This window comes from Muscardinus avellanarius, assembly GCF_963383645.1.
Source record: "Muscardinus avellanarius genome assembly, chromosome: 15".
Classification (NCBI taxonomy): Eukaryota; Metazoa; Chordata; class Mammalia; order Rodentia; family Gliridae; genus Muscardinus; species Muscardinus avellanarius.
Window position 1 is genome coordinate 4,709,549 of NC_137801.1, and position 72,089 is coordinate 4,781,637.

Consider the following 72,089-nt stretch of genomic DNA (forward strand, 5'->3'; position numbering starts at 1 on the left):
AAGGAGAAGAAGAGAAGAGAAGAGAAGAGAAGAGGAGAGGAGAGGAGAGGAGAGGAGAGGAGAGGAGAGGAGAGGAGAGGAGAGGAGGGGAGAGGAGAGGAGAGGAGGGGACAGGGGAGAGGGGAGAGGGGAGAGGGGAGAGGGGAGGAGAGAGGGAGAGAAGGGGGAGAGAGGGAGAGAGAGGGGAGAGAGAGAGAAGGAGAGTGAGAGGGGAGAGGGAGAGAAATAAGAAAGAGAAGAGAGAATAGAGGAGAGAGAGGAGGGAAGAGAGAAGAAGAAAAGAGAAGAGGAGAGAAAGAAGAGAGAGGATATAGAGGGGAGAGAGAAGGAGAGAGGGAGGAGAGAAAGAGAAAGAGAAAGAAGAGAAAAGAGAGAAGAGAGGAGAGAGGAGGGAGGAGAGAAGAGGAGAGGAGAGGAGAGAGAAGAAAGAAGAGGAGAGAGAGAGACAGAGAGACAGAAGGACACACACAGAGAGAGAGAGAGAGAGAGAGAGAGAGAGAGAGAGAGAGAGAGAAAACCAGGGATAGCTATAATCTATCTATAAAGCCCACACCTCTGTGACTCATCTCCAGCCAAATCCCATGTGTCCATTTCTGAACCTTGCTGCATAGATTCACCATTTAATCCATCACCTTTTGAGGGAACTTTCTGGATCCAAATCATGACAATAATATAGTCATGATGAAAAAAAGCTTAGATCAGAGGCTCAACAAACTGTCATTTTAATTTGGGGAATGGGAAGGGTACTTGGAAGAGGCAGCGGCTGAGAAAAATCATTGAGACATGTAGGATTTCATCAGGAGGAACAGAGAAAGAAGAGCCTGGACATTTTATGTAATGGTTCTGGAAAATAAACATTCATCTCAACCAAGTCTCGAGCATGACTTTACATAGGTAAAATCGCTACTCGGTGCTGTGAGTGCAGTGGGAACAACAGTCGAACCAACGGTTTGACAAGGAGAAGAGTAAACAACCAGCTGTTTTACCAAATTCTATTTCATTTTTTCCAATTGCTGCACTGATATTCCTCACATTCGGGCACCCTCTACCTCAAAGGGCCCATTGTTTTGAGGAGCCGACTTCTCCTTGCAGAAATAAAGCAAAACGGGTTTCTGCTTGTGTGAGTGGGCAGCTCGAATGTTACACAGAGGCGATACAATGGAGAGAGATTGCCATTCAGAGTGCAGTGTGGCTCATTTTTAACTGTTTTCAGTGAAGTGGATGGAAAGCGTGGCATTGTCTCTGCCAGCAGGGAGTATAGAACAGGGTCACCGATGCCACCGTGTACCTGAGCAGATGCTGCCAGCACTGCCTCCACAGGGCTCCTGATCTTTTCTGACTGAGTAAAATGTTTATCCCACACTTTCAAACATAGAGACACCTTGTGTGTCCGATCTGCTGAAACTGGCATCAGGACACCAGTAATGGAGAAAGCTGTGAAGGTCGGCGTGGGTAAAGGCTACCAGGAGTCTACGTTTCCTTTGGGAAAGTAAAGATGGCTGGCTTAGCACTTGACAAGCAGATGCTAGAGGGTATTTTTTGCATAATTATGTCTGGACTACTTGAAAAAAGAATGAAAAATTAAGACTTAAAACCATGATGTTTCCAGTGGCAATCTAGTGTTAAATGTTCCCCAAACAAATGATTTTAATCAATACAATTATAACCCTACCATTTTATAATTCCTTGCAGTTAACATAATAAGCAAAATTCCTATCATAATTTATTGATATAATTGATAGAACTTTTCCATTTCTAGTATGTCTATGGTGATCCTATATAAAGCAGAAACAATACACACATGTATATTTTCCTTGTTCTGCTTGGGAGACTGAGGCAGGTCATGAGTGATTATAGTTCCCATTTCCTGACAGTACTTCTAGAAGGGAAGGTTAGTGTGCTTCAACCAGCATCGACCATCTGCTGTGGAAATAGGGATACCGAAAGGAGCAGCATTCCTCCTTCACAGTGTCCATGGAGTACTAAGGGCAGAGAGACTTGGTAAGACCTACTGAGTGACGTTTGGTGGCTGTAATTATCAAGTTACATACAGAACTACGGAAGGATGAGGAAAAGTAGATCAAACTGAGATGCAGCCAGGGGCATCTGTGAGGTCTGAGCTCCAGTCAGCGCTTGTGTTCTTGGTTTGACCTAGTGTATCCCTAGGGCCTGGTAAGGGTGTGTGTGTGTGTGTGTATGTGTGTGTGTAGGAGGGTTGGTTATAGGGAGGGGGGACTGAGGATTAAACCCAGAGGCATGATACCACTAAACTATACCCCCAGTCCTTTTTGTTCTTTGTTTGGAAATAGGGTCTTACTAGGTTGCTAACGCTGGATTTGGACTCACAATCCTCTTGGCTCAGCCTCCTAAGTACTGAGATTATAAGAGTTTACCACCATGCCAGGCCTGGTAAAGCTCTTAATGAATTAAGAGTTTTTTGAATGAATGAACATGGCCAAAGCTGTTTTGTGGCTTGTACTGTTCTACAAAAATATCAATTGTTTACATAGTGAGTTCTGCCATTATTTTTGGCAAAGAGGCCAATAGCTTGGCATAGTTGTCTAGAAATGACATTTATATAATCAAAAGTTATCTCCTCTTTTTGTATTTGTTTCTTTAAGTGCTACATGAAGTGTTGGCTTACATAATTTAGAAATTATTCTTATATTTAAAAATATGGATTTTCTCATTTAAGAAGTAAATATGTAGCCAAGTTACACACGAATAAAACACTATTTAATTGTGTTTTTTTTTTTAAATCACAGTGAATTTCTGGGCATGGTCATGCACCCTTGTAATCCTAGCATTTGTGAGGCTGAGACAGGAAGATCACAGGTTCAAAGACAGCCTCAGCTACTTACTGAGGCCCTCTGCAATTTAGTGAGACCTTATTTCAAAATAAATAATAAAAAATAGGACTGGGAATGCAGATCGGCGGTAGCATGTCCCTGGATTCCATCCTCAGTACCACAAAAAAAAAAAAAGCAGAAGAAAAAATCACAGTGAGGTGTAAATAAATGAAATGAAGAATTATGTCAAGGAATATACGACTACATTTGCAGTTGGATTGATCTGCCCCTCCCTAAAATTAACTTCAGACTTGTTTTATTACAAGGCATACCTATTTAGCATTCATTTGTATTGAGCAACAAATCCTCAGCTCTACCAAATAAAGGCACAATGCTCGAGATTATTCAGAATGACTCCTATATATATGAGGCCCCTTGGACTTCACCCCATGCGCCTTGCCTAGTCCTCTTCACATCCCTCCCTCCCTCACTGCCATTGTGTCCAGCCCCGCTCTGCTGTCCACACTCTCCTGGCTGAACCCAGCCTTCACATATGGTCCTGTGGTCACCCCACTGACCTGCCTCATGAGGGAGCTCAGAGGACAGTGGCCAGCCTATTCCATCTGCTGCAAGGAAAAACAGCACACTTTTATTTATTAGTCACTCATTGCATTTGTCTTAGTGAGGATTGTTTCCTGCTTGGCAAGGGCCTGGCTATGCTCCCTGTCAATCAGGGGCAGTTTTCACAGCACCAATGACTTCCACTCTAAAGTTGGAAAACCCAAGACTTAGCAAGTCAACAGAACAGCACTCAACAGGGCCTGGGGTCTCTAATTCCCAGACCCAGGATCCTTCCCTTTTCTGTAATGGGAGCTTATTCATCAGGAATAAGGGAATGTTTTGCCATAGCAGGAAGGATCAGAGACTCACTCCCAGGCCACTCCAAGATCCTGGTGATGACCACTCATTTTTTTCAAAGGAGATACAAATTCCTCGTGCAGCCCTGGAGATGTGAGGAGAGATGGAGGATTCATCTCAGAGCAAGAAAGAAAGCACTGCCGAGGGTGATTTTGACATTTTAGAATATGTGCTAGGAAGGCTTTGACATCTGTGACCTCAATAATTGGAAGGTTGCGCCATGCGGTGAGGGTGGGGGCCAGCAGGCAGTGCCTGTCAGATCTCGCGTCAGGATTGATAAATGCGTTATCTGGTGCTCTGTCAAAATGCTCGTGTTAGCTGGGCGTGATCTCTCTCACACATGGAACAAGGTTGGACCATCTGCTCACTTTGGAAGCAATAGCTTGAGCCCATCTCCCTTGCCCAGGCCAGGCCTGTGACTTGCCTTAACAGGAAGAGGATTCGTGGGCACACAGAGGTGCCAGGCGCTGGTCTCTGCGAGCACACAGCCCTGGGGTGCTGGGGACTCTGGAGACTAGCTTGCATCCAACCGTGGTCCTGAGTTCTGATCCCTCGCCGTGCCCACCATCTATTCAGGGATCGCAGGAGCCTTGGTTGAGTGCTAATGTTTTTATAATGTTCCTTCTTTGCGACAGATTGGGATCAGAAAGCAGGCTGTTAAATGCCCTTTGTTTCTCTTCAAACAAGGTTCTTTTAAAATCATCACTCTCGTCAAACCAGGGCTTGTGTCTCTGCTTGGCAGAGCCCACTGTGACCGCCTTCGGCGTGAGTATTCTACCAAGTCGTTCAAGCTCGCTGTCAGCCGCAGGGGTCCCGCGTTCAGTGTCAGGAGGAGGAGGGGACCAGGCTCTTGATTAATGTTTAAGTCCTTCAAGTACTCTGTCTTTGTGTCTAGGAAGCGCCGGGGCATGGCAGGGACGATGAGGTGGAATCACAGACTGTAATTAGTTGAGGAGCCAGTTTTGACCGATGACACAGACTACTGGCCTGGAACGTTCAAGGACCCTAGAAACCCACAGACCTGGCTTCCATTAATGCTCTGCAACGTACTTGGGGACACTCTGGGCATGTCACCAAATTTTTGAGCCTCAATTTATTCTTCAGTAAAAGGGATTGTTTTTGATACATGAAATACTAAAAGTATTATGAAGAAAGATTGCTTTTCCTTATGGTCTGCCTCCCGACTCCTCAAATGCTAGTTTCTTCTGAGCTCAGGTTTGATAACAGCAAAGGTTTTGCAGTATAAAAGAAACTAGAAATGACACTAGAAGAAGCATTCTGCTCTGCTACATGAGCTTATCACATGCATATAATTTCTGGGGTGATCTTCTGAGCCTCAAATCTTGCAAAATCAGGAGGTCATTCTGGTGATAGGGGTAGAAAGTGCTTGTGGATAGCTCGGTCTTTTGAAGCCTGAGGACCTGAGAGCTTCTACTCAGATTGTTTGAGTTTTGCATCGATGTGGACATCTCTGCTTGAATATTTCTTGACCAATATCCTCCCGGACTTAGATACTTTGCATACTAGGCAGTCTCTATACCAAAGTACCAGTGCATTCTCCAGCCGCAGTCACCTGTGATGATGGGGGAGGGCAGGTGTTGGCTACCTTTCTGTATAAGGAATCATATAGCAAGTATTTTCTGCCTTACAGCACATCCAACTCCTGTCCTGACCACTCAGGGCTGCTGTGTGGCGGAAGAGTAGCTACGGACCACGCAGAAAACAGTGGCTTAGGCTGTGTGCCCATAAACCTTCATTCTTCAGATAAGAGCATAGGCCAGATTTAGTGGCAAGGCTGTGAGGCCTCCAGGCCACCTGTTTTAACCTGTGAGGCAGGCACACATTCTCTTTGTCCTATTTACAAATTTGTGTAAAGTGTTTTCTTACCCTACCCCTACAACTTTGCTATTTCTTCCTCTTAGAAGCAGTCAGAAATTTAAGTTCTGCCATCTTTCAGCTCCACTGAGGCCCTTTGTAGGTGTCTTTGAGGTGATGAGATTCTGATATCCAACTAGCCAAAGATTTCTATTAGTGTACAATTATAAACAAAATAGAGAAATTTAGCTAGAGTATTTTGTTTTTATTTTATTTTATATGCTTTTATTGGTGCATTATAGTCTCACATCATAACATAAATCATGTTGACCATGACGTACATGCACACAGCGGGCCAGACTATTTAAAAAGACATGTGGTCCATGGCTGGAGGGTGGGAAGTACCCATGCATCCCAGTTCAACTAGAGATGGGTGGAGAAGAAATATTTTTTGTGACTATGGGAAGATACTTATGTCAGAGATATTGCCATACATCCTAAAGCTCAGAGTAAATCAGAATTTTTTTTTAGTAGAAAATGGAGATATTGTCTGATACATTCTGTGGCTGATGCCTGCTCTGCTCTGTGACCTCCCTCACAGCTGACAGGATCCTCCACATCCGCACCCACCAGATGAGCAAAACACATAGGCTGAGCAGGAACAGTGCCAGCCCAGGGCCAGAAGGGTCTGAGCGTATCCTTAATGCCGTCTCTGAGATCACCCTAGAAGCTCAGCAGGGATGAGCGGCTGGCAGTTCTCAGGGGTGTGTCTATTTTATTAACTTTTTTAATCTTGGTATTGGGAACTTAACCCAAGGTATTCTATCTCTGAGCTTTACCTCCGGCCCTTTTTGTTTATTATTTTGAAACAACGTCCCACTAAGTCACTGAGAGTCATGCTGAGTTGCTAAGGCTGGCCTCCAGCCTGCAGTTCTCCAAGTCCTGGGATTGAGAGTGTGCACCTCCACTGCTCTGGTATGTTCTGTAATCACGAGGAAGCCGTGGTGTGGCCAGCTACTGGCTGGCTTTTCATTGCAGCCTCCTGTAGACAGGACAGACGTCAGGGGCGGGTGGGGGCTTCTTTCTCTGCTCTCTTTGCCTAAGACTAACCCCAGGCTCACATCTAGTGCTACTTTAAGCGCCAACTCTGCACTGTTCTTTGTGGGCCTCTGGCTACCTGGGAATGGGGCCGCCACTACTTCTACAGAAGAGGCTCTTTCAGGAGCAGCTGAGCGAAGATCTTTCTTCCCAGTGTTCATTCTCCCAAGAGGGTCCTGGGTGCACCTTTCTGCAGCCCCGAGAACAGTAGCATTTGCTTTACAAGGACACAGTCTCACTCTTTTGGACCAAACTTGGGGCGTTTCAGCAGAGAGACTGCTCCCGAGTCACCGGGCAGCACTGGCTGTCTGTGCGTCTTAGTGCTGAGGTCTCTCTGCTGCCCGATCCCAACCTCCCAGTGCAGGCTAAGCCCCTCAAGTGCGCGGGGCTGTGCTTCTCAGCTTTCCTGCTTCCTGTGTCATTCCCTCTGACAGAAGCAAATGGGGCAGACAGAGATGGAGCAGGACTCACAGGGCCAGTCTCAAAGCCATCATCCTTTTATAATCAGAGAGACTTAGACTTCAGAGTGCTCTGCGTCCAATCCACACCTGCAGGTAATAAAGGATGTGATGCTGTCCATGTTTCCAGCTAATTTCACTGCTGAGATTCCTTGGAAAGAGAGGCCGAGAGGATGCTCACAGGGCGAGCAAGAACAGGATCACTCCACCTCCTTCTGCTTACTGAGCCGAGGCCAAAACCATGCAAAGGCAGCCCTATTCTGCTGGACAGGTCAATGCTGAGGACGGTCCACTGACCACTGGACATAGAAAATGCTTCCCCTCAGGCACATTGAGGTGGGTGACACTGTATCCACCACTGAGAACTGGACGTGGTCCAGAGCTCTTCAGGATGACAGCCACACACGCAGCTGCTCAGCAGGCAGCCCCACAGAAGTGCGGTGCCGCTGGGCCAGACGCAGGCTGCAGCGTCCAGGGAGGGCCTCCCTCTGCCGTTCCTGGTGTCCTCTGCTTGGGCAGGTCAGCCACTCTCACCTTCATTTTCTTTACAGGTCACATGCAAATGCTGTTGTTGTTAAATACCATCTTTTTTTCTATCTACTTTTTAGTAGCATTTGGGGATTCGTGTAAAAGCACTTCCTAATCTTGGAGAAGTTTTCTGAGCATGAGATATTCTTATTACGGGGGCCAGTCACAGAGACGGCAAGGAAAGCATTTCTTCCATACTTAGCCATCAGGGAACACTTGCGGCGATCAGTGCACCGTCACGTTTCCATGCAGCACCCAGGCCGCCCAGAGAGAGGCCCACAGTCCACAGGCTGTGGAAAGAAACCTGGTGATTGAAGTTAGACATGTTGAAGTTGAAATGTCGGTTTTTCTGTGTGGCGGTGGGATAGCTTTAGATGGTTTCATTGACCTCTCTTGGACTCATGTTCCTTAAACATGGGCAGGATGAGAGCCAACTCTGCAGCATCACTGTGCTGAGGGAAACGACGCTGGGAGGAGCTCAGCAACCTCTCACACTGCAGCAGGCGTGCGCGTCCTGTCCACCCTGGACCGGGGTGGGCTGCAGGGGGAGCCCCTGCACAGTGCCAGGTCTGTCTGAGCTGGGCTTCAAAGTACGCTTAGGGTTGAACAATGCAAGGTAAATGGGAGCTGATCCAGACAATAAGACGGCGCAGGGCAAATGTAAGACAGGTGCAAGGAGGAGGAAGAGGAGCCGCCCAGAGGCCAGCCGTGAGCCCGAGGACCAGGTTGAGGCCGTTGACTCCATTTTCCTGGCCATCCTTTTACTAGAGACGTGTGGCCATTTGGGGAAGTTTTTAAACATATTTTTATGTTATATGCATATTTTAACTACTGGTTTCCATCTTCTTACTTTTTTGCCCAAAAGGATGTGATCAAGCGGGCCAAAATGCACAGCATTTATTTTTTGGCTCTAAGAGACTTTTGTATTCTCTGGGGGAAAATGACTTGTTTGCAAATAGCAACTGAGACTGAACCTCATGCTGATGAGGGAAGAGGAGGTTAGGGCTGGGCAACAACTGGGCGCCAGGGGTGCGGGCAGGGAGAAAGGCAGGGGGGTTATGGAGATTAGTGTGTATGTGTATGTGTGGGCGGGTGCATGCATGAGTGAGTAGGTGAGTGTGTGTGTATGCACACTTGTTCCTGTGTATATGTGATGCGAGTATATGTGACTATAACATGCAGGTGCACATGTGTGTGTTTATGTGCATGGATTTGAATGTGCATATGGGGTGTGTTTCCACACATGTGCTTGCATACATGGCTTCATGTGTACATATGTGTTTGTGTGTGTGTGTGTGTGTGTGTGTGCGCGCGCGTGTAGAGGGGGGCAAGTCCAATCCTGTCCTAGATAGAGATTGATATCTGGTGTCCCCAGGCCAGAATAGCTACACAGGAGCAGCTGTGGTGCCCAGGTCTTTGGGACCAGCTGGCCGCTGGCTGCAGGGCAGCTCTGCAGGATCTCATCTGCCCCTGACTTTGAATAGAGGTTCCTGCTGCGGCTCTTCGGGAAAAGATCCCATTAGCACCAATGAACTCTGTGAAACAGTGTTGGATAAATGACATCTTTGGTGTTTGGAGTGGGGGTTTAAAAAGAAAACAGGCACGGTCCCCTCCCCTGAAGCTGGCTGCTGGGAAAGGAGCGTGAGAGGCTTGGAAGCAGACAGTGGCTGTGCAGGTGCGGGCTTGGGGAGGTGCCAGGGCAGGCGGGCGCCATAGGCTTTGCAAGAGCCTTTGTTAGCTGGAGAAAGTTCCTTGCAGAAACACCCACACAAAGATCTGAGTGTTTGTCACTTCACAACACAATGCAAAAGGGAAAGTGGAAATTACCAAAGTTTCCCTTCACCCGAGGAAGTCAATACTGTTCAGAGCAAACATAAAGCGGCTTCAACAAGGCTCTTAGGTCAAGGGTCGGGGCACTGGGAGGCAGCGTGGAGTCTCAGCAGCTCTGCTTCCTAGTGTTGGTTTATTGCCACTCACCGGCTAAATATGGAGGGCTTGTGAGTGTAGGTTGTAGGAAACCATAAGGGAACGAGGAAGGGTGAATGAGGAACAGAGACTAAAAACCCGATTGGAGATCACCGTCCATGTATCAGACATGTCAGACCTGACCATGGCTAAGGATATATTGCCACATGCCTACCATATCCAAGTCCACAATGTGAATATTAACTCCATTTTGTGGATTAAAAAAGCAGAACACAGCCTCTTCTGAGGCACAGAGAAACTAAGGATTGAAGACCTTGGCCTTCATTCTACGACTGAGAAATCACTGTTATACTAGGCGGCTCTGCAATGATAGCAAGCAACTCCAACCCCAGAACATCACCGGCTTCTGCAACAGATGCTTGTATCTCAGTCCAGGGCCTGGCTGCTTGTGGTGGCTCTGTGGACTCTGCGTGGCCAAGCCTGGTGTCAGAGTGCTGCTTCGGAATGTCGCTGCAAAAGCTCACGCGCTGGAAGCCTAGTCCCCAGCACAACAAGGTTCAGAGACAGGCATGGCTTTGGGAACTAAATGTATCCCTGGTTGCTTGAGTCCCTCTGTGTGTGTGTGTGTGTGTGTGTGTGTGCGCCCTGCCACTGTGATGTCTCCGTTGGATCAAGCTGACCATGGACTGAAGCTCTGAGACTGTGAACTCGAATCAGTCTTTCTTCCTCTAAGTTGTTCTTGACAGGTGTGTTATCCGCAGTGATCACAAAGCTGACTGGAACCCTGGGCTTGGCTCCAGTGTGCAGACCTTGAGTGTCGGAGATGACGGTAAAAACACTGACTGACCTGTCCCCACCCCTGGGTTCTCCCTTGTCTAGGATGCCATATAAACAGGACGATGTGATATAAAGACGTTTTACTTCTTTCACATAGAAAAATGCGTCTGTCTTCATGCTTCCTACTGCTGAGTGATCTTCTCTTTTGTGAATATGCTATAATTATTTATCTATCCACTTCCCAGTAGCTTTATGTTTGTTCTCAAGTCTTTTTTTTTTTCTTCAGTAAAGAATATGGCTTCCATTGAAATCCTCTCAGTGTCAATGCTGTTTTTCATTTCTAGGGTAAAAATCTAGGAGTGGAATCGATGGGTTATATGGCACCTATATGTCTATATTTTAAAACTTGCTAACCGTTCCCAAAGTGGTTCTACAATACTGAATTCACACCACAGGTATAAGGTATGAAAGTTCCAGTTTTTCATCCTCTGTGCCAAGGCTTGGTATAATTTTAAAATAATTTGAGTTTGTAATATTTATAAGTAACTAAACTTTCACCTTTTGAAGATCTAGAAATAATACCACTGGTTTTGGAATACCTTATTTGCATCTGCCCATTTGCATATTCATTCACTGATTATATATACATGTATGAACATTCTATAGGTGACGTTGTGTCCCCCTGTGGCTTTAATTGGCATTTAACTAATGATCAATGAGGTTGAACATCAGCTCCTATAGTTTTGCAAAACTCACTGATTATTTGCTGGAACTTAGAGAAAATGAAAATGAGAAAAATTTATTTTTCCTCATTTGTTTCCATTTCCAAATGCTATTAATATCTTTCTTTCCATCCAAGTTTCTGTGTGATGCCATACCTACTCTAGATGGTCAGCTTTGCTGACAATGCATTCCTCTAGCTTTGATCTGAGAGAAGCTTTAATTCTCCTTTATCTTTGGAACAAATTTTCACTACGTAGGGCATTCTTGGTTGGTAGCCATATTCTCAGATAACATTAAATATCGTCCCGTTATTTTCTGAACACCATGGTTTATGAAGGAAAGTCTGCTGTCAGCACCTTCTCCTTATAGAAGTTGCCTTTGAATTTCTCCAACCCCCTTAAAGGTTGTAATTCTAATCTTAAGAATTCTAATTACCAGTGTTACATGGTTTAATAATATTCCACAGCTCCTGGATGACCTTGTCTATTTAAAATTTCTTTACCTCTCTCTTTGGCATATTAGTTTAAATAATTCTACTGAACTTGTGTTAACCACAGTGTCTTTGCTTGGCTGTGTGATGAGCCTGCTGTATGAATTTAATCAGGCTGCCATAATAAAATGGCAAGAACTGAATAAATTACAACTGAAATTATTCTCTCTTGATTGCAGAGGCTAGAAATGTGGAATCAAGGTATCAAGGGGGCCAAGAGTCCTCTGAGCACTGCACTGAAGAATCTCTCCCAGTTCCTTCCAGCTCCCAGGGGCCCTAGGCCCTCCAGTGTCTTTCTGTGTCTTCATATCCAATCTCCCCATCCCCCTCTGTGTCTCCAACTCTTCTCTTGCTTGTGAGAACATCAGACATTGGGTTTCAGGCTCATGTTAGTCTAGGATGACCTCATGTTAACTAATTATATCTCCAAAGACCCTAATTCCAAAGAAAGGTCATGTTATGAGGTTCTGAGTGGACATTAACTTAGAGGAAACATTATTCCTCCCACTAGATGTACAAATAGCAAGTTTTATCTTTGTTTCTGCATTTTTCAAGCTTAGCATTTTCCTTTAGACCTTCCAACGGGTTCTGTCTCTCTCCTAAAGTTCCCCATATGCTTCTGCATGCTGTCCACAGTTTTTATTAGAACATCTAGCAAGTTAATCGCAGTTGTTTCCAGTTCTTTGAGCGATAGTTCCCACGTCTGCATCACATTTGAGTCTGATTCTCCTGGTTGCTCTGTCCCTTGCTGCTGTGTTGTGTCTCCTCGCTTTTTCCATTCCTCATAATTTTTAGTTGCAATCAGGCACCTTGTGTAGAACTGCAGAGGTCAATTTAAACAATTTTTATGGCTGAAAAGAGACACACCTATTTTACTGCTTGGCCTTTAGTGTGGGGGTTTGAATCAATCCCCTGAGAACTGGGGCTGAACATTTTTTAATATCTGAAAGTGATCAGATTGTATTATCATCATCAGCTAAGAAAACCCAACCACACCAAACAAAACCTTACATGCTTCGGTTGGCATCAGGGGAGACTTGAGAACCAAATGGTAGAGCACACGGGAAAGTGCAGTAAAATAGAAACTATTTATAGTTTCTCTTCTGATTTTTGTCCATGTGTTAGGTAATTAATGGTCTCTAAACAGCCATTCAGGTGGCCCCACAAGAAAACTATTTAAGGGGATGTCACAGTGAATTCTTTTGTGGGGAAGAAGAAAGAAAACTCCCTCTCTCCTTTTTTTTCTGTTTTTTTTTTTTGTTTGTTCTTTTATCTTATTCAACATATTTTATGTACCTAAAGGCAATATTCTGGGCTCAGGATACTGAGACAAAATGTCATGGTCTCTACCTCATCCCACCCCCCTAAAAAGCTCATATACGGAGGAAAGGGATGAAAAATTCATATTCCAGATTTGTGCATTCTGGCCTTTCCCAAGTGGGGGGACTGCACCTTCGTGCCAGGGACACCCTCCCTTTCTGGCTTGCTTATTCTTTGTTTTTTGGCTCTCTCTGTAGAAGCGTGTGTGTGTGTGTGTGTGTGTGTGTGTGTGTGTGTGTGTGTGTATGTGTGTGTGTGTGTTTTAAAGTGCAATGAACCGCACAGAGAAGTTCTTTTTCTCTGCAGATTTTGGAGGTGTAGCATCTCAGCCCACACAGCCCACCTGCTCCAATCTCTGTTTCATCTTTAACAACTGGTGTTTGTAACAGCGGTGCTGACTCTGGATTAGCCACTGAAGCATGAACCCACCAGTTACGCCCAAGTACCAGCCTGTTGTGAGGAACTGAGAGGCGGCTGTTCACACGACAGTGTCCAGGCCACCTGCCTGTCAGACAAAGGGCACGGGCCCTCGCATGGCCATTCCTGGCCTCTTTTTCTGAGTAAACTTAGAAAATGCTGGAAACATGGGTGTGCTTTAAACAAAAAACGTAAAGAGGCGAAACCCTTCTCAGTAAGCAGGTGCGTGGTTAACATCTGTTTCACTTTCACATGTGTTCAAAGGAAATGCTGGCTGTTTTCTTTCTTGTTTTTAAGAAAGTTGACTTTATGAGACAATGGCATGCTCCCTGGTATCTGTGTGGCCACTCTGAAGGATACTCTGAGAAGCTCTGGAATCCCAGAAGGGCTCTTCAGAGCCAAACAGGTAGAAACACTAGTGGGTAGCTTAGGATTTGCTCAGATAGGAACCTGTGGAAATCCGAATCAAGAGTTACGCTATAGATTCCAGAAGCCCGTGTTTGGTGACCTCCTGTTGTGTCCAGCTTCTTCCCATCATGGGTGAGGAGCCCTTTAGTGGCCATCTAATAATCTATCCTTACTTCCCCATCTCAACTACTAAGCTCTCATATTTACCCTAGACGCTAGTGTCAGCCTCATAGGAGAGCTGCTCAGTCTGTCCGCTTGGCTGCACTGAGCCTGTGTAGAAGGAGTTCCTCTCTCTATGGGCTTATGATACATCTGCATACTCTAGGGGCCAGAACTTGGCACAGCCACGTGACCTGTTGTCATGAGTGAAATGTGAAACAAAGCAATGCAGATCACTTTTTGAGGAAAGCTTTAAGATGTCAAGTAACTTCACCTCACATTCTTTCCCTCCTGTCAGGGTGATCAGCAGGATTCCGTAGGGTCACTGGTCTGTCACCAAGGTCCTGGAGGGAAAGGGCCAGCGAAGGAACTCAGACCAATGTGGAAGCAAGATGGACAATTAGCACGAAAGAGACACTAATGTTCTTGCTTAAGTCTATCCCGAGCTATGCAGTGACTGGATCAAATTGCCCATCCCCCGTGATACACTGTACATTACTCATTCTTCTGCCTCCTCTGCAACTGGTATCAATCTGTCCCTCAGCTGCAGTGACATTTCTTACAATGACTATTAATCTCACCAAATGCCAACATCCACAGCCTACAGTTACGTTATTGTGCAAAGCAAAATCATGCATTCTACAGCAAAAGCCCTCTGTTCTTCAGGTAAGCCCAGGAGTAGACTTTTTGGAGTTTAAAGGAAACACTGGCAAACTGTGGTTGAGAATCCAGTCTTTTCCACTGTCACCTATTGTTGCAAATATGGTTCTACTGGGATGTGACCACACCCATTCGTTCATGTGCTGACTATTATGGATTTAAGATTATAATGCACATTCGTGTAGTTATGACAGAGAACTTAGAGCCGACAAAGCTGACAGACATACCATCTCCCCCTTTACAGAAAACAGTGGCTGAAAGAATAGTTTAAATCCTTTATCTGTGTTATCGTTTTGACTAAACTTTCAAAATGCATTTAGCAAGAAAGGGTTCGAAGTTATGTCTCCTAGAAAAAATAGTTAGATGGAACTATTATATGTGCTGAGTGAAACACCATATACCAAAAGCTTCGATTTCTAAATGTTCCATGATCTCTGTTCTAAATGAAACCAGAATGGCTCTGACTTGTTCTGTAAGATGCAGAGCTAAAAACTTTAGGAAGTTTCCTTCTTCTATGCCCCTCTTTTCTCTACATTTGCCCGGGTCTTCAGACCTCAGCTTGCTGAGTGACTGCTCCTCATGGAGGACACAGAGTGTGCCTGATGTCTCCTAGCTCTGCTCTTCTCACCAGCAGCCTCAGTTTCCCCCCAGGACACACCCACTTTGCTGGTGATTGTGCCCTTTCTTCTAGGTTCTCAGCTTTGTCAACCTGGAATCTGAACCTGCCACTTTTTTACTTTGGATCCCAAGGGCCCCAGGCAAGGAGGGTTTGCAATAGACACTTTGGCGCTGAGGAATACCAGCGAGTGTTCTGGAATCTGTGTTAGAAAATGCTGTCATTTAAGAAGTCTCAGGAAAAGCATTCCATAAAACTCAGGGGCATAAAAATGAAACTTGCTTTGTGTATAACCACACTAAGTAGCTCTTGTCTCTAAAATGAGATCCAAGCTTATTTTGGAATGAGGCTTCTGATCTTAATTGCTATTTACAACAGGACATTTAACTTCTCCATCTCACTTCATCAGGCTTCAGCTTAGATTCATTAATTTCCAATTTGGGAACTTTAGTCAAATTCAAGGTCCTTCTCTACTCTTTTGAGAGGATCAGGTACTGTCCCAGTTTTGAATGAGGGTCTAAATCCCAACTTCAGGGTCAACCTGGATTCCCACTTAATGTTCTCCATAGATGTTGACTTTATTCAACACTGTAGAGATGGTCGACTCCCTCTCACTATTCTTTTTCCATCCAATTTTCTGCCTTATTGTGCAGGGGATGGCTGTGGGTGAGTAGAGCCTATTAACTTCTCCGCAAAACAGAGTCTGTATGTTTTGTGAGGGTGCGCTCAGACCAAATTGCCTGAAGTGGTTGTTTCGATGCCATGGTAGGGGAATGAAAACCTTAGGGAACACCTTCGATAGCTACCTACAGTGGCGTCTACTCTGTAATCTTAGGGTAACTTGTCATGCTTTTATGGCCTCTGATGACCTGGAAGTAAGGGGAGAATTGGTGCTCTGGACCCTATCACAGACCTGCAGCATCACTTACATCTTCTCTTACATCTTCCTTCCACCAGGTGAATTACTGAGCTCCTTTTCCAGAGGCAGAAACCTCTTAATGCATCAGCCTATGTTTGCTTAGATCAAGATTGTGGAGGTGAATGCTATGTGTCCCCTGGTTCTGGATGTATACCAGACAAGCTCTTTTCCCTCCCAGGAACTTGGCTCTTTAGTATGAAAAAGTTAATATTTCACAATTGTCTCTAAAATGAGATCCAAGCTTATTTTGGAATATTCATGTTTAATGTGTCATTCCTGTTCTAATCCCAGTCTGTCCCGAGACTTAGCATATATCTGATTTAAAAAGAAGAGGGATGAGCCCTTGCCCTTTAAAAGCCTGCAGACTCATGGAGAAAACGGATCCCTAAGCAGATGGCTCTAACTTCAGAAGGAACCTCTGATGACAGATATGCACATGGCATCTGCGACTGAGGAAAAGAGGTTTCTACCCCTGCCTTGTATGATTCATTTATGGCTTTTTTCTTCTACCCCATTTGGATACCCAAATCTCCTTAGCCACCTCCTCTTGCAATGCTTTCCCCCAAATTATTATATCCAATGAAAACTAGGCATAAAGAACTTCTAGTTTTCAAAGTATCATGTTTAGTGTTCAATGAGCTGAAAGTTCAATTGGACCTCCAGATAGAGCCACAAAAACTTTTTACAAGGCAAAGACTCAACACAAGTAAAGGGCTTGAACAGCTCAAGATTCATGACCAAGTAAACAAGACCAACATTATATTTTAGGAGCCCAAAGGAAAAAAGAAAACAAACAGAAGGCATTTTGTATCAAAATCATCATCTCTTTCTTCCAGAAGGGCACCAAACCACTTACAATCAGGAAGCCTGGAGTGGCAAAATACATCTCTAGTTTGGGTCACTAACTCCTCCATCACTGGTCTTCAGCTCTCTGTCTGCTCTGCTCAGCTCACGTTACTCTAACATGATCTTCTTCTTGACAAATGGTACCCATTCCATCTCAAGCATGGGGCCCAGATGAGCTATGATTGGTTTTCAGAATGTTTTCTTCCAGTTCATGTAAATCCTTTTTTCTCCAGATATTGCTCAAATTTCATGTGTATGGTTCTCCTTGGTTCAGCATCAGTAGAAATGGTCATGAATTTTCTTATGCTCATCACCAGTAGCTAAAGCACAGCATTCCTAGGATTTGTCTTCCTCTTTGGCTTCAGTGCAGGATGAGAAAGCCAGGATGATGGGTAGGATTTCGCTTGGAAGAAAATACATGAATGATCATATAATTGGTGTTGCTTCTGCTATTGTTTTGCCGTCTGGATGGAAGTTCAAGCACGAAGCTCCAACTGATGTGAAGATACCCAAGGGGACTTCCGGGAATATGGCGACCGAGAAAAGTGGTCACTTTTCTCGACCTCAGCACACGCTGAGCTCACGTGTGAGCTGAGCTCAGCACATGCTGCAGGGACTCAGAGTGGAACTCAAAACCAGAGAAGAAAAAATACGCCAGTCTCACAGCCGAGGGCGTGGCAGCAGCACCATATTGCCACTGGCGGCAGCAGCAGTGAATTCACCGAGTCCAGGACAGCTACATCTGCGTACTCAAGAACAGTGAGTCAAATTACGGGCCATCTAAAGCAGCCTCTATCGACTTCCTGGGTCAGAGACTCTGTGATACAACCCAGTAAAGGAGTAGTGGGGTCAGAGATAGTACAGACTCAAGATCCAGAGCACCTTAAGCGAAGTCATAGTGACCCAAGGGAAGAATCCAGAGAAGGCACAAACTTCCGAAATCATGGGAAAGAGGAATAACAACCAATCTCCATTACCACAAAATCAGCGCCTTTCATAGCCAGAAAACACCATCACCAGAGAAACAAAAAAATCACCAGGCTTCAGAGAGAAAGCTGACTGAGAACAGAGCTCAGAGCCACAAAGGAGATACACCGGCCTCACGCCCGAGGATGCGGCAGCAGTGCCATACTGCCGGCGGCAGCGGCGATTTCACGGGACGGCTACAGCAAGCTGAGGTGAGCCGATGCGGAACAGCCAGGCGGGATCTTTCGGCGCAGGAAACATCTAAAGCTCCCAGTGGCTGAGCTCAGCACACGCTGCAGGGACTCAGAGTGGAACTCAAAACCAGAGAAGAAAAAATACGCCAGTCTCACGGCCGAGGGCATGGCAGCGGCACCATATTGCCACCGGCGGCAGCAGCAGTGAATTCACCGAGTCCAGTACAGCTATATCTGCGTACTCAAGAACAGTGAGTCAAATTGCGGGCCACAGAGGAGAAATCCCAGTACTGTACTCCCGGGGACTTGAACCAGTTGGGGAGGGGCAGTGGCAGAGATATGACACCATAGGAGAACGTGCAACCTGGCACCCCCCACAGTCTAAAGCAGCCTCTATCGACTCTCTGGGTCGGAGACTCTGTGATACAACCCAGTAAAGGAGTAGTGGGGTCTGAGATACTACTGACTCGAGTTCCAGAGCACCTTAAGGAAAGTCATAGTGACCCAAGGGAAGAACCCAGAGAAGGCACAAACATCTGAAATCATGGGAAAGAGGAATAATACTGGAGCAATGAATGCCCACAACCCCACAACATCAGAACCCGATAAAACAGAAAATCAGAGATTTCTAGATCAAATCAGGAAAATAACTGTAGAAATAATAGAGGTGCTTCGAAAAGAACTCAGAGAGAGCCAAAAAGAGATAAAGGATGCAATTAATGAAGTAAAGGCCTCAATTCAAAGCATGAACAACCGATTAGACCACATGGAGAACAGAATCTTGCTCTTAGAAGATGATCATTCCAAAAATGAATGCATAGTTTCTAATCTAGAAAAAAATATCCGACAGCAGGAATCTGATATTGAAGAAATATGGGCCCATTTTAAGAGAGATAACCTAAGAATAATTGGAATAGAGGAGGGAAAAGAAAGTGAAACCAAAGGGATCAACAATCTCTTCAAGGAAGTAATAGCAGAAAATTTTCCAAACATAGAGCAAGAGGTTGATACACAGGTCCAGGAAACTTATAGAACTCCCTTTAGACAGGATTGGAGAAGAGGATCCCCACGCCACATAATTGTCAAAATGACCAATGTGGAAGCCAAGCAGAGAATCTTAAAGGCAACAAAAGCAAAGGGCCAAGTGACATTCAGAGGCAAACCAATTAGAATCACTCCAGACTTCCCAAACCAAGTCATGAGAGCCAGAAGGGCTTGGAGTAACATATTACAAACTCTGAAAGAAAACAACTTCCAGCCAAAAATTTCCTACCCAGCAAAATTTTCTATCAAATTAGATGAAAAAATAAGAAGCTCCATGACAAACAGAAACTGAAGAAATTTATGTCTTCAAAACCAGCGCTAGAGAAAATACTCAAAGAGATTAACTACAAAGAAGAAATAGGTAACACACACCAGAACCAGAGAAACAAGATTTTCCATCCAACAGACAACTAAGATTGGTTATCTGTGGAGATTCATTATTTATGTTAGTCTTTTACCTATCTCTAAATTGTATTGTTTGCCTTTATTGTTGTTCATTTTTAGGATGTCTAGTTGGAATATTAATATAGCTTCAGATATGGCATTTGGAAATATTTTATCCCATTCTATTAGTAACTTTTAACTCTGTTTACATTGTCTTTGAATATACAATATTTTTTTTATTTTTTAGGGAGTTTGTATACTCTTCTGTTGCCTGTGCCATTGAAATCATATCCAAGAAATCACTGCCAATTTCAATGTTGTGAGGTTTTATGACCCAGATTTTCTCCTAAAAGTTTATAGTCTTAAGATTTATATTTAGGTCTTTTATCTATTTTGAGTTAATATTTGTATATGGGATTAGGTAAGGGTCCAATTTTATTCTTTTCCATGTAAGTATTATTTTTCAACAATATTTAGTTAAAAGATTATTATTTCCTCCACCAAATGTTCGTGGAAACCTTGTCAAAAATAACTTGACAATATAGGGAAGAATTTAGCTCCAGGCTTTTATTTAACTCTAATGGTCTAATATATCTGCCTTTAGAACAGCACTACACTGTTTCAATTATTGTAGCTTTATATGGTTTGAAATCAGAAAATATATATCTTCTAGCTTTGTTCTTTTTCAAGATCGTTTTGGGTACCTAGACTCCATATTCCATATTAGGATAGATTTTTTTCTGAAAAATAAATACATAAATATATGATAGTTTCACCTAAAAAAAAATAGAAAATATATTATTTGGTAAGAAAGAAAGCAAAAGGAAATATTGAAATGTTTTCATGTAATTTTAATTTTTCAACATTATTTAGTTAAAAGATTATTATTTCCTCCACCAAATGTTTGTGGAAACCTTGTCAAATATAACTTGACAATATATGGAAAAATTTAGCTCTAGGCTCTTATTCAGCTCCAATAGTTTATATATCTGCCTTTTGAACAGTACTACACTGTTTCAATTATTGTAGCTTTATATGGTTTGAAATCAGAAAATATACATCTCCTAACTTTGTTCTTTTTCGAGATCGTTTTGGGTATCTAGAATCCATATTCCATATTAGGATAGATTTTTTTCTGAAAAATAAATATATAAATATATGATAGTTTCACCTAAAAAAAAAGAAAAAAATATTCTCTGGTAAGAAAAAAAGCAAAAAGAAATATTGAAATATTATCTTTATGTTATCAAAAGCTTGGTATCAGACAAATAAAACTGTTATGTGAGATTGTCATTTTTAATTTTGGATAAATTGCTATAATACTAGATGTCAACCACTAAACCAAGCATGGGAAGGAGGGATGGGGAGGGAATGGGGTGGGGATCGGGTGGGGGCTGACTGGGCGATGTGTGCATGTATGTCTACAAAAGTTTGTATCCCACTATGATGTATGAATACAGTGCACCAATAAAAAATTTTAAAAAAAAAGATACCCAAGGGTCACACACATTCCCAGCATCGCTGCCTTTTGGTTGTGAAACCTCTCCTGGGTTCATAGAACAAGCCTGTTCTAGCAAGAAGGAAATCTCTTTGACTAAACACTTTCATTCTCTGCTCCTTTCAAACAGCACAACTGGGTTGGAAATGATAAGAGCATGGAAAACAATCCATTTAATAGATGAAAAATCATTGGTGACATTGGATAAAGTGATTTATTTGTCAAACTATGGAACCAGTCAAGATGTCCATCAACAGATGAATGGATTACAAAATTGTGGGATGTGTACACAATGGAATTTTACTCAGCAATAAAGAAAAAAAATACATCATTTGTAAGGAAATGGATGGAACTGGAGAACAGTATGTTAAGTGAGATTAGTCATTAACAAAAAGTAAAGAATTGGAAGATCTCTCTAATATGAGGAAGCTAGAGAGAAAATGGGTCATAGGAGGAACTCTAGATGAAGAAGGAGAAGCCATAGATGAGCAAATAAGGTGATCTAAATGAAGGGGATTAGAGGGGGAAGAGAGAAAACCCTAACATACATGATATACATTCACAAACATCAAAGTCAATCACTAAACAAAACATGAGAAGGAGGGAGGGGTGAGGGAATGAGGTGGGAATTGGGGAAGGGCTGAATGAGTGGTGTGTGCATGTGTGTCTCCACCATCTTGTATTCCATTAAAATGTATGACTACAGTGCACCAATAAAAAAGAAATAAGAAGTCAAAACTGATTTCAAACATGGCTACATATTGTACTTGCTGGGGGACTTTATAAAAAATGCTACCTCAAGGGTCCCAACCCCATAGATTGTGATTTAATTGGTCATGAGTATAGCACAGACACTGAGTTTTAAAAGCTCCCAAGGTGATTCTCATATGTATAAAGAGCCTGAAACCCCTGAACTTGCTAGTGGTTAGCCACAAAATTAAACCCAGCTGTTCTGCCCCAAGCCCTCACATGAGTAATTATTTTTTAAGAGGCAGGACCTGGAGTTTTTGCATGTCACAGTGTCATGAAAATTGGAAAGGGACTCACAGGGTCATGTGCACATTCTCAGTATTTTGCCTGTGGCTTCTGACATTTTTCTCAAATTCTTTCTGCTGTTCACAATCATGTTTTCACTACCAAGTCTGGGAAGTGACCTTCTTTCAACAGTGTCTGGAGAGATCACATCTTTTTTTCTCTCATGGGGTAGAAAACTTAAGTCTTTCTAAAAAAAAAAAAAAAAAAAGTAAAAGTTTTTTTTTTTTTACTAAATGGAACATTTTCACAGTCTTTTATGTATTTTTTATATTTCAACAGGCAACACCTTGTCATTGGTGTTGTAGAAGAAATGATGGCAAACATGAGATCCCCAGACTAGTTAGCAGTCACCCACAGGAATACACCTTTCCACTAACCCACAAGCTGCTAGATGTTGATTGGACACAAGAAGAAGCCCTCGAAAAATCCAGGGCTCTTCATAATTTAAGCTGCTGCCAGACTTTCCTCTCATAACCCAGTATGTTAGACGACAAGGTGGAGACATGTCCAAAAATAGGAGCTGGCAATTGACAAAGGTCAAGGTCATCATCAGTCCTCGAGAATGATAAAAGGCACCAGGAAGACTTAATAGTTCACGTGTGCTCCCAGGAGTGATGGTTGAGAAGAGGCACGGGATGTCTTTGGAATCAGATCTTCCTGGGGCTCATAAGGCAAACATCGCATCAAGCTGCTTCTTTTAGGGATTCTCTGTAGAGTCCGCAGCCTCTCTGTTGATTAAAATACTTGTTTATTCATTGGGCTACTTGAAGTGTTCCTAAACCATTGACAGAGGCAATGGCTTCATCTTACATTGTATTTTTTTCTTTTAAGGAACATGTGTACAGTAGATCCTGTCTGCATAAATTTTTATGTCTGATATCTCTATATAATTATGCCACAATAGCTATTGCACTTCTGTGCTCTAGAGATTTAATTATTATTGTAATATTTTGACGAGTAGATTATTTACTCACCAAATGACTACCATGCCTTTTCCTTAGGACATGTTTCCATCTTTCCTAAACATACCCTGGTTAGTTTCTTCAGCTTCTGTTCTCTAGCTCTTTGTACTCATCCCAGTTCCAGAATCCATTTCCTCACATTATTAGAGTTGGCATTGTTGTCGGGCTTGTGTGTGGCCTTCTGGATGGTAGCTATGTCTTTCAAAACACTTAACACAGAGTATCGGGATGCAGGCAATGAAGAAAGGCTGGTTGAGCTGAACCAGGTTACTGAATTCACCCCAGTAAATTTCTAAAAGCCAAGTTTATGCTTGCCTCCCTCTGCCAAGGTCGTCTGAGGCCCTTCAACTACAAGGTGAATGTCCTCCATTGTGATTCTACCTGTTACCTGATATGTGTGTTTCTTAGTCAGCTTTAACCACATTGGGTGGCAATAGGTGTCTCTCACTTTTGCAGGCTAGATTTGCAAGCTAGAGGCCGGCCCCGGAGCGGGTGCCCTCTGTGGCTCTGTAAAAGGGTCTGCATCAGGCCTCCCTCGCTGGCTGGTAGATGACCCTCTTCATGTACATATGAAATCCTCCCTGTGTGCATCTGCCTCCAAATTTCCCCTTTGATAAGGACAAGAATGCTATTGGATGAGGGCCCACCCTAATGACCTCATTGCAATTTGTCTACTTCTGTAAAGATGTGTCCAAATAAGGCCACATTCTGCAAGAAAGGGTCAAGACTTCAGCACATGAATTTTGGAGGAAGTAATTTAGCTCACTGCACCTAGCTCTGACCTCTGGGGGGAAGGGTGCTCTCTATTCTAGCTTGTGGTTTTGCCTGCACATTGCTTCTTATGTTGCTGTCTGTCCAGCCTCTTCTCTGTTATGCTCAGCAATCTCTTCTCCATCTCCTCAAGGCTAAAGCTCACAGACTCTTCGTTTTTCTGGGGAAGACAAGATCCTTCTTGCCTATCTTTGGCCATTTTCTCCTGATCCCTTGTCCACAGTACAGATAAGTTTTGATGTCTCTTTAACCCAGTAGCCTCTGAAGTCACCAGAACCATGCTACTCTCCCACCTCCAGCACCAAGCACCATTTTCAGCTAATGCTTGTTAGATGAGTAGTTGAGTGAATGAGATGGTTCATTCAGACATGATGTACCATTAAAATAGCTAATAAAAGCTTCCTTAAAAGACATACACTGGATCTTTTAGTATATGTAACAGGAAAATATAATTGAAAGAGAGAGACTAAAAACTAGTTGCAGAAAAGGCACTTGAATCCTAAAGCCCATCTTGAAGATGTAGGTGGTGGCCCTGACCCTACCCTCCTGGCAGATCCACTCTTCTCTGTCTTTTCCTAACTCTATTATAATCTAAAGGAACAATGGTCAAAGCACGGGCTACTCAGCACTCAAATCTTGTGAACAATAAGAAGGGAAGCCCAGAGACACTCAAGGTGTCCAGTGAACTCACATGGACAGCCTCTTTCATAATTAATTTGAGGAACTATTATAAGAAATATGCGATACGCTCAAATTGTAAGAAGAAATAAACAATTGCAAATGGTCTCACTTTTATGTAGAAAATTGGGAATATTTTCTATGAGCTTGGAGATTTTTTTTTCCAAACAAGGTATGGTTTGCTTTATAGATTTGTAATCATGGCATGCATTTACTTTTACACTTTTTACAGTCACTCCTTCAATTAATTTTTACTTACAATTCTGGCATAACATCTTCTAGTTATTATTTTGTTTAGCCTTTTTAGTTTTTTAAAACAGGGTCTCACTGAGTTGCGAAGGGCCTCATTAAGTAGCTGAGGCTGTCTGCGAACCGCGATCCTCCTGTCTCTGCCTCCTGAATGCTGGAATTATAAGCGTGCACCACCACTCCAAGCTTAATTCAGTCTTTTAAAAAGTAGACATATCCTACATTAATTAACAGAGCTCTGATGTACCTTGTGTCCTGATTTGGGTTAATTTTATCATTTCTGCTCAAAATCCATAACATAACTTTGATGACAATATATTTGTAAATGATTTCTGCAAATGGCCTTCCTTGCTGCAACTCTGTATGGAACAGATTTCTATGGATTTTAGCTTGTTAGATATAGACAAGAACGTCTCCTGTGAAAACCTTACCATATGACCTGGACACAGTGCTCTACTTGTTTTTTTTCTCTTTCAGTTTTTGCTCTAATGGTCTCTGATTCGCCTGTGAGCCTGTCTTCAAGGACAGAAGAAGGAATGAGGTGGAGATTAATCCTACTCTACACAAAAGTTGGTGGAAGAAAGATAAACCCAAACCAAAACAACAACCAGAGTTAGGAATTGTAAACAGCTTTTCTTTTCCTAACAGGTCCCAGAGGGCTGAAGTTGGAAGGACCATGTTTAGAACAATCTCCGGGTCCACTTGAAGAGCAGGGCCATGTTCAGTTATCAGCATCTCCAGTGTAGAGCCAAGGCATGTGGGGTCCTCCTGCCATGTGTTTGCCACGTGTCTAATTCTTCCTAAGAAATGAGAGGGGTGCAATTTTAACTCAAAATTTGAAAGAAAAAATAAAATTCCTTGATTTTTATCAAAAGGTAAAAGAAGCCTAAACATGTTGTCATAAGTATGAGAAAAGGCTCTGAAAACATAAAAGAAAACATAAAAATTCCCAGTGAGGAGAATCCAGGATAGAACTGCGCAGTGGCTGAGTAGGATGGGAAGAGATTCATTCCATAAATGGGTTCTAAGATGATAAGTGTGGTCAGGGTCTCATCAGTGTGCAAAGAAATGCCAGCTCCCTTCTTTCATGATGAAGAAGAGAGATCCAGACTGTAGTTGACAGGTTACCAAACAATGTTTATTTTTATTAACAGAGAAAAGAATACATGACTATCCCCAAATAACAATTTATTGTAGCCTCAGAGTATATAGATTCTGTAAGATGAGAAACAAAAATGATGCTCCAGAGGAAAAAATAAAAGTAAATTAAATATATCTGATAATTCAGTTTCCATATCTATATATGTATGATCAGCATGTTCATTTGTATGTGATGCATATTAGTTTTTAAAAATGAAGAACTACATTAAGGGATGTCATGTCTGTAAAAGAACTAAGTGAGATTTTAAGAATCATTAGTTTGTGTTTTGATTAAATTATGATCATATATATATCATATATAAGTTGGAACTCTTGGTCAAAAATGTTGTCCAATATTTTTTTTATTATCTGAAAAATAACCAGGGCAACATAACATTAAGTATCACTGTGAATCAACTAGGAAAGTTTAAGAGCGATTGCTTAATATGAACTTAAAATTTGGGACTTAGAAATGACTCGGCTCCATGTTGAGTCATCTCCAATGGTTTTTAACGATTAATTAAAATAATCTAAAGCTTTTTTCTATTGAGTAGCAGGACTGATAAATCAAATACTCTCAGTTCCCAGTGGGTACCCACAGTGTTCTGGGGAAACATGGCAAATATATCAGGGATTTTTTTTTCTGTGCTGAAATTTAATAATTGTCTTCTTATCTGATAAATTTCACAGAGATATATCTGATCATCTTAAAAGAGAAACAGTCTGAAAGGCACGGGTGTCTGGACCCAGAGCAGCCGCAGGTAGACTGAAACTTGTAACAAGGCAGGATCTGTATTCAGCCAGATGTCCCATCTTATTAAGAAGAACAGATTCTTCTCTCTCGTTAAGTGGCAGAGTCAGGTGGTACTGAACTGAACAACAACAACAAAAAAAGCAGAGGCAGTGCCCTAGCTCTTCAGACTTAGGCAAGCACTCATCAGAAGAGGGCCACGAAGGAGAAGTGGGAGCCAGAAGGAGAAAGAGAAGATAATGGTGAACATCCGGAGAGATCATGTCAGCCTGGGGAAGGAAACACAACAGAGAATTTTGTTCCATGGGGCTCCTTTGACTCTGCATACTGGCTCCTTTCTTTCACCCGGAATTTAACTGAGTTTGGTTTTATCTATGTCTTTTGATAAATATCACTGACACAAATGTAAGCAGTAGCCAAAATTAAGAATAACACAAAGTGTGGCTTTCTAGACTCTATAAGAAAGAAAATAAATGTAGGATTCTGTTAAGAGAAGCGGCTTAGAAGACTGGATGAATTTCATATATTGACATCAGACTTTAAATATATGGCATGCAAATGTTAGAGATGATCAGAGCTTAAACAAATGCACAAGGGGCTTCTTCTTCCAGATGCACGTAAAGCAAGACAAACATCAACAAAGACAACGGCAAGAGCTCCACATCTGGCATAAAAGTCCAGCCTTCTTACTGCAGCGTTAGGTCCATCTTGTCTCTGGGAAGAGAAATCTACTAAAGGATACACATGAGCCCCCCACAAACTTTAGATCTGGGGGAAATAATCTGTAAAACTAAATTATGTATATTCATTTGGGGTTGGTAGAACCAATTGGTTGTCTCATGAAAGAACAAATTCTGTAGGGAAGGATATTACAGGATCATTTTGTATCAAGGCTAGATCTCAGATAGAGCAGCAAAGATCTGGCTTTGCCATCGTTCCTCCCAGCAAATGCATGCCTCTCTAAACCTGAACGTGTGTAATTTAAAGATATTTCACATTTGTCTACTCATCTCCTGGCACACAGCTCTGATAAATATGCCAGCGCTCATGAGTCATCTTCCTACCATGTGATATGACTCAGCACACTCAGTTACCCAACAGTGAAGTCATTGCTTTACCCAGTACCTATAATAGTTATTTACTCTTTTATTAATTCATTCAGTACTTATTTCACTCAAGTGCTGTGTATAAACCCATTGACTCGGTACTTGGAAAAGCCATAGGAAATAAAGTCTTGGCCTCATGAAGCTGGTAGTAGAAAAAAAAAATAAAAACAGACTTAAAAATAGTCAGCACTTGATGTGGTAGAGAAACTGAGAAATGGAGCTAATATAACCCAAACTCAGGAGTCTGCAGGACCCTAAGAGCAAACAATTCTTAAACAACATCCTGAGGGCAAAAACAACTTTTGTGGATGAAAGTTGGGCAAAAGCAAAATAAAAATTAGAAGAGCATTTTGTTAATGTTTTGTTATATCCTAGGATCTTCAAAGCACTTTACAAGCTTTCTTATTTGTTCTCATTAAGGTTATTGGAGGCCCAGAAAATGAGACAGAAAGATAAGAAGAAATTCCCAATTAGAATTATTGAATAACAAAAGCTAAATTATTGTAAGACAAAAGCTAGTCTTAGAAATAGTGAGCTCCCACTTTCTGGAATTAGGTAGGCAGTGGCTAAACTCAGATTCCAAATAGACGAGGATAACCTAGAGGCCGGATGGGGCTGTACTTTATTGATGTTTCTAGGGGCCCTTCCAACCCTGAGACGTCCCAACACTGAAATGCCTCCTAGAAGTTTTATATAGCAGTACATTCATTATGATAATGTACGTGGATGATGACTAATATTGTTATAATGTGCTGGGATCTGATTAATCTGAGTAATAATAACATATTTTGGCAACAAAATAAGAAATGCAGGATTTCTAAGCATTTGTTATATCACCAAGAAATTTCTATCTCCCGAGGATAGATGATCATAATGATTCTGACCCATGGGGCCCATATGGTTATAATGATTTCATATTCATCATGTATATATTCAGAAAATATGTTTATTGATTGATAGCACAATCATTTGGATTTTAATAGTAGCTTCAGTAACAAGCGTGTCCTATATTCAGTGCTCCAAAACTCACCACGAGTTTCATGTTCCTCTTTTCCTATCTAAAATGTAAACTTAGTTCGAGTCTAAATTTTCCACATTAAAAATGAAAGAAATTAGAGGAGAAGTTCATTAATTCATTACCCCAGTGGAGTAATGAAGGAAAATCTAGGGAGGTTGATAGGGAGGCCGGAGGGAGAAATAATGAAGGCAACACTTGTGTTGACATGATTGTATGTATGTGAAATTATCAATGCCAACCTCAATAGCATGTATGGAGAAGGGGAGGGAATGGGGACAACCTGGGGGAAGGTCACCAAGTGTCCTGTGCATGTCCCTATCACTCTGAAATACATACGATGTGAGCCTACAAGGCACGAGTAAGAGTATATTAAAAATGCAAAATAATAACTTATAAAGGGTTTACATTGTTTATACAAAATTTAAATATAGGTTTCTTAATTGTAGGCTGCGTTTAAAAGAAGTGGTCTAAACTTGCTAAAGGAAGCTGTTGACTTCCTTGCCTTTGCTGAGAGGGAGAGTATGATCGGTGAGTTTAGAATTTTTAAAGTAAAAAATTATTATTATTATTTTGGGCCATACTAGGGATGGGACTTAGGGGCATTATACCTCCAAGCTACATCTGTAGCCCAAATTTTCATTCTTTATTTTGAAACGGGTTCTCACTGAGTTGCAGAGTATGTCACTAAGTAGTAGCTGAAGCTGTCTAAAAACCTGGATCCTCCTGTCTCAGCCTCCCAAATATTGGAATTATAAGTGTGCGACACCACTCAAGGCAAAGTCAGACCTATAGAAGGCTTTGAAAAATGAAGTACAACACCACAAAACATCAGAAAATTGACTATGTGTTTACAATTAAACCAAATAAAACACGAATGAAAAATTTTGAAGGGAGCCGTGGAATCATGACAAGACTGAGTCTCAGTGTGTCTCCATCTTCCGGAGATCTGGCTGTGGGACACTGTCACTTGCCCTGAATGTTCCTGAAACCTTTCGATGACCATGTTGCACATTTTGGCAGAAGAAATATCAATCCTCTCAAGTCTCTTCTGCTATGCTTTATCAGTTCCACATGAATAAGTCTGTTTTCCTACATTTTAGTAATTCTAAAATCAGAATGCTTATTACAATTGATATTATTAAGAAGTACTTTTTTAAAAATTGACAGCATTTTTCTTTGTACTGTATAAAGCTACTATTTTTATCCATGGCATCTTAGATTTGCTAGAAAATCTATCTTATATTCTTGATTTCTCACCTGCTTCACTTCTCTTTTCTTTCCAATAAAAGAGTTCCATCATACCTTCTCTTTTTCCATTTAAATTTGTATCTTCTTCCCAGATATCATCACCAAATAGTTTTGCCCTTTCCTGCTTGCTGCTACAGACCATGTGCTGGACATCAGAGGGTTAGACTCCCCTTTAGAGTATAGGGATATTTCTGAGAATCAGCATCCCAGCCAATGACTGTTTCTTGAAAATGCCCATGCATTAGATGGGACCTTATCCTAAGCATTCCAAAAGCCTGTGAGTAAAAGGCAGGTTGCTTACCACCTAAGGAATCACTGAGCGGGTGTGCCCTCCCTGTCTTTCCCTGAAGGAAGCCTAGGATAGCAGGTATTCATACAACACCTGCAAAACACCTGCATCGCATTGTTAGGAGAGCAAAATACAACTTGCAATTGTTAAACCTCTTAGACTGAAGTGGGAGCTTATTCATTACCATTGCCCAAGTCTTCTAGGAGAAAGAAGTGGGGATGTTTTAGTTTTTACCAACTCTTTCCACTATCTTATGCACTAATGTATCATTTTAGACAGTTTTCCAATAAATTTTCCCCTCTGTCTAGAAAAAGTCAAGTATAGTGAGGCAAATATATGGTCTTAAAGGTCTTACATGAATAAAGAAATAGTTTTCCAAAGTATTTAAATATTCTTTTATTGTCATCTAATTAGAACACACTGTATACATATACTTGTTTTTTATTTTTAATTTGTTGGTGCACTGCAATTATACATCTTGATGAGGTAGAGGATAATAGAGGCATCCATGCACACATCACTCATTTAGCTCTTCCCTAATTAAAATACATTTTAAATTAGGAAATATTGCTTATTGATTATTTAGGAACCCTTTCTTAAAATTAATTGTTCATAAAATAGCACTTCATTTTTTATTTTTTATTGTTTATTTTCTTTTTTTATTGGTGCATTATATTCATACATCATATTGGGGTAAAAAACTTGTGTGTATGTACATGTATATAGCACTTTCTTTTTAAAAAAATTTTTAACTTTTTTTTTGCACTACTGAGGATAGAACCTAGGGCCATCCTACCTCGGAACTACACCCTCAGCCCTATTTTTTATTTTTTATTTTGAAACAGGGTCTCACTAAGTTGCAGAGGGCCTCATTAAGTAGCTGAGGCTGTCTGCAAACTGTGATCCTCCTGTCTCAGCCTCCCGAATGCTGGGATTGCAAGTGTGCCCACCACGCCCGGCAAAATAGCACTTTCTACGTAACTCTGATGGTTTCTTTTCCATACATATATTTAATTCCTTTTCTTTGATGCATTGATATGTTTGACATCTGTTTTTCTAGTATACATTTCTTTCAGAATTTTGTCTCCACCTGTTTTCCACTAATTGTCCGGTGTGCTTTACTTTGCATTACAAATAATATCACAATTATATAATCTACTCCAAATATTTCAGAGCAAATATATTTGGGTGAATTGCGAATTTACCTTTCTCGACAGAAGCAATAATTTAAACACATTTCATAGCACTACAGTGTTAAGCTGAAAGGGTGGATGACGTTTCAGAAATCTTTCAATTTTACCCTAACATTTAACTGTTCATAAAATAATTATGATGACGATTAACTGTCCAAGTCATAGAGATCACTGCATCCAGGAAATTCTCTCAGTTATGTGCAAAACACATGAAAGCTATTACCTGACTAAACACGAGTTTAATGTGAGTTAAGAAGTAATCTATCAAGGATTAGGTTAAGGCAAAAGTAAATGATTGAAAATAAATTCAGAGTTATCTTAGTCAATATGTATGTCTTGGGGGTTCATTCAGTTACTAGAAATATTCTGGGAATTTTATTTTTATCTTCTTAGATAAAATAAAATTTCTTTCTTAGTAGAGAAAGGAGCATTATTTACTACAAAGTTCAAGAATGCTGGTGCACAAAAGACATTTCTCTGGTGGATCAGTTTGAACCCAGTGTGGCACGATGGACAGTCTGGGGTCTCAAGGGTTTTCCCATCATGGGGCAATGATAGGGTGATTCTTCTTACTATCCTAAGTTCCCCTCTCTCTAGATCAATGGCCTGGTGTCAAAGAGCACATCCATAAAAGAAGTCATACAAAAGGGCAAAATGAGATTGCTTGGTTTGAAAGTTTAATAAACATTCTAGACAATGAACAAAGAAAAATGAATAGACAACATGTTTTAAGCCATTTTTATGGATACCATTTTCTATAAGTGGGCATGTAATATGATTTACATGGCAGAAATTTAGCCGCTGTTCTCAGATCAGATTTTGAGGGGGCTCTATTCGGCTCATTTGATTAAGGTCAAACATAGGCTTTGACAATGAGCACACTGGAAAATAGAATTGGCATGGTCTGAGAGAAATATGGTTGCCTGTCCAGAGAAAGTGTCTGGAGCTCATATGTAATTGGATGTTTCTGATATTTAATGTGTGACTCTTAAGGAAAGGCTAAAATATCCTATATAAGTTAAAGTGGAAAGCCCTGGGAATTAATGGGATCATTTACCCTTGGAAAATACTCGTGCTCTTGTGTCCGTGGGGACCCGCAAGGCCTGCACGGGCAGTGCCCAGAGGTGGATCAGGATGTGCAGAACCACCTGGAGCCACCCCATGCTGGGTGTGGAGGAGCAGCAGATGATCTGTGGTCAGCTAGGGATGGACCAGAGGCTTGGGTTTTTCTCCACCTGGCACTTATAGTACATCTTCTTTCATCTGTTCAATAAAAGCTGTGTCTTCAAAGATGAGAACAAACATCAAAAGGGAAAACTATTATATATTAGACCATTTGAAGCAGGGGCACAAACATGAAAATGCAGCCTATTTGGTGTGTCTGTTGAGGTAAGATTTAATGGTCATTACAGTTCGTATCCAGGGTAAGTGAGTTATTTAGATGAGCTAAAGAAGAGGGCCAGCTTGCCTTGTTTGTTGTTAACAGTCTCACATTCTTATTCACCGCTCACACATAAATGCAAGGGCTGTGTCCGGGGAAGCTGGGACTGCTGGTGGTAGATCGGCGCTCCTGCTGAAAACAATAAGACACCCAGACAGAGAGCCAGTATCTTCTGCTCGATATAATCACAAAAGTGCTGAGACAATGGTGCATCCAGGGGCCAAGATCTCAGAAAGCAGGAACTCCAGCCCTCTTCCCTCATGGCTTTTGCCAAGTCTGTTCACAGAGCACAAAGATTGGCACTTTGAATTTTCTCAGAAAACTGATGTTTAGAAAAAAGAAAAAAATATCGAGTTTTTGAGAAACCGGTGGAGTCAGAATAGAGACTTGTGTGTCACCATTTTTTTTCCCCTAGTAAAGAGGCTGCATAAAGCAAGAGGCTAAAAAAATACTAAGCAAGCAGTCTTTGAAGAGCAGAATCTTCTGTAGTTTGTCTTTATAGACAATTCAAAGATTCAAGTTTATGACCTATTTGGGAAGGTTCCTAATGAATACAGAAAGTACTATGCTCCGGGGACAGGGTGTAGGTTAGGTGGACTCAGCCTTATAAAACTACAACCTTGTTTCGATAGAAATCTGTTACTGATAGGATTTAAGTAACTATTCTCCACCTCATCAGTTTAGGAAAGGAAAGAGAGCCTTCTCTGGGGAAAGATAATGTCATCTGTATGAACCAAAATGCTTAAAGAGAAAGTGTCACCCTCTGGGCCAAGATTCTTTTTGCTTTAATTTAAAATAACTGACCAAGACAACTTAGAGAAATGAAGATTTATTTGCTCACAGTTTTAGAGATTTCTGAGCTCAATCTATGTTAGGACAATGTCTGTGGAGCTCAGGAAATAGGGATGGGGGAAGCAGAGAGGGAGGGAGAGAGAGAGAGAGAGAGAGAGAGAGAGAGAGAGAGAGAGAGAGAGAGAGAGAGAGAAGGGAAGGGAAGGGAAGGGAAGGGAAGGGAAGGGAAGGGAAGGGAAGGGAAGGGAAGGGAAGGGAAGAGAAGAGAAGAGAAGAGAAGAGAAGAGAAGAGAAGAGAAGAGAAGAGAAGAGAAGAGAAGAGGAGAACAAGCCAGGGCTTTGCTCTCATGCCACAGAGGTCAGAAGCAAGAGGCCAAGCAAGAAAGGGGATTCAAAAGCACAGTCTCTAAGGCCATGATTCCAGAGACCCCCTTTCTCCAGCCTTCTCCCACCTCCCTAGGTTGCCATCCAGCAATTTATTAAAATGGATTTATCTACTGATGAGATTACAAACCCATGACTTAATTACACCAACTATGAATATTAATACATGAGTTATTTGGGGACATTCTACATCTTACCATAATAGTCACATGTGCTAGGGGGTTATGAGGCATGTTAGAATACATGTTATATAATACATAGGGCTATGACAAAATAGGTCTGTGAGTGTAGCCCGAAGGTAGAGGGCTTCCAAGCACCCCAGTACCACCAAAAAAAAAAAAAAAGAAGAATACAGGGCTATGTGAGAAAAAGAGAGAATGGAAAGAGACCTATGCATCATTCTGATGTTAGAAAAGCAGAGAATTATTTTAATCAACTCTAATGCGAACAAGAAAGTAGAGAGAGAGAAAAATAAATGAGAAAATTTTACTTGAGAATCAAAATCTCTCATTCAACAAAATTAAAAATAAAATGAAGCATATGTCATCTGAAACTAGAAAGCAGATAGTGGATTTAAGTACAAAATTAGTCATTTTATATGTAGGTCAATAAAAACTTCTAATCGCATCAAAACAGAGTGGAGAGAAGAATAGGGAAAGAACAGAAGAGAAATGCAAAACTTACTGGAAAACCCTCAAAATTCCATAATCAGAGTCTCTAAGGAGAAAAAGAGGGAGAGACAGAAGAGTGTCTGAAGAGATAATAATTGGGAATTTTTTCAAAATTGATAAACAATCTCAACCTCTGATCATCCTTTACAAAATTTAAGAAAAAAGGTCCACATCTATGCATATCATAGTAAAATTGAATAGAATATTACAAAGCAAACAATAAAAACAGCCCTAGATAGAAAAAAAATTGTTTTTACAAGTAACAACCATAATGCTGATATAACTTCCAAATAAATTCTGGGACACAATCTGGGCATGGTGGCACAAGCCTGTAATCCAAGCACTTGGGAGACTGAAAAAGGAGGGTCACAAGTTGGAAGCCAGGCTCAGCAACTTAACAAGACCATGTATCAAAAATACAATCAAGGAGGATCCCACAGGTCTGAAGCCAGACGCTGGCTTAAGAGACCCTGTTTCCAAATAAAAAAGTATAAAATAGGTATGGGAGTGTAGCTCGGAGGTAGAAGGGCTTCCAGGAGCCCCAGTACCACAAAAAAAAAAAAAAATTACAATCAACTCGGGAGTGGTGGCACACGCTTGTAATCCCAACGCTTGGGAGGTGGAGACAGGAGGATCGCAAAGGTTAGAAGCCAGCCTCACTGGCGTAAGAGACCCTGTTTCCATATAAAAATATAAAATAGGTCTGGGAGTGTAGCCTGGAGGTAGAAGGATTTCCAGGAACCCTAGTACCACCACCACCACCACTACTACTACTACTACTACTAATAATACTACTAATACTAATACTACTACTAATAATAAAATAATACAATCAATCAATTGATCGATCAATTTTTGAAAAGGGCTGGAGGTGTAGCTCAGAGGTAGAATTCCCCTGGCTTCAATCCCCAGTACCAAAAAGGTGTGTGTATGTGGGGGGGGGGTAGAAATTGTGAAACAGAAATCATTGTAAAGATGATTTTTTAAAAAATGAAGGAAAGAAAAGGATCGAATCTGTTAAGCTAGAATTCCACAGGTAATTAAAGTATCTTTCAAAAATGAGGACTAACTAAGGACATTTACTAAAAACAAAAATTGAGAGAACTGTGTTCCAGCACATCATCAATAAAATAAGTACACAATGGAAAAGGAGCTGCTTTCAGGAAGAAACCACAGTGCTCAGCAGGAGCCATGTAAGAGGTGATCACAAACAAATACTGTTCACACAAGGCAATAACAATACTCTCTCCTGGAGATTGTAATATGTGTGTTATTAATCCCATAAAAACAACAACTCAAAACACAGGAGACAGGTAAGTGAATTTAAATGTAATACGCTGGTGGCATTGTTGAGAAAATGGTCAAAGTAATAATCAAAACAAAGGCGCCAGGTGTGGGGCACACGCCTGCAATCTCAGTGCTTGGAAGGCTGAGGCAGGAGGGTTGCAGGTAGGAGGCCAGCCTCTGACCTTCAGAGAGGCCCTGTTTCAACATAAAAACAAATAAACAAAAATAAGGGCTAGGGGTATAGTTTGGAGGTGGAGTTGTCCTTAGTTTCAATCCCCCTTAGTGACAACACCGACATCATCAACGACAAAATCAATACAGGGATCAGTGGTAATATTCCATTGTAGTAAGTTATGAATGTGTGAGATCATTCCAAGTATAACTATTAAAAATAGCACTAATATATAACAACAAGTTAATGAAAGGAATATTGAATGAAAACTACAGGTGTTCATTCCAAAAGATATAAAAAGGTAGGAAAAAAGAATTTTAATCAACTGAATTACATAGAAGCAAATTGAAAGTTCAAATGTAAATATCCAAATATATCAGAAGTTATATTAAATCTGAAAGTATACTATGGCCTCCAATTAAAAGGCTAGGATCATACTTACAATGCACTCTATACCATAGCTGATTCAGGAAAAAATGAAAAATATTGATAATATATTCAATAATTTAAATATATTCTTGAAAAATCCCCTTAAAGAAAACACACCAAGTCTAGACAGCTTTTTATCAGAAATTCCTTCCAAAATTTAAGAAAGAAAACACACACACACACACACACACACACACACACACATTGATTTCACACAAAATCTATGGAAACTAGAGAAAGAAAATACTTCCCAACTCATTTTATGAGGTCTGTTTAATTTTCATACTAAAACCTGACAATGATATTATAGGGAATAAGTTGACAGGCCAATCTGTCTCGTGAAGATAATCCAAAATTCTAAATAAAGCATTAAAAATGTGATCTATAAACAAGGACGTTGCATCGTAACCAAATGACTTCATGCCAAGAGTGCAAACATGTTCCCATTGACACATTACTCTGACTTTGCCCACATCTAGGTGAAGTTCTTGGCCCTACTCTTGGACAATGAACCTGCTTCCTGGACTCACGTGGTGATACCACTCTCCCCCCTGATGCACTGATGGTTTGCTTACCTGACTCATGAGCTTTCTCTCCACAGTACAACATGCCGGTTTGTGGATTACTGTAGAGCCCGCAGTGATAGTCCATCTAATGTTGGCCCGAAGAATAGATTTGTGCCTTGAATTACAAGTTCCACTTTGCAATCCAGACCTCACTGTCTGTCCCCTGGAGCTGTGACTAAAGTCATGAATTAGTTCACCCCTGCTCTTCCTACTCCCTCCTCTACTACTTGCTTGCATCTGCTTTACTGAGTGCAACACCAGTTTCACCCACTCTTCTTTTTCTCTCAAGCTTAAATTATTGGGCTAATCTCTCAACAATGTTCTTTATTAATGCACTCTCTATGTGGTCCTTTATTCCTGCTCCATCCTTTTGAAAAAACATGAGACCAAGAGAAAACTAACTGATCACCTCTCCATGACCACATGAAGGCATTGTGGACAGCTAGAGAACATCTCCTGACTGTGCACGTGGGCTCCTCGATGCCAGGACCATCAACCCTCTTTGGACCCCTGGTACAATCATCTCCTACACATCTGTAGTCCCATGTCCAGTGGGTTGCTTCAAACATCTTTCTGCTCTCCTTCCTCCTCCCGCTCTCTACCCATTCTATCACCAGATGACCTCATCTCCTTTACTTCAGAGAAAATTCAGCCAGTGTGAGCTCTCTCAAGTTTCTGCACAAGTTCGACTGAAACTCCATCCACTTTCACCTATTGCACTGGGAGAGGCGCTCCAGCACAGGTGTAGAGCGACTGACTTTCTTCCCCTGGGCCACCTCTGTCCCAGGCTTTGTCATTTCTTCAATTTCTTCTCTACCTGGGTCTTCAACCTACCTCCTCTCATGCCCCCACCTCACCAATGCTCACACTTGATGTATTTTTCTTTATTAATACTTGCTGAGGTTACTTCCTCCAATCTATCTTCATCTCTCCTCATCCCCACTCCCCCAACAGCCGTGGAATCCCCTGAGCTGTAGCCACACATTTTCTTTCAAAACCTGGATCTCTGATATTCAGGACATTAAATTTTACCCTTGTATCTGGAATCTTTTCCTTTTAATCTCAATACATTTCCATTCTACTATTTATTCAGGGCTCAGCTCAGGTACTAATACCCTGGGAAATCTCCTTCTGACTTCCCTAGAGGAAGGTTGGTTTGGTACAGTGGGTATGGGGGACCCTACCAGCTATGACTTCATTTCCTACAACGTAGTACTTCACTGTTATGTCTTCCTTAATTATGTTTTTACTTCTTAATTATGTTGCAAGAGGGTAGGAATTATTGCTATCTTGCTAACTCATTATATTCTCAGTGCAGAACAAGGCATCTGATACAGATAGACCATCCACATATCCATGCTCTATCTGAACAAAGGAACATATGTGAATAAGTTATTTTCTAGGTTTGTTATTTATTTTTATGGGAAGGACCTCATACACTTTGTTCCTACCTGAAGTATCCTTGGAGGACTGCAGGACGTGAGCTAATGATAGAAGTTAGGAATCATGATTCACCAGCCAGATTGCTTCTGGGGAGATGAAGTCACAAAGATCTGGGGTACACTGCACAATGCTATTCCAGTGCGCCAGAGAATATCAGGTCTGCAGGGCTTTGTGGTATCGCAGACTCTGTTCTTTTGCTTTGGCAAGAGCGGATTCTTACTCAGAATATTCATTTTCACCTTGCCTACCGTGCATAATCAAAGGCTTGCAGGAACACTGCAAATGCAAAGATATGTAAAAGCAATTGTGGTTTCTCGTCTCTGCAGTGTAGAGATATTCCAGTTGGCTTACGCTCCTCTAAAATTCTTTTGTACTACATCTTGTAGCCCATTTGAGAGTCACCATCAGGCCAACTGTGAGGGAACTCTGAGCACCCTGTTACGACCTCCGCCTGTCTAGAGACCAGGTACGTTGTCCCAGAGGCTTCACTGTAACCTGGAGGAGCAGATAAACAGAAGGCCCCTCTGTTTGCTTTCTTGATATTTATGGCCAATCTAATAGTAAGGGTTTAATATGAAAATGGTCTAAATACGTTGCAGAGGAAATGTATAGCTAACACTACATAATGAAAATATATAAATATTAGGAGGGAGGACTTATGTACTGTATATAAATATATGTAAGTAACTATATAGGAAAATGTCATTATATTTGGATGTGTGTGTGTTTAAGCACATATAATATAAGCACATATAAGCATATATAAAGGGTTTACAATAGGTATTTATTAATATTTTATGAAGGAAATGTATACCCATGCACATTTATAGTCATTTGTAAGGAGTCAACATATCTTCCTAAAAATGACATGGCTTGTCATTATATTAAAAATAATTCCTTATAATGATATATACTAGAATATGCTCCTCAAATTAAAACTAGACTATAAGACATGAGGTTGATATGGCTGTTGTCTAACTCTGAATTGACATCTTTGCTAGATAGTGCCCTTCTCTATCTATCTATCTATCTATCTATCTATCTATCTATCTATCTCTCCCCCGTCCCTCCCTCCCTCCCTCCCTCCCTCCCTCCCTCCCTCCCTCCCTCCCTCCCTCCTGCAGTTGTGCTGGCCTTTTGCTCTGAGAACACTTAACGATGTTCTGCTCACTCGCCCCTGACTCTGGCCTTAGCCTCTGCTGTTCCCTGCTGCGGTTGTTTCGTGAAGCCACCCGGTGCCACGCTGCCTGGCTCCCTCCTACCCATGTCCCCTATTGGCCATGGATATCCTTATCCCATCCCATCGCCCTCCCTGCCAGATATTGCCTTATGCAGTTCCCTAGTTCCTTTCATTTTATAACACTGCTATTGGAGATTATTCTGTTTATTTGTGTATATGTCCTGTGGTTTCAGCCAGCATGAACATCCCCTGGGAGTAAGAGCTTAACTGAGTGTTGCCAACATACCCTGGGAGGTGCTCAACAGGGCTGGGTGAGAAATACAGCAAGTTGTGTATGTACGTATGTTTGTATCTCTTTGAATCTCATTAGGGTGTATAATTACATTGCATAAATAAAAGTGTGTAAAAATCTACACACACACATACAGGGCTGGGCGTTGTCTTCCCCAGTTCAACTTACCCATGTAACCCAAGCTGTTTACTACAAAATCCTTTGGTTTTGGTTTTGTGCCATAGGTCATAAGCCCATGACATGCAGGCTGGCTTCATTCATTGCTGTCCAGTACAGGGACTGATATGGAGTAGATTCCCCGCCAACGCTTGCCAGATTGGACAGATCTAGAGGGACAATTTTTGAGTCCTTAAAGTGGGATGGACCCTCTCTCTGGCAGGCAAGTCATGAGAAAAGTAGGAGCCAACTCATGAGAAAAGTAGGAGCCCTACAGTCCAGATCAGACCCATCGGCTGGAGCAGTGTTTATCCAACAGCTGAGATTTCAAGGGGAACTTGCCAGGAACCCAGGCAGACCAGTTTGGTGGGATCTACAGTGTCTCAGAATGGGGACCGGTGATACAGTCTGGGTATTTAGAGTGGAAAAACTAGAAAGCTGCCATCAAACCAGATATGAGTCGGGGGTGGGGTGTAACTGGTCCCTGTCTGCAAATCAGATGCAACCTCAGTGCTTCACAGTCACCATCTCACAGACCCCCATGCCTTCTCTGATAGAAGGATAGACAAGCCCTAATGAGGCAATGCCATGCTCTGGAAAAAAGAACCCAGGCTGAATGGCAGGTGAGAGCTGGCCTGAGCTCTGGGAGTCCTCCTGAAGCCCACAAGCAGATTGCTTATGGCCTGAGGCAGATCCAAGTGTAGGGAAATGTCAGTGCCGGAGCCATTTGGCTGTCTAGGGGAGGCACAGGCAGATGCACTCAGGGGCCTAGTTATACCACTCATGTTTCTGGGCCCACCCAGGGGTCCTTTCCTCACCAGAGGTAATGAGCAAGAAGAAAGCTCCTCACCGGGGACGTCAGGACGGCTGCCAGTTTGTTCTAACTTTCTAACCTCCTTGACACAGGGAGCTGAGTTCCTGACATTGATCCTGTGCTTTATGCCCCTCTCAGGAGAGCCGTAAGAAGATAATAATACATATGTCAACTGACATTCCTACAACTGGCAATCAGAGGATTAAACTTGGGAGGTTCTCTGGGAAATTCTCAAAATACTACCATGGGTTTTCTGAGCACTGCCAATTCCACCTCCTAGATGCTTCTCTTCCATCTGTGCCTCCCTCCTGCCCCCAACGCCAGCACCTGATACAAATCGTCTGTCCTGACTCCGAGCATCGCGGGAGCCTTGCCTCCGACCTTCCTGCCCTCTTCTGTTGTCCTGTTATCTTGTTTCAGTGCATTCAAAGTCATTGATTCAAAACAGGGAATTGACTCAGATTCTGACTTGATGAACAATCTCAAGTGGCTTTCTAGAGCTTCTTTCTCTGAGGATATGGGAGCCTGTTGCAATGGGGTTCCAGTCTCCCCCACACACCTTACTACTTTACACTCTTACCCCTGGATTCAAAGGTTCTTAAGCTTCCCGGCCTTGGACCGAGAGTTACACCATTGGGTTCTCAGTTTCTGGGACCTTTGCCTTAGGCTGAGGGTCACACCATAGGCATCCTGGCTCAGACCTTGGCCTTGGACTGAATTGTACCGTTATTTTCCTTGGTTCTTCAGCTTGGAAGCGACATTCCATGAGACTTCTTAGCTCCCACAATTGTGTGAGTCAACTCCCCTAGTGTCTGTCTGTCTGTCTGTCTGTCTGTCTGTCTGTCTGTCTATATCTACCTATATATCTATCATCTACTTATCAAATTAGTCCATTTTCTCTAGAGAATACTGGCTAACATACTAACAAAAAAAATAAAACCATAATGTTAGGGACAAAAAGCATTCAAATAAGGCTTAAAGGTGAAATAAACTGAAATGACCCATTGAGCTGTATACATGACATGGAAGCAGGGAAAGGTCTGAAGAGCCTTTCGTCTTCAAATTTTTCTGGATATCTCTATTGTTGACAGTAGGATGTACAAGTGCTTGGCCTCTCTTGTAGATTTTTTTGCTGTTATTCAATGTTGATTGATACAGCTCATTCAATTTGATACCTATTCACAAAGATTTGCTCTTCTTGTCAAAATTTCTTGTTCAGGCGCTGGGGTTCACTTTTGCTTCAAACCTAGGGTGGAGACATTTGGTGTGACTGTAGGCAAAGGGACCAGCCCTAAAGCGTGCATGCGCGCACGCGTGCACACACACACACACACACACAATCTTCACATGATGAGCTCTTCAGGTCTAAGTCAAGAATCATAGCTGTGAGCTGAGTAGCCAATGCTGGGCCAAGAGCCCTGGTTTTGTGTGGGTTTTTCTCTGATGCGTTTTGTAAATTGGCCCCAGGAGACCTGGATACGTCAAGCTGAAGACCGAGCATCTCAACTCTGTAGAAAGCAGACTCTCAGAAGATGACGTGCTTGTAGCTGTGTACAAAGCCAATGCTTTTGATTTTTCTCCAAATCATTTCCTGATCTTGTTAAAAATATTTCATTTCCCCCTTTCCTCACTTCAGAACAGTGCAAAAGAAGCTCTTTCATAGAACGCCATGTTTGGCTGAGTGAATATTTTTAATTTCATTAATTTTTAAATGCAAAATATATAGTGAAGAAGGCATGTTTTACATGAGTCAGATCCTGATAGAATGCTCAGTCTCTCTACGCTCATGTTCTTAAGAAACAAAGTTTGCTCCATGAACAACCTTCCCCTTTCTAAAAAGCGGGTGACAACTGATTCATATACCATTTTGCACAGCCTGAAAGACCAATCAATGAATTTTGACCCATTTTATTTTCTAATTAAAAACACATAGCTGGGCGTGGTGGCGCACACTTGTAACCCCAGCATTCGGGAGGCTGAGACCAGAGTATCGCTGTTCGCGGACAGCCTCGGCTACTTAGTGAGGACCTCCACAACTTAGTGAGACCCTGTTTCAAAATAAAGAACAAAAAATAGGTCAGGGAGTGTAGCTCAGAGATCAAAGGCCCCCGGGTTCCATCTCCAGACCTGCCAAAAAACAACAACAACAAAAGAAAAAAGAACACGTAATTGCTTTTCTTTCTTCTCTTTTGCTCTCCTATCTTTCTCTTTAAAGCTATTTCCTTATTCAATGCTATGCTAGCTTTTGGCTAGCTCCCCAGCAGCATCATTGGGCGGAGTTTTAAAAAAAATTTTGTTTCAGAAGTTTCTACTAAAATAAAAAGGCCTGATGGCACATCAATTATATATATATATATATATATATATATATATATATATATATACTATATACATAAAAATATCTCCATGATTGTTCTGCTGCACACATGACCTTTTAAGTTATTTCTCAGCTGAAATAAGAGACAAAGGACTACTTATGACAAAGCCAACCCCATGGGAAAGGAAGATAGAAAATTCAGGGACTGTTCTCATAATTCTAACAATCATCATGGAGGTGCACTGAAAATATAGTGGGGAATCGGTGGGACTAGCTGTCAATATTGCAGTGCCAGGCCAGTGCTGTAGAGATCATCAGATACACGCTTGCTTCTTACCCTGGGTCTTAATTCCTGACGCCAACCATTCATTACAGATCTTGCCCTTCCTCATGCAACTCTCTGGCACATGCTCCCACCCCTTTTGACAACTGTCTTCACATGCAAACAGTCTTTGGGCCTGGGTTCTACGTGAGACCCACGATATGTCCATGGAAAAATACATATACTCTCTCTCAGTCTCATTCTTCTAATTCACAGAATGTGCTCTTCCTTACAGAGATTTTGTAGAAGTAAACACTGTGGAAGGAATATGGCATCTACAGAGAGGCCCGATTCAGCTCCCAGAACACCAAGGAGAGAAGGTAAATCTTGGTGCCTTTCTCCCAAAGGTCCTCAGTACAAAAATGGCTCCATCAGTTTATCACGGGCATTTGTCAAATTAGGGTCGCCAGGTTTCATCCAGCACAAATATCAGTTTTCCTACATTGCAAAGTCCTCTGCCCTGGACAGTAATTCTACCTTTGTAGGCTCTTGGTGAGAATAAGTTGAGAAGAGAAGAAGCAACATCCTTGGTGGCTAGCATGCCTTTTCTGGATATGCATTAGCTATTGGGATCAACAGAGGTGCCTCAAAGGCACAGTCGAATAATGAGAAAAATGGTGGGTTTGTTTCTTCAGTTGAGGGCATCTCCCTCATTTGTCTGAGTTCCAGGAAGCAAATTATCCCTTCCACAGAGCTGCTGTGTTGTGGATTTCTAGCTCAGAAACCTCAAGAGACTATAATGTATCAGCCTTGAATCTGTGGGGTAGAACTGAGTAATTCATAGCGGCACACCCTTCTCCAGACTCCAGTTTTGACGGGTAGGTGGAGTAACTTTTGAGCCAGTTCTGTTATTGTGCCTTGGCTGAACATGCTTCCCTTTATTTCTTCCTCCCTCCCTTCCTTCCTTCCTTTCTTTTTCTCATTCCTTCCTTTGTCCTTCCTTCCTTCCTTCTCTCACTTTTATTCTCTTTTTCTTTCCTACTTTCTCCATTTGAAAAACATGGATTATCAGTTCTGCTGTTGATTTACAGTCACTAAATATACCATCGTTCGTGACCTATGCAAGTTTTCAAGAATAAGTTCCTGCAAGTGTAACAGCGGTGAAGAAAGAAGCATCGGCTTCTGAGAGTGATGCTCACCAATCTCCTTTCCATTTTTTTCCCTCTTTGTTTTCATTCCGATGCCAGCACAATTTCCATCGCATTCTGAGCACTCCCTATTGAAAAGCTGAGTGTTTCAAATAGAACGGGCAAGATTCAACGCTCTACATCCCAGCAAGCTAAGAACATACCATCTGACCATTAGCGTCCCACTGTGCCTCAGAAGGACCATTTTGTCTCGGCTGAGTGTCATTTCAGCCAGTAACAATTATTTACTCCTCGAAAAAAATTTGCTAAGGGACACGGAGCCAACTGGTGCCTTTGATTTTAAGGCCTGCTTGGTTATTCCTAAATTTCAGCTTGGGAAGGAAATTTGCAATTACCTCTCGAGAACATGCCATTTTACAGGCATCCTAATGACACTCCTCTGTGAGAAGAGAGTGTGTTTTGTTCTCAGATGTATCACCAGGTTCCTCATCAAGCAAATGGCTTCTCTCAGACTCAATTTACCTTAGATGGTGCAAAATTCACCGATTTTCTAAATCTCAGTCTTGTCGTCGTGTAAGACTTATGCCAAATTTATAGCTCTTTTATCTGCACACGAGAAATTAAAAAGGAATACACATTTCCAAACATGATATTGCCAAAAATGCATCTTAGTAAAATAAAAACTACTCTCTCCTTAAAGTCCCAAAGCACTCTTATCTATACACTATTCTTATAATAATTATCCGGTCTGTGCTATATTATATTTATCTACAATCATATTTTACCTAATCTTGGGACCTACATTTTTTACATAATGTGTTACATTTCATATATACATAGTTGCTATTACAAGGAACAGGTAGACATGCCTGAAACGTCATTCGGGGATCCTGGGCTATCTGAGCATCATGGAGTCCCAGTGATGATCCAAGCACAAAGTCAGAAGTTTTTTTTTAAAACTATGTATGTTACTTCCTAAACTATAGCCTTAGGGCAGGATGATGGAGGTCCGGTGTTCCAATCAACAAGGAGCTTATTTGTAAATCTGAATTGACAGAGGATGGCTTTTAGATGACAAGTATTACCATAGAAAATGCTGTTGTCTGTTCACGAAGGCACGTGCATGGGTGATCCCACCTTCCCCTCAGGAGTCTTGAGCTGCTTCTGAGCCCACTGCTTTTTACCAACAGAGAATGAGGAGTCGAGACTACATTACAGTTGGGAGGTATGTAGAATCCCCAGGCCCACGATGTACAGGGAGGCTGTGGACACCAGCTGTACTTAGGAAAGGGCCCAGTCTCAGCCCGTCTGATACTGTGGGCTGCTGCCTCCAGGAACACCCAAGCCCCCACCCCCAAACCTCATATGAAATAAAATGAATTTGACTGGCACTGGGTTCAGCCTGACTCCGGGGGGAAACAATTTTTAGCCATTAGTTATTAGATGAAGATACAGTACTTGACCTTCCGTCATTTTTATATTACAACAACCAGACTCACAGCCTCTGCCCTTTTGACTGGGGTAGTTACTGGTGGATCAGTGTCTGGGTTTCCATATTCCACACCCAGAAGCGTAGGCTGAAGACTTCATTGTTACTGTGGCTCTTCCTACTGCTCAGGACCGCTTTGCAAGTTTTTGTACAATGCCTTGTCAGGTTCTCCTAATCAACCTCTTTTAACTCCAATTCCTCATTATTGAAATTATAATTAAAAACATAAATAAAAACATTATTAAAAACCCCAGCTACGTGGAGTTTCTTTAGAAATTTAATATTAATACAAACATGCACCATGGTGTTTGAAAATGTGGGGCACACTTTCGAATGCACCAAAATAAAATATATTTTCAATCATTGCCATAGACAATTCCCTCACATGTTTTGAACCATCAAGACATTAGAAGTTGAAAAGAATCTATAAACCTGTAGGGAGACTTCCTGGAGCCAAGCAGGAGCTCTTTGCATGCTTTTAGTTTCCTGTGTTTCAGAAGGAAGCTGCTTAGGCTGTATTTTTGTAAGAAAGGAAACCAAAATACCAAACTAATGCATGCGTATCTGTGTTCATAGCTGCATAATTCACCATTGCCAAACTACAGAACTAGCCGAGATGTCTTTCAACACATGAGTGGCTTTCAAAGCTATGGGATATGTACACAATGGAATTTTACTCAGCCATAAAGAAAAACACAATTTGGATGTGAGAAAAACACATCCAAAAATGGATGGAACTGGAGGACATTATGCTAAGTGAGATTAGTCACAACAAATTGGATGTTCTCCCTAACGTGGAAGCTAGAAACTCCAGACGAAGAAAGAGATACTATAGATGAGCAAATAAAGGGACCTAACTGAGGGCATGGGAGGGGGAAGAGGGAGATGCTCTAATGCACATGATGTACTTTAACAAACACATCAATGTCAATCACTGAGCCATACATGAGAAGGAGGAAGAGGGAGGAAATGGGTGGGAATTGGGTGATGTGTGTGTGTACATCTCCACCATCTTGTACCCCATTAATATGTATGACTACAATGCACAAATAAAAAAATAAAAAAGAGTAGAGCTATTTACTCTTAGTAAACAATTAGTGCCATTTTTTTTTTTTTTACTACTCCTCTGTGTGGGCAAAACACAGTATTGGATTTCATGTTAAGTTGGAAAAAAAGAAAAACAAAACAGATAAGTGAGATTGATTTGACTGGAAGTAAAAATACAGTTTCCTAGAAATCCATGAAAGAATATGGGCATGTGTTATCTCAGGTGAAGGAGTCTTTCAAGAGCGCTGCATCAGTTAAAGAAAAGTTACTCACAAGTCCTGGGAGAGGTTTTTCAGGAACCCTTGGACACTGTGGGCATCGTGGCCCAGGATTAGTGGAGGGGGGAGTGAGAAAGGGATGACCTAAAATTTCTCTGTCATATTTACAGAGCGCTTTGCAACACATAGTCAGCCACATCATTTCTTCCTTACCCTGACCACTGGGATGCGTTTCACAGGGCTACTTTTTTTTTTTTTTTTTTTTTTTTTTTTTTGCGGGTCTGGGGATGGAACGCAAGGGCATTCGACCTCCAAGATACACCCCCAGCCCTATTTTTTATTCTTTATTTTGAAACAGGGTCTCACTGAGTTGCAGAGGGCCTAACTAAGTAGCTGAGGCTGTCCGTGATCCGTGATCCTCCTGTCTCCGCCTCCCGAATGCTGGTATACAAGCATGCGTCACCACGCCTAGCTCCACAGGGCTACTTTTAAAAGTGTCTTCACACTGTTTTTTGTTTCAGAAAAACAAGGAGCCTGTCAAAGGTCCTTTCCAGGCAGTTGACTCTACCTCTACGTACCTGGCATCTGATTTGTTCTAATACAGGTTTCAAGGAATCTGGGCCAGTGCTTGAAAACTGGAGACTTACAGGCCACGTTAGACAATAGGTAAGATTGTTTACTCAATAGTACTAGTTCCCCCAGTATCTACTCTTTGAAAAATTACTTGAAACAAACAAAATAGAAAATAGGCAGTTTGATGCAAAACATAGATGTTTAGCAGCACTTATAAAGCGAGATGCTGGCAGCAGTAGGTGTACAGACCCACGACCAAGTCTGGCCTGCGGAGGCCTCCCGCTGGGGCAGCTGATGTGCACCCCCTGCTGGCCCAGCACGTACTGCAGTGCCCCTACTCCAGAACAGACAGACCCACCCACTTTCCCACCCAGCTTCCTGTGATGGTTAATAAAGGTCATCAACTTGACTGGACTGTGAAACACCTAAGAATATGTGACTTTGGGTTGAGATGATAGATTTTTGTAATGTAAGGGTAGGCTAAAGGGGAAATCCTGCCCTGAATGTGCACAGCAAGGTTCCGATAAATGTAGAACCTGGATAAAAGGAGAAAACTGCACGAAGACAGGCATGGTTCTTCCCGAGAAAAGCAGGTCTACTCTCACCTGGAGTCCTGGCCTTCAGCTCTTCAAAATGGACCTTCACCATCATTTCTCCAGAAATAGTTTCCGGGCCTTGAATTATCATTTGATCCAATTCTGTGGCTTCAGTTCTTGGAGTGGTTGATCAGCAGCTGGTTCCTCTGGCTCTGGCCATGCAGGTGGCCACTTGACTCTGTACTGCTTTAGACTAAGCTGATTTAATAAAATCCTCTTTTACCACATACACATCTTGTGATTTCTGTTACTCTAGCAAACCCGTCTAATACGCTGCCCAATAGATCTTTGTGTTGCCAAATTCCTCCCCAAAACATGAGGCCCCTTGTGTTTCATGCCCTCTCGTGGCTACCGAAATGCCGTGGTTTGAAGAAGGTCTCTATGACACTGGGTTAGGATGACTTTTATGGCAGCTGTTGGGCATGTCACCAGCCAAAAGAGAAGCTGCCTCCTTTGTCATTCCATTGAGCTAATGATAGAATCTGATCTTCAGTGTGGAGGGGATTGAATAGAGCATTACTTCACTGTGGATCTTATGCCTGCTTCGTGTTCCAAATACACTTGAAAAAAGTGGCTCAATTCACCAGTCACTCTGGCTCCACAAGGCCCTCATTTTTAAGAAGAAAAAGATGCAAGGTCATTGGCAGGCCATTCCTCTTTGGAGATGGATATTATAATTTTCTTCCAGATGCTGGGGTGAGCGGGGTTGGTGAGCAGTGTTGTATTTTGAAAAGACCCAAGAATATTATCTGTTTACCATATCACAGTCAAGAAGTAGTATTGATTTTTGAGAACCACTGCCTAATTATATAATAAATACATTTTTAGAAAAAATAGGTTAATTTCAAAAGTACCTATTAGCAGTTCTGTTTCTGAGACTCATCTTGTCTGTTCAGATCATGGGTTAGTTAAAAAGATCACTCATAAAAAATATTCAAACTTAAAGAATGATAAAGATACAGTGTCCAAGAGTTTTCTCCATCAATTCAGTAGAGTTGATTCTTTGCAAGATTTAAACTTCACATCTTATAGAAGTAAGGGTTGCCTATTTTCTCTCTAATTAGGAAATTACCATATGCCAATATTCTATACATTTGTTGGAACAGATTTTTGTCAAGTTTTATATTGGTTTAAAATAATCTGCTTCAAATCATTTGAGGATTGTGAATATGTATCGAGCGTACCAGTTCTGATTTCAGTTTTCTTCAAAAGATGCTTTATTCCAATTTGTCTATTGTGACTGAGCTCTAGAGATGGCCAAGACCTTTCAAAAGCAGCCATTGGGCCCTTAGGATGGGACCTCTCACCTTTCTACATTAGCAGCATACACCACAGGAAGAAAAAAATTCTCACTATTATTCAGTGCTTTCCGATAATGCATTTGTGGCATATTTTTCGAGTGTGTTTTTGTCCTTAAAATTTGTTCATTGCAGCCTCCTGAAAGTCATTAGTGTTGTATTAGTGAACCCCGGGTCCCCTTTCTTTTGTGTTCTGCCATGTACCTTTATACTTTCTTCTTAGCAGTGTCTTGGGTCCCACACGTACCTCTTCCCAAGCTCCCCACACTCTCAAGATTTATGTGGACATTTTTATGGTATGTACAGGGTCCATTAGTGGAAGGAATATGTAACGCGGGTTCACAAACATCTTTGTGCTCTTTGCTACCCTAACAGCTCCTGGTTTTATTCGGTTTTATGTAAATTGGGTCACAGATGTTTTATTGCTGAAAAATGCTTTGAAACTTTTTCATATGTTCAGTGGGAAAAGAAGCCTTTCAAAATTCATGCTGAAATAATTAAGCTTTTTAATTTCACTGTCAATTTATCAGAACAAGTGATAAATCTCTCTGTATACCGCCTGCTTCTACACACACGGGTTTTCAGTCCATCTCTTTCTCTACGGTTGTCTGAAAACACTTCTGCCTTTGCTCAGTACACAGTGTGGATACAGTGACACTCCAACAAAGCTTGCCCTGGGTAATGGTGGTTCATGTTCCCTGGAAATTGAGGGAACCGGGCAGAGACTGCTCTGTAGGAATCTAGTACAGAAGCCAAAGGAATCTATAAACGCTGCTGCCTCTGATTCAGTTCCCTTTAAGATGAGGATTCTAGAAATGTCAGCTCACGCCAGAGGCAGAGTTGCTATCTTTGTGGATCTGGGTAGTCCAACTAAGTTCTACCCCCTATCACATGCATCAGCAACAAAATAAAGACTCTGGCTGGATCCAAGTCACAGTCCCAGCTTGATTCCTGGCTCCTGATGATCTTGGACAGCTCACAATCATTAATGAGCTTGTATCCCTCATGTCAAGAATGAAGGAGCCATGCCCACATTAGAGAACTTTCTAGAGGGTTGCATATATAGAGTTTTTGAGTGCCTGACACCCACAGAATAATTGATAAATATTGACTTTCTTCTTGTCCACAGATCTCACAAAAGGGCTTTTAATTTGTTGAGTCATCATATGCTGCTGAAATGTTGAAATAGACGCAGAGTTGCTTACGAGAATCACCATGTAGGCATTATCCCATTATTTTAATCTATATAGTATGTGGTGGCTTCCTGGAATCTTAATAGAAGAAGCTGATCTTAGGACTCAGGGGACGCTGTGTTACAAATGAACTTGTGCACTCACCTAGTAGCATATCATATGCCTGCAATCCCAGTACCTGAGAGACTGAGGGAGGAGAATCCTGGGTTTGAGGCCAGCCTCAGAACCTTAGTAGAAACCTTCAGGAACTTGGCGAGACCTTATTTCAAATTTAAAAAAAGAAAAAGGGCTGGGAGTGTAGCTTGGAGATATAATGTCCCTGGGTTCACTTGCCAGTGAGAGAGAGAGAGAGAGAGAGAGAGAGAGAGAGAGAGAGAGAGAGAGAGAGAGGGAGGGAGAGAGAGAGAGAAGAGGAAATGAATTTATACTTACTGTGTTTTAGGAAAAGGCTGTCAGCAGCTGGCCACTTTTTACATTGGTCTTTCTGCCAAAGAAACAAGAACTTCTTCTTCCCACTTTTACCTGGGAGTATTTTGTCCAATCAACCAACTCTAAGTTTTTTCCTCCTTCTCTTCTTCCTCCTTCCAAGGCTGAGATCCTTCTTCATCCTGAACCAGGGGTTCGTAAACAGATTCAGTACATGGCTGGAGGCCCAGGCTTTGAAGACAAATAAGAACCAGAGACTTTCAATGACTATGGACAGAAATGGAGACGTGATATGTTGGCCTCAGCATGACTTAAGAAGCTGACTTCCAGATTTCAGTAGAATTTCCTTCTACTGACTATCTTTCCTCACCCTTAAAATTCCTGGGAGCTAGTGATAGGCTGAGGTCTGGATTTCTGAGCTTGTTAGCAGGAAAAAGATACAGAAGTCATTCTCTTGCCATGAGACACTGAACAGGTAGGAGCAGAAATTCTGGGCTAAAGGCAGAGATGTCTCTCTGCAGAGAATAAGGCTGGCTGGTGAGACTGCAGATTTGAGAATGTTTTACAAGAGAGGCCCTATTTACAAAACAGGGATCACTCTATAGCCAGAGTGTCTTTGTTAAGATTGTCACTATCAGAGCACAGATGTAACTCATCAGGTTTGGCAGGTCTGGGAAGCAGGGCATTCTCTCACAACCAGCTCTATTCAGCGTGCATTAAAGACCCTCAGTCTTTAGGGAGTGGTTGGTGCAGCTGACCTGAGCTAAACTGCCCCCCACATAGACGTCCAAGCTTCTGATTACAAAGCTGGACTCTGTCTGCTTCCTTCCAGGAATTTTGAACACCCAACAGCTGCTGAGAAACAACATTCTCATCAGAGGTACAAATGATACGGAAACATATGGATGCAGTTTTTCTTTAGAATTAAACAGAGACACTAAATCAAGGTTGCACGCGTTTGTGTGTGTGTGTGTGTGTGTGTGTGTGCGTGTGTGTGTGTGTATGATTGACAGACTGATCCTGTTGAAAAAGACTAAAGTGTTTGTTTCCCAAGGCAGAAGCACATACTCTTTCCTATGGTATGTGGGAGAGTGTTGACCATCAGCATGCCCTTCCCTCCTCCGTCATGAACCTCCCGAGCCAGTGAGCAGCCCTGAGAGTCACTGCGTCTCCTCAGCTCCCTTGGGGTCAGCAGCGCTGACCAATGGCTTCCCTTCTGGCCAATATGAGAGGAGATGTCATGTGTCATCTCCAGATTTGTCCTTGATGGGAATGCTTCTCCATGTTCTCCTCCTGCAAACCAAGCCTACATATGGTGGTTTTTACCTGTTCAAGCTATGATAATACCTAGTACAGAAGTTAGCAAACTTCTTCAGATTAAGGCCAGGTAAGAAACATTTTAGGATCTGAGCATGGGGGTACACACCTGTCATCCCAGTATTTGGGAGGCTGAGATAGAATTGCAGGTTCAAGGTCAACCTCAGCAAATATAGTGAGACTCTGCAACCTCGTGAGATTCTGATTCAAAAACCAAAACTAAATAAGAGCTAGGGATGTATTGCCTCTGGGTTCTATTCCTAGTACTACAAACACAAAAACAAAATTAGACTTTGTGGGCTGTGTGCTGTCTGGCCTGACATCCAGTTCTGCCTTGTCAAACCAATCGAATCACAGACAACATGTGATGAATATCTGTGTTCTAATAAAACTTTATTACAGAAACAGGCTGGGGGCCGAGCGTGCTGAGCCCTTCCTATGGTGAAAATAGTCAGATGAACAAAGCTCTGGGATGAATCGGGTTCTGTGAGAGGCCAGAACAGAGAACAGATCAGGGAACCGAGCTGCCTGACACCTGCTCTGTGGACCTATGGACAGGATGACTGCTGCCTGGACTAGAAGTCACCTTTCCTACTCTCCCTTCAGGTGTGCAGGACTCTTGGGTCCAGGAGCTGATCCATATACATACCCAGTTGATGTAACAAAAACAGAAAAAAGTAAAATAAAAGTAAAATACCAAAGGCTTTTGGAGAGCTTCATGGACAAGAGAGCAAAGTTCTACAGGAATTTCTCCAGGACAGAACAATACTCAGACCATGCGAATTCCTGTGATAAAAGAATAGGCCCTGTGCATAGCAAGGTTGAAAATAATGTTTTTTCCTGGTTCGTTTTTATATTTTCTTCCAAACGATTCAAATATAGACATACTTCAAACTGTATTCATTGAATTGTACTCAGAAAAAGATAATAGCTTGGATCATGTTTAAATAATAGATAATATCTTGGTCATCCACATTAGAGAGGATGGGCATATATTCTAGTGTGTCTAGTGGATTATATTGTACCTAGCATGGGGGTTATTTTGTACCTAATATGGTGGATTATATTGTGCGTAGAAGTGTGGATTATTTTGTACCAAGCATGGTGGATTATATTGTGCCTAGCATGATAGATTATAATGTACATCATAGCATGGCAGATTATCAGGTACCTAACATGGTGAATTATACTGTTCCTATCAGAGTGGGTTATTTTGTATCTAGCATGGTGGATTATATTGTACCTAGCATGGTGAATTATATTGTGCCTAGCATGATAGATTATATTGTAGATAGCACAGTAGATTATTTTGTATCCAGCACGGTGGATGAGTCTGTATCTAGCCTGGTATGCACCTAGCATAGTGCATTACATTTATGGAAGATGAAGTATGGTGGAATTGAGACTGAGATCGCTAATAAGGAAATAATAACCATCAATGCTTTATTTCTTTTGGGCCATGATAACAAATTGCCAGAGACTGAATGACTTATGCAGCAACCATTAATGGCTCATAGTTCTGGAGGCCGGAAGCACAGGATCAAGGCACCAGCAACTCCACGTCTGGTGTGGGCCCGCTCCCTTGTCCTTTCTCTGGCCGTGTCCTCCCATGGAGAAGCGGAGAGCAAAGAACAAGCTCTCTTCTCATGAGGTCACTCATCCTACTCAGGAGTGCACACCCCTATGATATAATCAGCTCACAACGGCCCCACCTCCTGGTGCCACCCATTGGGGTTTAGGATTTCGACATATACATCTGTTTGAGCAAGCGCTCTGCTGGCAGCAGCCATTATCTTCCATTAGCCAAAAGGAAACATGTGGAAGTCATGTTAGACATGGATGGTTCCAGTGGACAGAATAAGGCTGGAGCTATGGAGAAACTTTTTTTTTCTTTTCTGAAAAAGGATTGGGACAAAGAGTGGCCCACATTCTCCAGTGTGCGAGAACACCATCCTTCTTTGCTTTACACCCAACTCTATCTTCATTTCAGCTGCATCTTCCCTCACTAGTGGACATTTCTTCTCCGTCCACTCAGTGCTACTTGGTGCCTTTCACAAGGGGTGTCCAGGCTTGATCAGGATTCATGTTTCCAAGGTGCTAAGTGTACATATATTTAAATATATATGAATATATATTTAAAGATAAAAAGAGCTAGGCATGGGGCTCAGTACTAGGATACCCCTGGGTATGATTTCCAGTACTACACACACAGACACACACACACACACACAACAACAACAACAACAACAACAACAACAACACAACCCTCCACTAAAAAATTGCTTATTTTCTTACTTTGCTCTGAGATGCACTGAATTAATATTCTTGGTGGCAAAAGGAATAGCTGGTATTTGAAATAAAGTTGCTCACTAATTTTTATCTAACCATTTTAGTTTAAAACCACTGGCACTCCCTTTGGTCCTGGGGTACTCAGAGGAAGAGGATATTCTAACGGCGACCCACGGAGGCTTGCCATATTGGGCAAATGACACTGTTCCTGAAAGCAGAGAGATGTATAGCCAGTGACAGCTCCTTTTGTTTATGTTGTTAATAACAGATGTCTCAAAGCAACATCACACATGCTTGCCTAATATTATCAAAACAATTATTCATTTATTCATCTCGCTCAGTGTACTGGTGCAAGCCGGCCCCATAGATCTTGCAGACATGGCCTTTATGAGTGCATCAACAGAAACCTGTGTCACATGTAATAAATCATCCCAAGCCCTCCTCAGCATGCCTCTGGATTTGGTAGGCACTGCCAGGGAGACAGGGAAGGCTGACTTAGATGCACTCTATGGAAAACTAAGGTTCTACCCAACCAAGAGGCAGCGATACTGACAGTTGATTCTGTTTTGTACATTTCTCAGAATACCCAAGATGGAGGCAGAGTCTTGCCTTTGCTTGAATTGTGTCCAGCAGGTACCAAGACACCAGTGTGCTGGACAGCAAAGCTGGAAGTAAGGTGCTTCCCCTGGGACTATTTTCATCCAACTAAGTGGTGAAGCTAAAGCATATGGAAGTGTGACGTGATATTCAAGTCTGATGATGTTATTCATATTTTAGAGTCCAATGAACAAATTTTAAAAATCTAATAAATGGCCTTAGTCAAAATAGCTGTGTTAAAAGCAAATTATTTAATGAAGAGACCAGCATTTATTTGAGGTAAGAGCTGGGATTCTATAACCAGACCCTCAATGGGTCCTAGACACTTGGTGAAAGGCCCTAGGAGTGCTATTGAGTTCACTGGGATGCTGTCCTTACCTGTGGTGTGGAAATAGTAATGGTGCCTACTCCCCAGGACTGTTAAGAGAATTAAATGAGTTGAAATGTCATGCTTGAGGACACTCTCTGGCATTGATTGCACCCTATATTATGACTTGTCTTTTTTTCAACGAGAGTTGAAGTGATTATTCTGTGTCAGGTATCATGCCAAATGGAAAGATAAAATTAACAAGCAAAATATAAGCCTTCTCTCGCTTCAAGAAGGGAATTAGTCTACGTGTTTACTGAAGTTCAAAATGCTCAGGAAGCTACACAGGAATTCTTCCAGGAATTTTAGGTTGTAGTGGGGGGGCAGGTCATCGTGACAAGATGAAGTGAGGAATCAAATGAGCCGCGGTGTGCTCCAGGGTTCCTGTTCTGTGGACTCTCACAGTCCTGGAGGAGGTATTACATCCTCCATGGAAGAGGGAGGGAGGGAGGGAGGAAGGGAGGAGAGAAGGAAGGAGAAAAGGAAGGAGGGAAGGAAGGAAGGGACGGAAGGAGGAAGGAAGGGGGGAAAAGCTCATACAAATTAATCGACATTTTATACGATCATTAAGTAGAAAGGGCAAAATGTGCCTTCTTCCTTTCTAGATTTAAAATTAACATTTTTCTTTGTCCTTGGGTCTTTCAGTAAAAATAAATTTTTTATGGCTCACAAACTTATATGAATTTTCAATCCATAGATAAACTATGAGATTACTTTGTGCCATGAACTTGAATTCCACTTTTTCTGGAGAAGACTGATTTTACCATTAATTTATCAAAGGTCAAGGTTTTCTGTGAAAGAGAGGCATAGAATTGATCAGGGGAACTAAGGAACGCAGACAGATAGGAACCATGTCCCTTCCACTAAACCCTTACTTCTGGACGAATTGATCCATACCTAATTATCTGTAGTGTGGGTCTTCCATGAGAGTAGTTTGGCGTTATCATTTGTATGAGCCCTCTCCAGAGTTTCCACCAGCAGTAAGACCCTTGACCTTGCAACCACCAACCTTCAGAGCTCTGAGCTGAAGAAACCATCATTCATTGTAAATTACCCAGCATGTGAAAGTTGGTTATAGCCACAGATGATGAACCAAGACGCCTGGTCTGGTGGTAGTTTTCTGGATCCTTCTGGAAGCAGTGTGAAACAGGTCTTGAAGAAGTTCAAGGCTTCTTCAAGGGAGAGGAGACTCTTAAAATAGCCATAGGGAAAGAGGACACATATGAAGGAAAAGAGGGTTAGTAGGGATGTGGAGAGTGAAGATTATTTGAGAAATATTTAAGAGCTGAAACTGGAAGGACCTGGCAAGCATCAAAAAAGACGCAGAACATGTGGGAAGAGGGGGTCAAGAGAAAAGTCAGCTTCCTAACCTGGGTAGCTGGGGCAGTGTGGTGTTGACCGCTGAGACAGGAAACATCTCAAGGGGCTGAGAAGGCTTCTTAAACATGAAATTTTAAAATTAAAAAATGTGTATTAGTAACCAAAAAGGACAGAATCGAAACAAACATACAAAGATTGAGCTCAAAAAATAAGAAAAAATGCTTTCTTTCCCCGAATAACATATATAGTTCTTTCTTAATACATATATGTGTATAGTACATGTATATATCATAGATATAGATTAGGTGTAAATGTCATGTATGTATCTATCTATATCGTTTTCTCTGTTTCAACATCTCTTTGTCTCAAGAGAGAATATAGATATGCTATACATGTTTTTAACCAAGTATCATCAATAAAATTTTACCTGAAACTAACAAAAAAACCAGAATGTCTCAGGAAAAATTAAGATATTTAAGTATTTCAAGTAGCTGGTCATGGTGGTGGCACACTTGTAATCCCAGCATTTGGGAGGCAGAGACAGTAGGATCACAGGTTTGCGGCCAGCCTCAGCTACTTAGTGAGGCCCTCTGTAAGATCCTGTTTCAGAATAAAGAATAAAAATAGGGCTGGGGATATAGCTCGGAAGTAGAATGTCCCTGAGTTCAACCCCTAGTACTTCAAAATAAAATAAATAAATAAATAAATAAATAAATAAATAAATAAATATTTCAAGTGAACCTATGTTCACGAAAGGTATTTATGCAAGAATTCCCAATGTTAAGAAAAATTTGCCTGGGACAGGAGGAAGATGAAGTTATTAATACTTGGCTTTAATTTTATACTTCGTCCTTTTACTCTGTTGACTTCCTGCCATGGTAACTATGAAAAAAGAAATGACACAATTCTACTCACCTTGACTCTGAGAGTAAGATTTTGTCATTCACAGACAAAAAGAGTTCAAACTGACTGTGAAATTCTCTAGTTGAGACGGAGAGGAGACAGATGCTTGATTTTGACATTTTGGGTTTCTGAAGAGAAATCCATGGAAAGAAAGGAACAATTACAGAAAAAGGAGGAGACCTTGAAGATGGAGCAATTGCCAATGTAGTGATGCTTCATAAAGAACCTGGTATGTTGTCAACTAACCCAAGAAGACAGCAAAGGGAGGTCACCCATTGGGTGTGGCTCTGGGAAGTGCAGTGGCCACCTTGGAGAGCTTCCTGGTCAGTGCTGATGGGCAGGATGCCCTGTGTTGGGCTGAGGAGGGAGAATGGCTCGCCAGCAAGTGTAATCCCACCGTCAAGGAGTGGGTTCACACATGATGAGATAATATGAACCATAACAAATGGTGATTCCACGCTGCGTGTGGTGGCCCACCAAGTTTCCCAGTATTTGGGAGACTGAGATAGGAAGATTTGGGGTAGCAGCCAGCCTCAGCTACTTAGTGAGGCCCTATGCAACTTAGTGAGATCCTGTTTTAAAATAAAGGATACAAAAATCAGGCTGGAGTTGTAGCTTGGAGGTAGAATGCCCCTGGGGTCAATCCCCAGCACCCCCCCCCCCACACACACACACGCATAAAAGGTGATTCCAGTAGAATATATACTGATGTTTATAATATATTGTTAAGTTTAAAAACACAATTATACAATCATGTAGAAGATGAAATATAATACCTACACTGATTCCTAGCCATGTAACTTACACTCTTCCATTGATATTTAATCATTTAAAAATAAAATTATTTCCCTAGTTTATGTTTACCTGTGTTGACTCTGGATATTTCTTGTCCTGAAGGAGAAACCGTAGAGAAGCCTCACCAAAAAGACCTTTTAGGGGTCACTATTGACAATGTGTTTTTCGATAACAAAATCTGGGCCTGTGCAAGTGCAGATCCAGTGGTCAGTAACTCAACTGGTGATACTTGATAGGGCGACTTCAAGATTTGTTATTTAACCAGTCTCAGGTATGTCAGGGAAAAAAAGAGAGCTAGCCCCTACAGCCTGCACAAGCACAAACCAAGACCTTGGGAGCCTTTCAGGACATCCTATTACCCTAGGGATGAAGGATACAGATTGGAAGCCTCACCCCACATCTTCCTAGTGCCCTGAAGGCTTCAATTTCTGTAGATAAGATTTTTTTTATTAAAGGTATGAAGGTTTCTTTACAATGAAAGAATAAGATAAACATCTCTGGAAAAGGTTAATTACAATAGTTTTATCAAATCAGCCAGATTCCCTGGGAGTCTTTGAGGACGGTGCCCTTGGTGCCTGTGTATTAGGATAATCAGTGAGGCTTTCCTAATGAACATAACTGAACTAGTCAGAGCTCAGTATTAGAAAACTTTTCCTCATTTTTTATTTTGTTTTTACTGACTGTATTAGTTTCTTGGGCTGCTGTAACAAATTAATATGGACCTAGTAGCTTTAAACAATAGAAAATATTTTTTCTCTCATAGTCATGACAACTAAAAATCTAACATCAATGTGTCACTTTTTCTTGCCATTTTTAGAGAAGCTGGGGGAAAATCTATCTGTATTAGTCAGCTTTTTTTGGTCACTGTCATCAAACTACCTGACAGGAACAACTTAGAGAAAAAAAATGTTTATTGGCTTGAAGTTTCAGGGTTCAGTCCATGGCTGGCTGGCTTCAAGGCAGAAATATCATGGTGGCAGGGTCTAGTAGAGAAAAGATGCTCAGGGCAGCCAGAAGCAGAGATAGTAAGCCCTCAAAGCCACGCCCCCAATGGGCTACCTCCACCAGCCACACCCTACTTTGTACAGTCACCACCCAGCAAGTCCTTTCAAATTATTAATCAATCAATGTATTGTCCCACTGATGAGGTTAGAGGACTGATTCAATAATTTCACCTCTGAACATTTCTGTGTTGCTGCCATGTGAGCTTTACTGGGGTACAATCTATATCCAACCATAACACTATTTATGCTTGCCTCCTTGCTGCTGGTATTGTTGACAATATTTGAGGTGCCTTAACTTCTAGACACATGATCCCAGTCTCTTCCTTAGACATCAAAACTGCCTTCTCCCTGTGTCTCTTATAAAGACACCAGTCATGTTGGATTTAGGGCTTGTTCAAATACCCTCCACTTTAACTGCCTTTCCTTTGAAAAAAAAAAAAGTGTTTCCATAAATGATCATACTCATAGGTACCAGAGGCTGGGACTTCAAAACAGCCGCTTGGGGACACAATTCAAACCATAATAGAGGTTCCGGAGTGTCAAGGGGTTTTGAGAGATTGAGTATTATGTTCCCCAAAGCCACAGCAACAAGGGTTTAGAAGTAGAAAGGAGATGAGCAAAATGAGTGAGTGTAATAACCAGGCCTGGAGACGGTTGGCTTTGAAGGGAGCATAACTGGAAGGTAAGGGGTGGGCTGAGGGGCTGAGCTTTCTTAAAAAGGTGACAGGGTTTCACTGTGCTCTCCACGCTGGCCTCAAACTACTGAGCTCAAGAGATCATCCCATCTCAACCTCCCGAATAACTGGGACTGTAAAGTTTAATCTAAAATAAAAATAATAATATACCCATCATGCCAGGCAGGTAGAAACAAATCCAAACCATTGATATAGGAATCCGCATTAGAGAGGGTGAGAAACCCCCTTATTGCACAGGGACATGGGTTTATATTGCACTTTAAAAAATTGGAAATATGGCAGAATCCTGATAGATTTTCTCTCAAGCAGGAGACTTGCTCACTGGCAGGGTATGGAGAAAGTGCAGGCAGGACAAGAAGTTGAGAGACAAGAGGAGGGTGATCATGATGGACTCTCAGTGAATGAGTAACAGAAAAATGGGATTTCTGTAAGGCCCTGATGGCCAACTTGAAGTGGCTTTTGGGGCCAGAACTCAAGATTCCTATGTGGCGTGGCTTGCAAATGGCAGATCTGGAAACAGAAGGATTAAAAATAAAATAAAATAAAATTTTAAAAAAGTCAATCACTAAGCCAAACATGAGAAGGAGGAAAGGGGAGGGGAATTGGGTTGGAATTAGAGAAAGGCTAAACGTGTGCATGTATGGCTCTATCTTGTACCCCATTAAGATGTATGACTAAAATGCACCAATATTTTTTTTAAAAAAAGACAGAAAATGGACAAACAAGTGAAATAAATGTAGGCTTAAGAGTTAGGGTCTGGCTTTAGCGCAGTGTGAAGTGGGAAGAAGTCTGATGGTTGTCTGTGACCCTCACCCAAGAAGCCAAGCTCTCAGATGGCTGATGCGCACCCAACTCACAGCTGAACACGTCGCTCATTCCCATCCCCAGATACACCTCATCGTCCATGTTGGCCGTAACTCCTCCAACATGAGAACCAGCACTCTAAATATCTTTTGGAAGCACTCAGAATTAGACTGTGAGCTATATATATATATATATGTAAGGACCCACTCATACATATTACTAGATGGATTTTTGGACTCTATTTACATACATGTAAATATATATGCAGATTTTATATACTATGAAAATATATTTTATTTTAAATCAGTAAAAGCGTATCTGAATTATTTTAACATTGTAACAAAGTTACACACTTAAACCCCAATCAAAAAATATGACAATTTCCTCTGATAATTTTGCTTTTGCATATTTTAACATAGTATTTTCTGATGACTTTAATGAGTGAATTAATCAAAATAAATTGGCTAATTTTTATTTATGTTGGCCTAAGTCTAAGTTTGCCTGGTATTTTGGTGGTCATTTTCTGGTGTCCAAATGGAGAAGAGTCGTTAGCTTTGAAAATATAGAAAGAATCCCTTAAAGAACTGGCATTAAATATGGAAGTGGTATTCTCTTCAGATTCTTACAAATATCTCTAGAAATTACAGTAATCTACAGTGTCTCATTATATGAAACAACTTCATAGTAAATGCTCATTTTAAACATGAAACACACGTGCATATAAACACTTTCACAATATGAATAACCATTCTTGAATTTGCAGATTTCTTCTTGTTTCAATTTCAGCATGCTGAATCTCCTTAAAGAAAGTTTCACCCTAAGGCACAAAGAGGCAGTATTAATTTTTGTATGCCCTGTGGCTTAATGTAGGGCCTCAAATAAGATGGGTTGTTAATATTCAATGAAGTTTAACTCTTACTGGGTTGAGCTAAGCTTACTTTTAAAAACAAAAGATACATTTCTATAGAAATTAATAAAATCATGCAAATAAATTATCAGTGTTGCATAGAGAAAGAACTACTTTCAAATACTTGAGCAATATTCTTTTAATACAAATATTGATCCACAAATTGCCAGCTACTAATTACAATTAACTAATTTGGGTCCCCAAAGGTTATTCCCAGGAATCACTCATGAGTGGCCAAAGGCATGAAGTTACAAAATGAGATTTCTCAGAAACAACAATAAACCCTTCATATCCCACTCTCTCTCCCCCTCCCAAACATAGTCTACACACAGGAACAGTTCTGCCCAACCCAGTTTAGTGCTATTCACTCTTCATTTTTATTTTTTCCTACACATTTTTCTGAATCTGTAAGTTTCTTCCATATTTTTGTAAGATCCGAGAATCAAACTGCACTGACATTAATGGTTTCTCTCTTACTTTTGTGATTCCTCAAAGATCAAACTGAATGCTAACACAAATTTTATCTGACTTTGTCTATTTCAGATTCAAAACATTATTGCTTTTTTTGTGGCACTGGGGATGGAACACAGGAGCATCCTACCTCTGAGCTACACCCTGGGTCCTATTTTTTTTTATATTCTTTATTTTAAAGCAAGATGTCACGAAGTTGCAGAGGGCATCACTAAGTAGCTGAGGCTGTCCACGAACTCCTGATCCTCCTGTCTCAGCCTCCCAAGTACTGCGATTACAAGCATGTGCCAACACACCTTGCTTAGTTATTGCTTTAAATAAGCCTCTAAAAATTCCCTGAATGCTAGGGTGGCAGTTTTAGGAGCCCCAGTGTAGGTTCATGTCCTTCACCTGGGAGCAATAGCACCCACGGGCCCTGTGTATGGAGAGACATTGGCAATGACAGAAGTCCCTGGATCATCAATCCTTCACTGTCAGGAGATACCTCTCCAGAGCTTCCTCCCTGGAGTCTCAGCATGGTGTCAAAGGACAGGCCATAGAGAGAGGGCCATGCTGTGCTCTGGAGAGCATCATGCCTTCCCTGTCCTTTCACACAGTAGGTCCACCCCGCTTACCCACTGGCTCATTTGTCCCTGGTTCCTGCAGCAAGTACCACTGGTCTAAGCTTGAAGGCTCTTCAGTAAGGTCACATCACCTAAACTCAGTCTACAAAACTGCAAAAGGGGTGTAATAATACCTTCCTCCCACGATTGCTTTCAGTAGCAAAGGAGAAATTTTGTAGAATTTAAGGCATGCATGCACTTTCAAGAGATATGAAGATGTGAACATTTACACATAATTAGTAGTGAGAGACTTCGGTCTTCATATGGAGTTGGTAGAAACACAGAGACGTGTTCCTTTTGGAGGAAATGTTGGATGGGTCCTGTGAACTACTGCTCCCTAAATGCAGAGTTAGAGAAAGAGATTATGGTGTCCTGTTCCATCCATTAAATAGTTCATCATATGGCCAAGATGGGCATAAAGTGCCGCCAAGTAGAAATATTCTAGAAGTCTTCCTCCAGAGTCTTCCTGACCAGATAGAAGGGGACTAAGAATCCTTTGCAGGGAGATGAGGTACCCAGGTACACATTCAATATCCTGGCAAATTGATGGAAGTCGGGGGGGTGTGGCACTCTTAGGATAGGGGCCAATGAGCTTGTTCAGAAATGGGGTGCAAATGAGAAGAGAGACAGGAGCAGCTGTCTTCATCTCCGTGGGAAGGACAGGAGTCTTGCTTGAATTACCAGCACTAAGCAAATCCTGAGAGCCACTCTGGACTCCCCATCTTCCGTGGGGAAGGCTGTCTAGTACCTAAAGAGCAGGTGCATTGTGAGAGTGGCAGGAACAGAATTTGAAAGAGAGATATCCATTGCAATCAACATTTCTATGCTTTCTTATGTTTCTAAACATCAAATTTAGAAACTTGTTGTGAAATACACATATGTATATATAATTCTACAACATATTCATGCTTATTTCAATATGAAAGCAGTTTTAAATTCCTTACCCTTCACTTATTTAAATGTCCTCTCTTGCCGGGCGTGGTGGCGCACGCTTGTAATCCCTGCGCTTGGGAGGCGGAGACAGGAGGATCACGTAGGTTCGAAGTCAGCCTTGCTGGCTTAAGAGACCCTGTTTCCAAAACTAAAAAAAAAAAATAGGTCTGGGAGTGTAGCCCGGATATAGAAGGGCTTCCAGGAACCCCAGTACCACCAAAAAAAAAAAAAATGTCCTCTCTTTACCTTCTAGGGTCATCCATGCTACAGGGAGACAGCTTTGTTCTTTTTAGTATTTATGCTTTGGGTCAGCAATCTAGGGTAGATATTCACATAATGCAATTTGAATTTTGCAAAATTTATATAGGTATGTTTAAAAGGTTAAAAATCAATTTAAAATATTTTATCTAAACATACAAAACTTTGGGTCAGCATTTATTAATATAAAATTAATACAGTGCTATTTTTCTTTCTCTTTTCATCTTAATATTAGTGTATATCTTGTGCTTACCTTTATTCAGACCAGTTCCATTTTAGGTTTCAAATAGCTAAATGTGTCTAAATGACTGTTCTCTCAGGCACAGGTCTAGATACAACACATGGACTCAAATATAAATACAAGTATATGCCCTTATACTGTCTTAAACTGTGGTGCATGCTATGAAGACAAAGAAAGTATTTTCAGGAAAAGACCTTCTTTAAGATATAACATTAGCCGGGCGTGGTGGCACACGCTTGTAATCCCCATGCTTGTAATCCCCACACTTGGGAGGCGGAGACAGGAGGATCATGCAGGTTCGAAGCCAGCCGTGCTGGCTTAAGATACCCTGTTTCCAAATAAAAATATAAAATAGGTCTGGGAGTGTAGCCTGGAGGTAGAAGGGCTTCCAGGAACCCCAGTACCACCACCACCAAAAAAAAAAAAAAGAGTTAACATTAAGAGTATTGGCTGAAGAGCAAGGAGCCAGCCTGCAAGAGAAGACAAAGGTCATTACAGGCAGAACACATGCTATCTGTGAAGATTCAAATATTGGGAAGAGTCTTGTGCATGTAGGACTTTGAAAGAGGAGAGTGCGTCCCAAACAAGAGGAGAGTGGAGCGGGAATGATTAAAAGTGAGGCTGGAGAAACAGCAAGGGGCTGGTTTATAATGTCAAGGCCGTCATAAAGAACATATGTTTAATACCTGGCGAAGCAGAGGAAGACAATCTTATTCTTATTTCACAAGACATTCTGACTATTCTAATGAGATTGGAGATCAGGGTGTCATCAGGGAGGGAACTGTGTCTTGGACTAGGTTTTGGGAATGGTGATGAAGGAAGGATTGAACCTGAGAGTACCAGGTGTGGCAGGAGTAGAGACAAGATACTGTGGTACCCGGCAGCTCTGCCATAAGCACATGCATGCGTAGGTGAAGAAGGCATTTACTGTAAAGAGCAAAGTCTACGAGAGTGCGGGCAATATTGAAGTGTTATTTTGTGCATAGAACCTTCTACATCCTTCATGGGGATCCATGTGTTGCATTATCTCAGCCACCTCTGAACTGGTACGGTCACCTGCACATCAATAGATAGATGGAGAAGTGAGCAGAGTTTCCGACTCATTGGTGGTAGGTCCAGGGTTTGCAGATGGACAGGCTGACGATGAGTCTGTGCTCTCTCCAGTGGACTCCATGGGGAGAGATGTAAAGGGAAATGCTATGTATGGCAGGTGACTGAGACTGGGGATTACAGAGGAGGTCTGGAGAGCTAAATTTGGAAGTCCTCAGCAGTCTGGATGAATCCTTCCTGGCTTGTTTCTGCGTGCTTTGGTGTCATCCCTGGTCCACTGGGGACATGTGCACCATGCGCACAGCAGGCATCTCCCCGTTTCTCTTATTGAAAGGTGCAGATCCTGACATGTGCCAGCATTTCAGGGTCTGATCCAATGTGATCCATCAAGGACAAGTCCAGAGTTCCTCCTGGCTTTCCTGGCACAGGCTCCCACATCCCTCTGAGGACATCTGTGAACAGCAGGTTAGGAAAAGTGTGAGAAAGAGGCTGAAGATTTCCCTAGATAGTCTCAATTTGGCAATCGCATTTTCTGAAGCTGATCACACCTAGTGATACAAAGGAAGACTCAGTAACGAAAATAGGATAGAACCTGGGCATGCTTTGTTCTTTTTTTTTTCTTTTTTGGAAACACTTGGGCAATATAATTTATGTTCCTATTCAAGAAAAGGCGTCCATCCAAACTTGTTGCTGCAGTGTACATAAAAGACTCCAGCATTCTCTCCAGTTAGATATGAACCTAGAAACACAATGAGCCTGCCATAATGCTAGGACATAAAGAGCATCAACTGCTGGCCATAGAGAGGGATGGGACTGGTGACCGCCCTTTCCCCGGTATCTTCAGTCTTGTCACCTTTGAAGGCCGTTAATTCTTGTCTAGCCAGAGTTTCTTCATCTGCAAAGAGATGGAAGGCTTGCACTGCCTGCGTCATGGATTATCATTGAGTTCACAAAATGTGGGCTATAGTCAGGCTCTGTGCACTGCAGACAGCAAGGACATGATGCTGTCCTGAGGTGTTGGTAAGGGAGGGCCGGTTACCATCATTATCACTGACTCCTGGTGACAGCACCTACAATTACTCAAACTTTTTGAGATAATGCTGTCATGCACTATTTTATTCCATTCTTACAATGACCTTTCAGGCTAGGATTTGTCTCCATTTTACAGACGTCGAATCTGACTTCTTAGGGAGAGAATGATAGCTTGCCTTGTGCCCTAACCCAGCTGGGGGGCTTCAGGTGAACGGATTGGTCACGGCACCACCTCTCCAAGCTCATGCATTCATACTGAACCACTCGGGATCCTCCTTGTAGAATCATGCTCCCCAGAAGCATGCTCCTCATACTCCCTGGGTTTTACCTGCTGAGATTTCAGCCAGTTGGTGAGGACTGCACCGGTCTGGCAGGAGGAGTCATTCTGTTCTAGCAGAGCTACTGTCCCCGGGCCTCAGACCCTCCACCACTATTCATTAATGGATGCCCTGGGTGGAACCCAAAACCATTCTCACCAGCAGACCAGGTGTCAGACTTGTGGGGAAAAGCTTCCCAGCCTGGCAGCTCTCTCTTCCACCCTTGGAAAAGTGTGTCCCTAGGAGTTGCAAGCCTGCTGCAGTGAGCGTGACTTATCTGTGAGAGGCTGGATCTGTCTAGCTGACACAGCCGTGTGCCCTGTGACTTCCATCTCTTCTTCGCATCCTCCTGCACGTGCCTGCACTAACTCAGGGTCCTGGGGTTCAGGTCCCGGCCCAGGCCTCTGTTTTCATCATCTAGGGCCCCCATCTTTCGTTCCTGGTATCTTCCAGATCTTGCAGAACTGGGCAATGGATTACAAGAAAGAGTAACATTTGTACTGTGGATCTATTAATTGTCCAGTTTCCTTCATTCCAGAGTCAAAATGCAGAAGAAAAAGTCAAAACTGCCCTTCCAGGCTTTGTTCTGTGCCTAGGTTCTCTAGTGTGCCCCCCTGTGCTGAGCGGGGCTGGGTGCGGGACTTGTGCCCCAAACACAGAGCTTTTTTTTTTTTTTTGTGGTACTAGGGTTCCTGGAAGCCCATCTACCTCTGGGCTATACTCCCAGACCTATTTTTTTTACATTTTGAAACAGGGTCTCATAAGCCAGCGCGGCTGGCTTCGAACCTGCGCAATCTCTCCGCCTCCCAAGCGAGGGGATTACAAGCGTGCGCCACCACACCTGGCAACACAGAGCTTTTAATTGAATACAATTTGTTTTCCCATTGACCCTGAACTCAGCATAAACTTTCCATGGTCTTCAGTCCCATGATCTTCGCTGCAGCTGGCCTACTCATGTGACCTAAGCTCTGACCACCTGCTTGGACTCTTGTGGGGTTCTAGGCCCAGGGAGCCACTGGGTTAATCTGAAGATTAGTTACTGCTGCAGAAACTCAGGACTCAACCTTATATCTAGATAGAACACATTTGTGCATTATCTGGATAAATACAACATGTAATCTGTTCTTTCCGCTCCCCACATCCAGACTTTCCATATAAGCCCAGGGGGAGCAGTTTGTATATTAAAGAAGACCATTTGGTTGGTGGAACTCAGTGGCAAAAACATGTTAATTGGCCACTGAGAAGAGTCTCCTCTCCTCTCTTCTCTTCTCTCCCACCACCAGCCTGCTCGGCCTTGGGGCTCCGGAGCCTAAAGCATCACACAGGCTGCAGGGCAGCCAAAGATTGGCACCATCTCATCCCCTCTGAGGTGCTGTAGACAGCAGGAACGCTCTGGAGACTGGCCCTCATGTAGAAGTTGCTCTGTGTATATTCTCATCCTGAAGAAAACCTGCTTTTGTGTCTGCTTTTATTAGTGCATTATAGTCTCACACCATAATGTAAATTATGTTGACAATGACGTATATGCACACAGCTCTTGGTGCCCCCGCCTCTCCATTTCCCTCCCTGTACAGAGAACTCAGATTGACATTGCCATATATTCACATGTATACCCATAGTGCATGGCAGTATTTCCGTTAATGCACCTCAGTCTCCCTCCTCCCCTACCCTTCTATCTCCTCCCTGGCTCCACTGGGTTTCCTCCTCTGTTGTCTAGGGTCTCTCTTGTATCCCAATTGTTCCCTGTCCTGCATATGTTGAAAACATATGACCTTTCACTCTCTGTGATTGGCTAGTCTCATTTAACAATGTTCTCCAGGTCCTTCCATTTTCTTGAAAATGACGTGATTTTATTTTTCTTTATTGCTGAGTAGGATTTCATCACACCCAGGAACTGTCTGAACTGAGTTTTGAACTACGTAGGAATAAGGACATTTTTAACTAAACTTATAGATTTGTTTATTTCCCAAAGAGGTAGGCCTCTGAGGCCCAGTTTTCTTATTAATGTCAGCATCAATAACTAATGTATTCTACCCTTATATAGAAAAAATAAATAATAAATATTGTAGATAGCATTTTATGTAATACATTCAAATTAAATGGCATATGTAATATTTAATATTTTATGTCATAAAAGCATATATCTTATAGTAGAAGCTCAATGCATACAAGTATTTTATGTATAAACACATTTTCAATTTGTAGAATTCTCCTCAAATCTCAAATTTTATGGGGTTAAATTTTTTCAGATTGAGGTACATGAAATGCCACAAGATCACCCTTATGAAGTGTACCATTCAATGATTTCAGTACAGCTGGAGTCATGCAACTCTCACACCCATTACAGAACGTTCTTCTCACCATGAGAAACCCAGGTCAGCGAGCGGCGGGATTGTATTCTTGCCCCATATCGCTTCCCTCTCAACCACTAATCCTCCTTTCTCACCACGCACTTTCTCTCACTATTCTGGTTATTTCATATGAGTAGAATCATACATGAAATAATTGACATCTGACTTTTTGACCTACTAGTTTCAAGTTTGATCACATTCTGGCTTATGCCAGCCTTTCGAATCTTCTATGGCTAAGTGATACTCCCTTCGATGGTCAAACTATATTTTCTAATTCATTTATCAATTAATGGAACCCTTTGGGTTGCTTCTGCTTTTTTTTTTTTTTTTACTATTTTGAATAATATTGCCATAGACTTTTGTGTGTGTTTCCAATTCTTTTAGGGATTGATTTACTGGGTCATGTGGTAATTTTCTGTTTAACTTTTGAGAAACTGTTGAGCTGTTTTTACTGAGGGCCAGCTCCACTTTCCACACTCACCACAAGGTATAAGGACTCCAGCGTTCCATAGCCTTGCTCATCTTTGTGGATGTCTGCATTTTTATTACAGTCATCCTAGGGAGTGTTTTGATTTGCATTTTCTTAATGACTAATAAAGCTGAGCATCTTTTCCTCTGATTCCTAGATCTTGCACATCAAATTTGGAAATAAAGTCTATTCTTAAGTTTTGCTCACTTGCAAATTGGGATGTCTTTTTATTACTTTTCATATATTCTAGATACAACTCTTTTATAACGTGATTTTCAAATATTTCCCTCTTTCTGTGGTTTGTCTTTTTATTTTCTTCAGACTGAACTTTGAAATCCAATAGTTTATAATTTCGATGAAGTCCTATTGTTTTTACTTTTTCTCGGTATTCTCCCTGAAACTACTTTTGCTTTTGATGCCAAATCTGGAAAACTCTTGTCTAATCCAAGGGCATGAGTATTTATGCCTATATTTTGTTCTAAGATTTTTTATAAATTAATTCTACATAAATTTAGTTCTTATATTTTTCTTTTTTGTTTTTGTTTTCTTTTTTTAATTTTTTAATTGATGCATTGTAGTCATGCATCTTAATGAGATAATAGACTTATGGAGACATACATGCATACATCATCCAATTAGCCCATACCAGAAATCCACCCCATTTTCTCCCCATCCTTCCTTCCCATGTTTGGCTTAGTGATTTTGATATGTTTGTTTAAATACATCATGTGCTTTAGAGAGTTTTTATATTTTTCTTTCATAAGTTTTGAGTTTGCTTTTGTATGGTATAAGAAGAAGTTCTAACTTCATTGTTTTACATGTGGATATCCAGTCATCACCATTTCTTGACAAGATCATTCTTTCTCTAGTAAATTTTCTTGGTACTTGTGTAGAAAATAAATTGGTCACAACATTTTTTTAGCATTTAAAAATTGAATAGCCAAATAGTGTGGCCCGAGTACTGGAATTGAAGTACTTGGGAAACTGAGACAGGAGAATCTCAGATTTGAGACTAGCCTCGACAACGTAGACTCCCAGCAACCTAGCAAGACCTGGTTTCAAGACAAAAATAAAAAGGGCTGGCGTGTGGCTTGGATTTAGAATGCCCCTGGATTCAATCCCCAGTACCTAAATAAATAAATAAGTAAATAAGTAAACAAACAAACAAATAAATAAATAAATGTAAGAGATGTTTATATCATACAACTGGTGGTAAGTGTAACTTGCCCAAATCCCAAAGACCACACTTCAGGTATTCTTCTAAGGCTTATATTTCTCCTTGCAACATCATCACTGATTTACTACTCTCGTGTAATTATCCATGGTGTCACATCACTAATTTTAGCTGTTTGCTGCTATCTTCCATAAACACAGCCAAGAGGGCGCCCTACAAGGACCTTGGCCTTCCTCTAAATCGCTACAAAGTGCAACCAAAGAAGCCTCAGCTCAAGGCTTCTTGCAGAAGGTTGAAGATAATGAACTGGGTCCACAGTGGGGCAAGACATGTTGTATCACTTCCGGCATAGCCTAGAAAATAATGTATATTTTAATACTATACAACATTACTTCTAAGAGTCCTCTCCTCTTGCATGTCTCACACACAGAGCTGCTCCTGGTCATAGATTGAGTGGTGCCTCATGCCTCTGGCTCCCAGAGATGAGCTGGCCTGCACTGGATGGTGCACTCATCTATTGCAGCATCTACCAATTATTGATCAATAAAATCTATAAGCCCCTGTCTTGTAGGTGATGCCGGCCATCATGTCCCAGGGACCTCTCAC